At 45.6% G+C, this 72,089-nt stretch overlaps 1 pseudogene; it reads left to right on the top strand.

The window, feature by feature from the left end:
• The first annotated feature begins 16,271 nt into the window (after positions 1–16,271).
• On the top strand, positions 16,272–46,258 carry LOC123085925 (uncharacterized; annotated as a pseudogene).
• The last annotated feature ends 25,831 nt before the right edge of the window (positions 46,259–72,089 follow it).

Below are 72,089 nucleotides of genomic sequence, written 5' to 3' on the forward strand. Positions count from 1 at the left end.
GTGGAAAGAAGATTTGAGTGGAAAGCAACTTGGGGAAGGCTAGAGATCAAGATTTATGTGGTAGGAATGGGATATCTTGACCTCAACACAAGTGTAGGTGGTTCTCTCTCAGAAAATGTATGTTGAAAGTGTAGGCATGTTCTGACGGCTCTCTCCACGAATGAAGAGTGGGTGGAGGGGTATATATAGCCTCCACACAAAATCTAACCATTACACACAATTTACCTAACTCGGTGGGACCGAATCATGTAACTCTGTCGGACCGATTTAGTTCAAAATGTGAATGTTAGGATTTTCGGTGGGATCGACACATCAACTCGGTGGGACCGATGTCATTAGGGTTAGGGCATAACGTAATCTCGGTGAGACCGTTTACACAAACTCGGTGGGACCAATTTTCATAATAGACAAACAGAGAGTTGGTCAGGCAATCTCGGTGGGACCGATTCGCTCTTTCGGTAGGACCGAAACATTACGAAAGGGAAACAGATAGTTTTCATTGCAATCTCAGTGGGACCGATCGCTCATCTCGGTTCGACTGAAACATTACAAAGGGAAACACAGAGATTACAATCCCATCTCGGCGAGACCGAGATCCCTATCGGTGAGACTGAAAAGACTAGGGTTTCTGGCAGTGGCTATGTCAAGAGAACTCGGTGGCGCCAGATAGAGAATTTCGGTGGGGCTGAGTTTAACTTTTGGTTTGGGACATATGTGGGTATGAGAAAGTAGTTGAAGGCTTTGGAGCATATCACTAAGCATTTTGAGCAAGAAACTCATTAAGCAACTGTAACGCCCCGAGATCGTTGCGCCAGGTGTCTTCCAGTTATTCGTTGTTGTTATCTTGTCATTTGTTCGCGTGTCATGCATTTCATATCATGTCATCTTGTGCATCTCATTTGCATATGTGTTTGTCTCATGCATCCGAGCATTTTCCCCGTTGTCCATTTTGCACTCCGACACTCCTATGTCCTCCGGCGCCCCCTTTTGCCTCTTTTCTTGTGCGGGTGTTAAACTTTCTCGGATTGGACCGAGATTTGCCAAGCGGCCTTGGTACACCACCGGTAGACCGCCTGTCAAGTTTCGTGCCATTTGTAGTCTGTTTGATACTCCAACGGTTAATCGAGGAACCTTAAAGGCCTCGTGTGTGTTGCAGTCCAACACCCCTCTAAAGTGGCCCAATAACCCATCTAAACCCCCTCCATCTTCTTGATCGTTCGATCGCGATCACGTGGCCAAAAACCGCACCTCATTTGGACATTCCTACCTCCCTCTACCTATAAATATGTCTCTCCCTCAGAAATTTCGGGTCCAAACCCTAGATCCAACCTTCCCCTCCGCGCCGGACGCGTCCAACTCCGACGGACATGTCGACCACCGCGCGCCGCCCCGCCGCTTCCTGCCGCTGCTCCGGTCACCGCCGCCTGCTAGCGCCGTCCCGCCTCCCTCGTCGTCCGCCGCGGTTTTCACCCGGCACCGCGCGCCTCCGCCAACGCCCGCCGGACCTGCTCCGGCCACCTTCTCCGGTCGCTGGCGAACCGCACCTCCCCGCGCACCACGCCCTCGCCCGGATCCGGCAAGCTGTCGCCGGATCCGCCCGTCCCTGCCGCCGCCTCGACTTCCGCGCCTCGCCGGAGACGAAACTGGACCAGATCCACTGGGATCTCAACCAAACGCATCGCCCGCGCCTCGGATTTCTCCGTCCCGGAACCACCTCGTCCCGCGTTGACTTTCGCGGAGGTGAAAATTCCACTAAGTCCCAGATCTGTGCAATTTTATGCCTCTGTTCAGCATGCCATAACTTTGTGCTCACTGCTCCGTTTTACATGCATGAGATATCAAAATGTTCATCTGGATGTGTTCTTTATTTTGTTCCATTGCACCATGCTTGTTTGAGTCCATCTTGATGCCCAAATAGTTGATGCAAGAGTGCTATAAAATGTTAGGTGTTGATTCTTATCAGTTTATGAGCATTTGTCATTTTTGCCATGATTATTGTGTGCTGCATATGAGCATGAGCTCTACATGTGTTTTGGGATATGCCATGCCATACTTATAGGGGTGTATGACATGTATTTTTGTGATCAATGTGGTGACTAGAACAAGCATGCAAAGTAGCTCTCATGTTATTGTTGATTTCAGGGACTTAGAATTTCACTAAGTCTTTGCTCTGTTGTTATTTTTATGCCATGTATTCATGTTGCTAGAGTGAGATCCATGCCTCTTTTGAGTATGTTTAGTAAGGATGATTTGGACATATGGTTATGCTCTATCCATCCATGCCCCTATTTGCATTTATGGAGGGCCCTAGCATGACTCAATCTTGCTCTACTTTTGCTATAAAATGTTCCTGGTAGATTGTTTACGTGTTAATCAATTTTGCCAAGGTCGTTGTAGTTGATCCATGCATGCTATGAGATTGTTATTGCCATGGTTAGCTTCTTGATCATGTCTTCTTGCTATTTCTATGCTTATCTTGTCATGCAATGCATTGTGTTGAGTGAATCGAGCTCGCAAACGTGCCTTCATAATTCTGTTTATGCCATGTCCAGTTTTCTGCTAAGTCTGAATCTGTTAACGAAACTTGCTATGTTTACATGGGTGCCATCGTATTTTATGTGCCCTTTTGGCTTTTGGTCAGTAAGGGACTTTTGTTATATGCTTTGAGTAGATTCATGCCATGCCTTTGTTTGCTATGTTATGTTCCTGTAGCATGTTGTTATCTTGCTCTAAGCATTGCTTCCTGATGTTAGTTCCTGACATGTTAGTATTTTCACCAAGTCTGTGATGCTGATATCTTTTGCACTTTTTCCATGCTTGTTTGAACCTTCTCTTGTGTGATTTAGCCGTAGCTCAGTGTTCATCTTTTGTCAAGCATCTTGAGTAGATCACTGCCATGTGCTTTGTTGCTATGTTGGGGTGCAGTAGCTTAGTTTCTTGTTGCATTCTAGATGGCATTGTGCTGTTAATCGCAGAATTGTGCCATTCTTGTTTTGCTTGCCATTTGCAAACCGTGCATCCGATTCCAGTGATCTTTATATCGATTTCAACCAAAATCAACTCATCTTTCCAGCGGCACTCTTGGTTTGCCAATTTGAGGCCTGGTTCAATCTTTTCCTTCCGGAGCTCGCATATGCATTGCATATCACATCCCGCATATCATGCCATGTTTTGCATCATGTTGCTTGCGCATTGCACCGTGGTTGATTGCGGTTTCCTTTGCTTGTGTTCTTGCCTTGGGTAGAGACAGGAGACGAGTTCATGATCGAGGAACCCGTTGAGTACGCTTACGAGGATCAAGCTTTCGTCTTCTCTGAGAACATTGCAGGCAAGATGATCATACCCTCGAAATCACTTCTATCTTTGATTGCTAGTTGCCCGCTCTATTGCTATGCCGTGATACCTACCACTTGCTATATCATGCCTCCCATATTGCCATGTCAAGCCTCTAACCCACCTTGTCCTAGCAAACCGTTGTTTGGCTATGTTACTGCTTTGCTCAGCACCTCTTATAGTGTTGTTAGTTGCACGTGAAGATGAAGTTTGTTCCATGTTGGAACATGGATATGTTGGGATATCACAATATCTCTTATTTAATTAATGCATCTATATACTTGGTAAAGGGTGGAAGGCTCGGCCTTATGCCTGGTGTTTTGTTCCACTCTTGCCGCCCTAGTTTCCGTCATACCGTTGTTATGTTCCTTGATTTTGCGTTCCTTACGCGGTTGGGTGTTATGGGAACCCCTTGACAGTTTGCTTTGAATAAAACTCCTCCAGCAAGGCCCAACCTTGGTTTTACATTTGCCTAACAACCTATTACCCTTCCCTTGGGTCGGCCAACCCAAGGGTCATCTTTATTTTAACCCCCTTGGGCTAGTGCTTGTCTAAGTGTTGGTCCGAATCGGGCAGCCTGCGGGGCCACCTCGGGGCAACTCGAGGGTTGGTTTTACTCATAGCTTGACCTATCCGGTGTGCCCTGAGAACGAGATATGTGCAGCTCCTATCGGGATTTTTCGGCACATCCGGGTGGCTTTGCTGGTCTTGTTTTACCATTGTCGAAATGTCTTGTAACCGGGATTCCTAGCCTGATCGGGTCTTCCTGGGAGAAGGAATATCGTTCGTTGACCGTGAGAGCTTGTGATGGGCTAAGTTGGGACACCCCTGCAGGGTTTTGAACTTTCGAAAGTCGTGCCCGCGGTTATGGGCAGATGGGAATTTGTTAATATCTGGTTGTAGAGAACTTGACACTTAACTTAATTAAAATGAATCAACCGCGTGTGTAGCTGTGATGGTCTCTGCCCGGCGGAGTCCGGGAAGTAAACACGGTTCTTGTGTTATGCTTGAACGTAAGTAGTTTCAGGATCACTTCTTGATCACTTCTAGTTCACGACCGTGCTTTGCTTCTCTTCTCGCTCTCATTTGTGCAAGTTAGCCACCATATATGCTTAGTGATTGTTGCAGGTCCACCTCAGTACCTTTTCCTACCCATAAGCTTAAATAGTCTTGATCGCGAGGGTGTGAGATTGCTGAGTCCCCGTGACTCATAGATTACTTCCAAAACCAGATGCAGGTGCCGATGATTACCAGTGCATGTGACGCAACCCAGCTCAGATGGGAGCTCGATGAAGATCTTGTTCGTTGTGTTGTTTTGTTTCCAGTTGATCAGTAGTGGAGCCCAGTCGGGGCGATTGGGGATCTATTGCATTAGGGGTTGTCTTTCTTTATTTGGTTCTGTAGTCGGACCTTGATTGTATTATGGATGATGTAATGCCATATTTATGTATTGTGTGAAGTGGCGATTGTAGGTCAACTCTTTATCCCTTTCATATGCAGTACATGGGATGTGTTAAGATTACTCCTCTTGCGACATGCCTACTATGCGGTTATGCCTCTAAGTCGTGATCCAACACGTGGGAGATATAGCCGCATCGTGGGTGTTACAAGTTGGTATCAGAGCCTTCCCCGACTTAGGAGCCCCCTTCTTCATCGAATCGCTGATGCTGTTGAGTCTATAACAAAATGTTTTGAGTCTTAGGATTATATATATCGGAGAGTAGGATTCTTTTTACTCCTCGGTCCCTTCGTCGCTCTGGTGAAGCCTCCTGACGTAGAGTTTTGACTCTTCTCTCCTCAATTTTCACTAAAAAATTTATGATCACGCGGGTATCTTGGAATCGTTCCGATGGTTTTGTGACGAGAACATTGTTCTTGGTGCCTCCTGACATTTAGGGGTTGTGCCAGTGTCCCGGGGAGTTGAGCTCCGAGGTGTTGTCGTCACAATTTTATCGTTGCAGTTCTGGAATACCTAAGTTTCGCCGACATCGAAAATCTCTTTTATGCAGTTGTTGGTGAGATAACCTCGACGCCACCCAGTACTAGGGCGGGAGTTCGGGAGTATTGCCATAACTCGTATAAGGGATGCTTTTCGAAGGTTGAGGTTAATGATTTCCGAAGGTTTCTTGGTTATGTGTTGAAGGATGGATACAGCTGGATGTAGGAATTGCTAGTTTGGGTGAGATATTATGCTTCCCCTATATCCCCAACACCTGATTGCATAACCAGAAAGTTTCGGGAGTTTATAAGTGGGAATTCAGTAGCCCTTAGGATATCTTTCCGACAGATGCATGATATGAGATTGGGGTTCGACGTCTAGTGGCCCGCCTATCCACGGTTGGTTTTAAAGTGGTCTCGTTGTGTCTTAAAGAGTCCTTGGCTATGCTGACTCGGGGACGCTTCGTATGTCATGTGCACTGCCTTGTACATGATGGTGTTGTACGATCGAGCCCGTGTGGGCCCACCATGAAAACTTCGGACGAAATCTCTATCATATGTTTGTTCTGGCTTTTTCTGCAAGCCAATCCTTTGTTTTATTTTGAGTTGTGGTATTCGAGTTGCTTCAATGTCAAGTGTTGATTCCATACCTTCCCTAAGCGGTGTTCTCATATTTCTATGTGAATACTAATCCTTCTTGATCATCGAGGTTGTCATCTCAATTCTATCTACCAATCGGTGTCTCCTCTTCAAGTGGATCTGATCATTTCAACATCCGCAAGATCACCTCTCGGTTTTCCCAACATTGTTCATTTCATCTGTCCCCAAGTTGCATTTGTTTTCCAGCCCTCCCACCCTTTTTTCTACAAGGACTCATATATCTTAATCTAGTATCCATTTTTATTGCTATGAAGTCTCTCCATTCTTTTACGTCAATATTCTTATCCGGTGTTTCTTATGAAGATACTAATAGAGCTTCAAGTTCATCATTCGTCATTCTTTTCTTCTCCGGTGGATTCAATTCAAGCTTTTAGTGTTGATCATATTCCTTTCCTCGTTTCAAATGCTTTCTCATGCCGGTGCACCTCTTAATCATTCCCCGCTTGCTATTCAATTGCTCCAGAGTGCTGAAGATATCTCAGAAGGCTCATCTTGTCATTCAAGATCCGTTCAAGTTATTTCGAGGTCTTATCTTACTCAAGCCATTTAATTCAACCGGTGCGATCTCTTTTCAAAATAATTCCAAAGGTGTTTCTTTTGAGTGGGCCCTAACCCACAGGTCTTTTTCCAGGATCTTACCTGACTCTTCTTATTTTCCCGAGGCTATCCTCAAATTTCTTTTCAAAATTTGACGTAAGAATGAGTTATCATTAGTCAAATGCCTTTCTCCAAGATCTGTCAAATTCTTATCACCGTTGGCTCAACCTTTAAATTCGTCATCCCGGAGTATCTCAATAATTCATGGTGGTGTTTCTCGTCGTCATTCTTAGATTTTGAAGATCGAAGAAGAGTTTTCCCTTAAATCTTGTTCCCTTCTATCAAAGATTTGTGGTTCTAGATTGATGCCATCCTCTCATATTTTTTTCGATTGTGAGAATTCTTCCATCCATCTGGAGCATTTCATGAGTTGTTTTCATTTCTTTCCTCCGAAGGTCATCAGTTCAGAAGTATTACTCATTCTCAGCTTTCAGCTCTCATTCTCCAAATCTTACCGGTGCTTCATTCAAATATCCTCTAATCAGCTCGTGGTCTCTTCGTTCTCTTGTATCTAAATTCCCTCAAGTATCTTCATTCGTTCTCTAATTCTTACCGGTGATTCATCCCTTTACTTCGTTCATTTTCAATTCTTACAGTGGTTCGTTCAAGATCTCTCTTCCTTCTTTGTCATATCAATTCATTTGTTCTTTCCAATCATACCGGCGGTTCGTTGAAGACCTTCTCAAGTTTGCACTATATCTATCTTAATCCTTTCTACAAGAATAAGTTGTATGCAGTCTGTTGCTTGTCATCAATTTAATTGGTGAAGGATAAGCATAATGTAATTCTTATTCTTGTTTCATTGAGTAAATTCAATTCCTGCTTTCTAGAGTGGTTCATCATATCACATTCTCGGTTCGAGATGCTTTATCTTTTCTTTTCAAAGAGTTCCAAGCTCTCGCAATTATATCACCACGAAGATTCATCTAAATCATTGCAAGGATTCACCTTATATTCTTAACTTCTCTTTCGTTTGATCTTCTTTTTGTTACCGGAGTTCTTCATGGAGGCTCTACATGATGGTTCATCAAGGATTTAATTCCTTCTCGAAGTGTTCATTGAGATTCTTTTCAGAGGAGCTCAAGTTTTCTTCTTCTTGTAATCCGGAGTGCAATTGTTCTCCCTTATTTTTTGAGGTGGTAATATATCATTCTTCATTCACAAGAATGAGGTATTTAAACCCATCACTTTCTTCCATGGAGTTATCTTGGTATAAATTTCACCTAAAGCCTTCCCTAAGGATTGTTGCTATTTATGGTGCTCATAAATGACCCAAGTTCTTCTTTTATCCTCCCGGTGAAATAAGCTTCTCATCTCCTTGTTGATATCAATCCAATCTATTGTTTTTTGTTAGTGGCAGAATTTCATCTCATAATTTTGAGATGTCTTCCATAAGCCCACATCAAGTTTATCCTTTCGTTGTTGATAATCCAACGAATCTATTCTAGCATTTGTTGTAAGCGTGCTCTCTCAAGATCTTGTTTCCTTCCGTCCATTCCATTCCATTCTTTCATTTCTTCCGGAGGCATTGTGATGTTTCTCTTTTCTCTCATCATCTCAAATGGTGAGGATCGTGTTCTTTCCTTTGCTTATCCATTCAACCAGACTGTTGTGTCATTCCTTCAATCTCTTTTCATCTTATCAAGTTTTCCTTCTTTTTTGTACCGAAGTGTTGTCCAAATTATATTATTCTTATTCTTTCTCTATCTTGTTTTAACCGGAGTGTTGTGTCTATCATTCCTCTTCTAACCGGACTCTCATCCAAGTGCTTTCTTTTTGCCAAGCTCATATTCTTTACCTTTCATTTTCTAACCGGAGTGTTGTCGTAATTGATCTTTATCGTTCCTTGTACATCTCGTTTCAACCGGAGTGCTTGCATATACTTCTTGTCCATTGCAACACTTTTCTTACGTCCTTCAACCTACAAAGGTTCTCGTTATGTTCCTTGTTCCCCTTTTCTAATGGAGAGTTATAAACTTTGTTCATCTCTGTCGTATTCCTTCTTTCAAGTTGTTCAACCTCTCAAGGTTCTTGGATTCACTCGTTTGTCAAAGAAGCAACTTAGTTTTACCTCTTATCTTCCTCTTCCGTTTTCCCTCCGGTGCCATCCTAGATCTCGGGACGAGATCCTCTCGTAGTGGTGGAGTGTTGTAACGCCCCAAGACCGTTGTGCCAGGTGTCTTCCAGTTATTCGATGTTGTTGCCTTGTCATTTGTTTGCGTGTCATGCATTTCATATCATGTCATCATGTGCATCTCATTTGCATACGTGTTCGTCTCATGCATCCGAGCATTTTTCCCCGTTGTCCGTTTTGCAATCCGACACTCCTATGTCCTCTGGCGCCCCCTTTTGCCTCTTTTCGTGTGCGGGTGTTAAACTTTCTCGGATTGGACCGAGATTTTCCAAGCGGCCTTGGTACACCACCGGTAGATCGCCTGTTAAGTTTCATGCCATTTGAAGTCCGTTTGATACTCAGACGGTTAATCGAGGAACCGTATAGGCCTCGTGTGTGTTGCAGTCCAACACCCCTCTAAAGTGGCCCAATAACCCATCCAAACCCCCTCCATCTTCTCGGCCGTTCGGTCATGATCGCGTGGCCGAAAACCGCACCTCATTTGGACATTCCTACCTCCCTCTACCTATAAATATGTCTCTCCCTCAGAAATTTCGGGTCCAAACCCTAGATCCAACCTTCCCCTCCGCGCCGGACGCGTCCAACTCCGCCGGACATGTCCACCACTGCGCACCGCCCCGCCGCCGCTTCTCTCCACCGCTCCCTGCCGCTGCTCAGGTCGCCGCCGCCTGCGAGCGCCGCCCCGCCTCCATCGTCGTCCGCCGCGGTCTTCACCCGGCGCCGCGCGCCTCCACCGACGCCCGCCGGACCTGCTCCGGCCACCTCCTCTGGTCGTCGGTGAACCGTGCTTCCCCGCGCGCCACGTCCTCGCCCGGATACGGCAAGCTGCCGCCGGATCTGCCCGTCCCCGACGCCGCCTCGACTTCCGCGCCTCGTCGGAGACGAAACTGGACCAGATCCACCGGGATCTCAACTAAACGCGTCGCCCGCACCTCGGATTTCTCCGTCCCGGAACCACCTCGTCCCGCGTTGACTTTCGCGGAGGTGAAAATTCCACCAAGTCCCAGATTTGTGCAATTTTATGCCTCTGTTCATCATGTCATAACTTTGTGCTCGCTACTCCGTTTTGCATGCATTAGATATCAAAATGTTCATCTAGATGTGTTCTTTATTTTGTTCCATTGCACCATGCTTGTTTGAGTCCATCTTGATGCCCAAATAGTTGATGCAAGAGTGCTATAAAATGTTAGGTGTTGATTCTTATCAGTTTATGAGCATTTGTCATTTTTGCCATGATTATTGTGTGCTGCATATGAGCATGAGCTCTACATGTGTTTTGGGATATGCCATGCCATATTTACAGGGGTGTATGCCATGTATTTTTGTGATCAATGTGGTGACTACCACAAGCATGCAAAGTAGCTCTCGTGTTATTGCTGATTTCAAGGACTTAGAATTTAACTAAGTCTTTGCTCTGCTGTTATTTTTATGCCATGTATTCATGTTGCTAGAGTGAGATCCATGCCTCTTTTGAGTATGTTCAGTAAGGATGATTTATACATATGGTTATGCTCTATCCATCCATGCCACTGTTTGCATTTATGGAGGGCCCTAGCATGACTCAATGCTCTACTTTTGCTATAAAATATTCCTGGCAGATTGTTTATGTGTTAATCAATTTTGCCAAGGTCGTTGTAGTTGATCCGTGCATGCTATGAGATTGTTCTTGCCATGGTTAGCTTCTTGATCATGTCTTCTTGCTATTGCTATGCTTATCTTGTCATGCAATGCATTATGTTGAGTGAATCGAGCTCGCAAACGTGCCTTCATAATTTTGTTGATGCCATGTCCAGTTTTCTGCTAAGTCTGAATCTGTTAATGAAACTTGCTATGTTTACATGGGTGCCATCATATTTTCTGTGCCCTTTTGGCTTTTGATCACTAAGGGACTTTTGTTATATGCTTTGAGTAGATTCATGCCATGCCTTTGTTTGCTATGTTATGTTCCTGTAGCATGTTGTTATCTTACTCTAAACATTGCTTCCTGATGTTAGTTCCTGACATGTTAGTATTTTCACTAAGTCTGTGATGCTGATATCTTTTGCACTTTTGCCATGCTTGTTTGAACCTTCTCTTGTGTGATTTAGCCGTAGCTCAGTGTTCATATTTTGTCAAGCATCTTGAGTAGATCACTGCCATGTGCTTTGTTGCTATGTTGGGGTGCAGTAGCTTAGTTTCTTGTTGCATTCTAGATGGCATCGTGCTGTTAATCGCAGAATTGTGCCATTCTTGTTTTGCTTGCCATTTGCAAACCGTGCATCCGATTCCGGTGATCTTTATATCGATTTCGACCAAAATCAACTCATCTTTCCAGCGGCACTCTTGGTTTGCCAATTTGAGGCCTGGTTCAATCTTTTCCTTCCGGAGCTCGCATATGCATTGCATATCACATCCCGCATATCATGCCATGTTTTGCATCATGTTGCTTGCGCATTGCACCGTGGTTGATTGTGGTTTCCTTTGCTTGTGTTCTTGCCTTGGGTAGAGCCAGGAGACGAGTTCGTGATCGAGGAACCCATTGAGTACGCTTACGAGGATCAAGCTTTCGTCTTCTCTGAGAACATTGCAGGCAAGATGACCATACCCTCGAAATCACTTCTATCTTTGGTTGCTAGTTGCTCGCTTTATTGCTATGACGCGATACCTACCACTTGCTATATCATGCCTCCCATATTTCCATGTCAAGCCTCTAACCCACCTTGTCCTAGCAAACCGTTGTTTGGCTATGTTACTGCTTTGCTCAGGCCCTCTTGTAGCGTTGTTAGTTGCAGGTGAAGATGAAGTTTGTTCCATGTTGGAACATGGATATGTTGGGATATCACAATATCTCTTATTTAATTAATGCATCTATATACTTGGTAAAGGGTGGAAGGCTCGGCCTTATGCCTGGTGTTTTGTTCCACTCTTGCCGCCCTAGTTTCCGTCATACTGGTGTTATGTTCCTTGACTTTGCGTTCCTTACGCGGTTGGGTGTTATGGGAACCCCTTGACAGTTTGCTTTGAATAAAACTCCTCCAGCAAGGCCCAACCTTGGTTTTACATTTGCCTAACAACCTATTACCATTCCCTTGGGTCGGCCAACCCAAGGGTCATCTTTATTTTGACCCCCCCGGGCCAGTGCTTGTTTAAGTGTTGGTCCGAACTAGGCAGCCTGCGGGGCCACCTCGGGGCAACTCGAGGGTTGGTTTTACTCGTAGCTTGACCTATCCAGTGTGCCCTGAGAACAAGATATGTGCAGCTCCTATCTAGATTTGTCGGCACATCCGGGTGGCTTTGCTGGTCTTGTTTTACCATTGTCGAAATGTCTTGTAACCGGGATTCCGAGCCTGATCGGGTCTTCCTAGGAGAAGGAATATCGTTCGTTGACCGTGAGAGCTTGTGATGGGCTAAGTTGGGACACCCCTGCAGGGTTTTGAACTTTCGAAAGCCGTGCCCGCGGTTATGGGCAGATGGGAATTTGTTAATATCTGGTTGTAGAGAACTTGACACTTAACTTAATTAAAATGAATCAACCGCGCATGTAGCTGTGATGGTCTCTTTCCGGCGGAGTCCGGGAAGTGAACACAGTTCTTGTGTTATGCTTGAACGTAAGTAGTTTCAGGATCACTTCTTGATCACTTCTAGTTCACGACCGTGCTTTGCTTCTCTTCTCGCTCTCATTTGCGTAAGTTAGCCACCATATATGCTTAGTGCTTGCTGCAGCTCCACCTCACTACCTTTTCCTACCCATAAGCTTAAATAGTCTTGATCGCGAGGGCATGAGATTGCTGAGTCCCCGTGACTCATAGATTACTTCCAAAACCAGTTGCAGGTGTCGATGATTACCAGTGCAGGTGACGCAACCCAGCTTGGATGTGAGCTCGATGAAGATCTTGTTCGTTGTGTTGTTTCGTTTCCAGTTGATCGGTAATGGAGCCCAGTCGGGGTGATCGGGGATCTATTGCATTAGGGGTTGTCTTTCTTTATTTGGTTCCGTAGTCGAACCTTGATTGTATTCTGGATGATATAATGCTATATTTTATATATTGTGTGAAGTGGCGATTGTAAGCCAACTCTTTACCCCTTTCATATTCAGTACATGGGATGTGTTAAGATTACCCCTCTTGCGACATGCCTACTATGCGGTTATGCCTCTAAGTCGTGCTCCGACACGTTGGAGATATAGCCGCATCGTGGGTGTTACAGCAACACCTCACCCCCTCTTGATAGTATTGGCTTTTCCTATGGACTCAATGTGATATTGGTTCACTAAAATGAGAAATGTAGAGTCTTGTGCTTTGAGCTTGAGCCAATCCTTTTGTCCTTAGCATTGTGAGGGGTCCACTTTCTAATCCATGGCAATCATTGAGCTTTCCTGAAATATTTATCTTGAAATAGCATTAGCTCAATGAGCTATATGTTGTTAGGAATTACCAAAACCACCCACGGATAGTTGCACTTTCACATGTGGCTTCACCTCCCATGGCAAACTCTGGCTCGCCGGGAGGGGTCGTCGCTTCCAGAGATCGTCGCCCGATCATGTCATCGCTTCAAGAGATCGTCTCTCTATCCGGTCGTCGCTTCCAGAGATCGTTGCCCGACCCTATCATCGTTTGTAGGGATGGGGATGCCATCACCAAATGAGGCGAAATCTGGCTCGCAAATACGGGACGTCCATTAGGAAGGTTTTGGCAGTATACATGGAAAGACTACAACTTGATATGTGGAAGGTCTAGGCTGTATACGCAGAAAGACTACAACTTGATCATGAATTATGATATGATTTCTGCTATACATGGAATACATGTTATGTACAAAAGGAAAAGAATCCGATGTTATGTAAAGAAGGAAAATAATTCGATTCCCTTCTTTTGGTTGAATAAAAACCAATGGGCTACCGATTTTTTTGGTTCTAAAAGGAGTAGAAAAAAAATCAGGCATGTGGGGGAGGGGCGTTCGGTGGGCGGGGGGAGGGGGATCGAGGGGAGTCCTAACGATGCTACGTACAAACTCCCCAATTAGGAGTAGATATAACTCCTTGTCATAAATGGGATAATTAAGTTGCGCTCCGGAAAGTTCTCGCTAACGTATGTGATTGGGTGCTTCTCTTGCATTAACACGCCGCCTATGCTGTTACTGAAGGAAATATGCCATAGAGGCAATAATAAAGAAGTTATTTATATTTCCTTATATCATGATAAATGTTTACTATTCATGCTAGAATTGTATTAACTGAAAACTTAGTACATGTGTGAATACATAGACAAAACAGAGTGTCCCTAGTATGCCTCTACTTGACTAGCTTGTAATCAAAGATGGTTAAGTTTCCTAACCATAGACATGTGTTGTCATTTGATGAACAGGATCACATCATTAGAGAATGATGTGATGGACAAGACCCATCTGTTAGCTTAGCATAACGATCGTTAAGTTTTATTGCTATGCTTTCTTCATGACTTGTACATATTCCTATGACCATGAGATTATGCAACTCCCGAATACCGGAGGAACACCTTGTGTGCTATCAAATGTCACAATGTAACTGGGTGATTATAAAGATGCTCTACAGGTGTCTCCGAAGTTGTTTGTTGGGTTGGCATAGATCAAGATTAGGATTTGTCACTCCGAGTATCCGAGAGGTATCTCTAGGCCCTCTCAGTAATGCACATCACTATAAGCCTTGCAAGCAATATGACTAATGAGTTAGTTACGGGATGATGCATTACAGAATGAGTAAAGAGACTTGCCGGTAACGAGAACGAACTAGGTATGATGATACCGACAATCGAATCTCGGGCAAGTAACATACCCATGACAAAGGGAATAACGTATGTTGTTATTGCGGTTTGACCGATAAAGATCTTCGTAGAATTTGTAGGAACCAATATGAGCATCCAGGTTCCACTATTGGTTATTGACCGGAGATGTGTCTCGGTCATGTCTACATAGTTCTCGAACCCGTAGGGTCCGCATGCTTAACGTTCGATGACGATTTGTATTATGAGTTATGTGTTTTTGGTGACCGAAGTTTGTTCGGATTCCCGAATGAGATCACGAACATGACGAGGAGTCTCGAAATGGTTGAGAGGTAAAGATTGATATATTGGAAGGTAGTATTCGGACACCGGAAGGGTTACAGAGTGTATCGGGTACATACTGGAGTACCGGAGGGGTTACCGGAACCCCTCGGGGAAAGATATGGGCCATATGGGCCATAGGAGGGAGGCTAACCAGCCCACAAGCGGTTGGTGGACTCCCCACAAGGGATGAGGCCGAATTGGACTAGGGAAGGGGGCACCACCCCCTTTCCTTCTCCTACTCCCTCTCCTTTCCCCCTTTTCCCTCCATGAGAAGGAAAAGAAGGGGGGCCGAATCCTACTAGGATTGGGAGTCCTAGTAGGACTCCCCCCTTATGGTGCGCCACCTTGGGCAGGCCTCCTCCCTCTCCCTCCTTTATATACGTGGGCAGGGCACCCTTTGGAGACGCAACAATTGTTCCAAGCCGTGTGCGGCGTCTCTCTTCACAGTTTGCTCCTTCGGTCATAGCGTCGTAGTGCTTAGGCGAAGTCCTGCGCGGATCACATCACCATCACCGTCACCACGCCGTCGTGCTGACGAAACTCTCCCTCGACCCTCTGCTGGATCAAGAGTTTGAGGTACGTCATCGAGCTGAACGTGTGCAGAACACGGAGGTGCCGTACGTTCGGTACTAAGATCGGTTGGATCGCGAAGACGTTCGACTACATCAATCGCGTTAACCTAATGCTCCCGCTTTCGGTCTACGAGGGTACGTGGACACACTCTCCCCCTCTCGTTGATATGCATCTCCTAGATAGATCTTGCATGATCGTAGGATTTTTTTTGAAATTGCATGCTACGTTCCCCAACAGTTACCACTAGCGTCACAATGCACTTCAAAAGTTTTATTAAAGATAGGGCCATGAGGATGACCGTAGGATGCTTCGCATCACATGGTGGGCGGTTGCGACCATGTTCCGGCATCATCTCGTAAGGGCCTGTCATCGCTAATGATCCTCGCCGCTTGGTGGCTTTGGAAGCATTGCAATGGATGCATATTCGATGACGACCGACCTTCGGTCACCCACATCTTCATCATCATCAAAGACGAGGTGCGCCTATGGGCTAAGGCTGGCGCCACCGGACCCCGACACTTAGTTGTTGGGGGGCTGAGCAACCCCCCATTCTTTTTTCTGCTCTTTCGCTTGCCACCATGCCTACTTACGCACATGGCTTTGTAAGTGTTTGTAACCCCATGCTACAACTCTCCTTCTATCAATGAAAAAAAAGGTGATTGGTGTTGCTCTTATTCTATTTGTTTGATGGCATATGACATGTAAAATAGTGCTATCTTAGAAGTGCTCACGTAGGATACATGATGAGATGGAAGAGAGAGGAATCATAAGAAAATGTTTGTGTTCTCTTATTTAAGAGATGATTTTTTAACACAATATGTCTCAGCACGGTTTTAAAAATAACTACGTACTATTGAACATAAGGCTAAAAGATGATCATGACAAAACTTAAGATACATCTTAAGTTTTTTTATCATCTCTAAATTACATGCAAAAACTTAAGATATATTTTATCAACCATGTCCATGCCTCTAGCGGGATCCAAACCGTGAGATTCCGATCTGACCGTCCATGGCGGCCAAACAACGTCACCAGCGGCTGCGGCAGTGCCCCATTTTAGTTGCTTTCTCGCCGCACGCCTTCGCCGTCGCGGCGTTTCACAGACACAGCAAACGCTGCTCCAAGCAGCGGCTTCACCACCGACCGGCAGCAATGGCGAGGACGACCAACGGGTGGGCACGAGGGTTGCTGGCGTTCGCGGCGGTGGCAGTCGCGGTGTCAGCGGGGCGGCGGTACAGTTGGGACGTGGAGGCGGCGGTCGCGGTGTTCAGGCGCGGGAGGGGCGCGCTGGGGCCCTGGGCGGCACCCGCTTACGTCGCGGCCCACGCGCTCACGCTCGCGCTATGCCCACCCTACGCCATCTTCTTCGAGGGCGCCGCTGCGCTCTTCTTCGGGTTCCTCCCTGGCGTTGTTTGCGTCTTCTGCGCCAAAATCCTTGGCGCGTCGCTCTCCTTCTGGATCGGCAGGTCGAGACACGCCTCCTTCGTTTTACTACATCCCTGCCTTTTTGTTGTGTTAGATCAAGTGTTTTGGGCTGTGCATGGGAGTCGAGATCTATCACCGCTACCTGTGTGTGTGTGTGATCTCAAATTTTGAGGCTTTTTGTCACCGATCGTGGTGCCCAGGTCAATAATGTTGAGAAGAACGATGTTCCTTGCTTGCTTACGTCTTGGAGTTGGAACGTTACATGATTCCTTGCTTCATGTTGAATCGCTGCAACCTTGACTCATATGGTCATGCAAATATCATAAGGTTGGTTCACATAGGCACAGGATCAAGAGGGATTGTGACGCCAAAAATATCCATTCTGTTATGAATTTAATAAATTGTAAAAGGGGTTATCCACAGAGGAAAGTTTGGGTTGTGATGAAATAGAGAATCCCCAGTTGCACTGACGTAGCACCTTCCCATTGTCCCTTGCCGCTCTGACGCAGCTAATTCCACAACCCCCAAGCTCTACTTCTTGCGCCTAGAAACCACCATCGCCGTCGCCGCCACCGCCGCCACAACATCGACACATCATCCACCCGCCGGCGAAGAGACACCTACTTGCTGCTTCATTGCTCCGATGATGAACTTCTCGGTGCGCCCCTTCGAGTTTGCTCGGGTGAGCTCTCACTATGAGAGGGCCTGATCTTCGCGTCTGGAGGCACATCATAGTGGTCAACGACCATCCTGTCAACCATGATAGCTGGTGACAGTCAACCCTCCTGTTGACGTATAAATGTATTGCCTAGTCTCTTCCATCAGTCTTTTGGTTGCATTGGAGCATGCACTTCTACATGGTATCAGAGCCAAGAGCTCTTGAGTTCAAAACCCGGTTGGCGCAATTAAATTGGCCCACTTTCGGTCCACGTTTAGGCCTGAGGGAGCCACACGTGAGGGGGAGTGTTAACGTATAAATGTATTGCCTAGTCTCTTCCTTTAGATTGGTCTTTTGGTTGCATTGTCTAGAGCATGCACTTCTACACCCCCATCAGAAGGGTTTTTCGGTTTTAGGCTTGCTGAGGTGTGCCACATTATTAGGGATGGTTTTGAGTTTGCAGTTCTTGATGATTTTGTTTATCCGTTTGGAATCGGTTGTATTGCACTTGAGGATGTCAATATCCGTTATAATCTGATCAGAGAGAGCCCCCACCCATTCACTGAAGATTCATCGCTTTCTTTACTCCCGCATGATCAAGGACTGGAATGAGAACACCTGCTTTTGAGTATGAGGCTTGGATTGTGTTTCTGGCATTCCCGTTTGACTATTAGACAGATCACTACGTTCACAAAGCAGTGTCAAAATTTGGGAAACTTTGGCTTCGCCGTAGGCATAATAAGTCTATGCCCCCATAGTCTGCTGCTCACTTGTGTGGGGTTTGCTTCCTGGATTGGGGAGATCTTGGCATGTTCCTGTGTATGTCCTTAATGGCAAGAACATCACACCGGGCGTGGTTGACAATGAAGATGTCCCCCCACTGCTAAACGCATCACCTCATCCGTATGAATTACCATATTGCATGCCCATGCAGTAGGCTAGGATTGATGCAACGGAGGCACAAATAATTCAGGCAGAGGCAGCCTGGAATGCTGTTCCATGGGATCATGAGGGTGTGCAGGACAATGGCTGTTTTTTTGCCAGTAATCCCCCTTAGTATACTGGTTTTAGCTTTAGAAGGTTCTTTGGATATTATAGGTACAACATTCAGGACAATCTTTCTGATGTCTGGTCTGAATATGCTGAGGTGGAAGATGCAACTGACAATTTTATTAATGGTGTGTACAATGCGCAGTTAGTTTTTGTCAGGGCTGGAGGTGCATCCTCAACACTCATGATTCTGTTTGATGTACCTCTGTTGGGTTGGATTGGCTGTATGATAAAATTAATCTACACTCCTCTTATCACAGCCGCACCTGTTCTGGGGGAGCATGTTTCCTTCTCAACCCATTTGCCCTTATCAGAACACAGGTTGATAGTGTTTGCTTGGCTATTATTAACAACATTCGTCCTGAGAACCATAGCTTTGGTTTCTGCTTTGGCACTCGCTTGGTTGATGGATTTGTGCTGGATTTTGATGTTTGGCGGTCTGCTACTCATTACTTGGAGTTCTTGCCAGCTCATGGAGGCAACACTTTCAATTTGAACTGTCCCGGGCCTCTCAACGCGAGTGGTCGTTTTTAATGGACTTTAGATCAAGGGGCTTCTACAAAGGGGACTGGTCTTGTTGGGCCTCTTGATAGCCCAAGTAAGCGAAGGGAAGAAGTTTTGGTCCAACTGTCAAACCTAAACTCTCCCACGCATGTCTCTGAACATGTGGTTGAGCGTGCTGTTGGTGTTCAGACCTCTGAGCCTGTCGTGGTTGCTCCTCTTTGGACTGCACTGCAGAATGCGGAACACAATGAGCAGCTCCATGTTGACACGACATACCTTAGGCGCAGCTCTAGTTCGACCAGATATGATGGCTTCAAGGTCAACCGGCTGACTCATAAGGAAGTAACTGCTTCCAAGGTCAATGACAGGAACGTGTCGGCTGCTAGGCCACCTGCCAAGGCCAAGACTGCCCTACTTGGCTCGACTGGTGTTCAGTCTGCCGTTCGTGATTGGATTCCTCGTACCACCATTGTCACTATGCAGAATGTTGGCACCAGGATGTGTGATGTCCCTCCCGAGGAGCTCTCCCTGAAGAAGCTGCTAGCCAGTCTTCAGGATGGCTCATCTTTGTCCTCCCCCAAGTAGTTCCATGCCAAGATTCAAGAACTGGAACGTCCTTTGCTGGAACGTTCGGGGAATGAACTCTGACGATAAGCAACTAGCTACCTGAAATGCTATTGATATAAGCGGTTGTGCTATCGTTTGTTTGCAAGAAACTAAGCGCTAGTCTTTTGATCGATCGTTTATTAAGTAGTCATGTCCTAAGAGATTTGATCAGTTTATCTCCTCTGCTGAATAGTGTTGTTTTCGATGGGGTTAGTGTGTTTACTGAATCCTTTGCGCTGGGTGTGCATTTTACCTCTACACAATCAAACACTTCCTTGAAACTGGTGAATATCTATGGCCCTTGTGGTGGCTTGGATAGGGAGCTTTTTACCTCAGGCTTTTTGATCTTGATATCCCAGATAATGAGGACTGACTGCTCCTAGGTGATTTAATTTTCATCCTTAGCCCTGAAAATCGTAATAAACCTGGAGGTAATGCCAATGATATGCTTTTGTTTCATGATTTCATCCGCACCCAATCCCTTATGGAATTGCCTATCAACGGTAGATCGTTTACATGGACATGCAGAACTTGCCCCCTCTTGAGCAACTGGACTGGTATTTTACCTCTGTTAATTGGACCTCTAGTTATCCTAATACAATAGTGTTGCCATAGTGCAAACCAGTTTCAGATCACGTGCGTTTTGTAGTCTATTGAATCTGCAGTGCCAAAAAGCAAAGTTTTTAGGTTCGGAAACTTCTGGGTGGATCATCATGGCTTTCATGAAGTGGGGCATTCCTCCTGGTCCAAAACCTTGCTTTGCAAAAAATTAGCTGCCTTGCTCATAAAAACCTAGTGAGATTGAGATATACTCTCAAACATTGGAGTAGAGGTATTTCCCATTTATAGTTGCTTATTGAAAACACCAATTGCTTATTGAAAACACCAATTGGGCTCTGCTGGAAATTGATGACCTAGAAGAGAGAAGGGAACTCACCACACCTGAATGTAACTTCAGGGCTATTATGAAAAATCATCTGTAAGATTGCTGAACTATAAGCAGCCATAGGAAAAAACGTTGTATGGTGCGACACTTTCAGTTCAGAGATGGTAATACAATTTTCTCATGCAATAGCAACTGAACGACATCGTTCTGATTCCATTGCTTCTCTGCAGCTACCTGACAACACTGTAGTGACAGACCATGTTGGAAAGGAGGCTATTCTGTTTCAGGCTTTCAAGGAAAGACTTGGTCAGTCTGATCCGGTTAATATGCTGTTTGATTTGGTTTCGGTCATGACAAGAGTGGATGGGCTTTGAGGACCTCTCTATTCCATTCATGCATGAGGAAATTGACAATGTTGTGAAGGAGATGCCCTCGGATAGAGCATCGGGCCCAGATGGATTCAATGGGTGTTTTCTGAAATCTTGCTGGCACCTCATTGAGCAAGACTTCTATCAGCTTTGCATGGATTTTCATGCTGACATCTTGACCTTGAGTGCCTAATGCCGAGCTTATTACTCTTGATTCCCAAGACCCATTCATCAGAAACTGCTAGCGACTTTCGTCCTATTACATTGCTTAACTGTTGTATGAAGATTATCACGAGGCTTCTTGCTAACCGTCTTCAGAAAGTGATCTTACGCATTGTTCATAGGAACCCATATGGCCTCCTTAAAGGGCGCACGATCCAAGACTATCTGGCATGGGCGTTCAAATTTATTCATCAATGTCTGAGAGAGATTATTATTCTTAAGTTGGATTTTGCCAAAGCGATTGACATGATTGAGCATGAACCAATGATTGACATTATGAAGCACATGGGGTTTTATGAGAAGTGGTTAGGCAGGATCAAGTGTATATTCCTATGTTTTTAAGGCGACGCCTTACCGCCTTAGGGAGGGGGGGCGCTTTGGTGCCTAGGCGACGCCTAGGCGGGCGCTTTGGACGCCTAGGCGCCCAAAGCGGTCGATTTTCCAAAGCGGAGGGGGAGCGCTTCGACGCCTAGGCGTCGCCTTAGGGACGCTTTAAAAACATAGGTATATTCTCCTCTAGCAAGTCATCTGTTTTATTGAATGGCACCCCTAGCAGACAGTTTGTTTGCAATGGTGGAGTGCGACAGGGTGATCCTCTCTGGCCGTTGATCTTTGTGCTTGCGGCTGATCTCTTGCAGACGGTGATCAAGAGTTGATGAATGACTGGATCAAATTACTCATTCCATCGGCTGATGCTAATTCCTAGTGACTCAGTATGTCGATGATATGATTATGGTGATGTTGGTGTAGCTGTGCCTTGTTCAAGCTAGCCGTATGAAATAGATCTTGGTAAAATATGTAACATCCATTGGTCTCCACATCAACTTCCAGAAATCCACTCTGATCCCTTTGAATGTGGTGCCAGGCTAGAGTTATCTAGCCAGTATCTTTGGATGTGTGCTTGGCTCGATCTAGTTTACTTATCTGGGTTTACCCATGGGCACTACTCGACCCACTGTTTCTAATATTATGCCGTTGGTAGCTTCCATGGAGAGAAGGCTCGCCACCATGACGTGTCTGCTCTTCTATGGGGCCAAGCTCACTTTGATGAACTCGGTGCTTACCTCCTTGGCCATTTATGCGATGTGTACTCTCAGTACAACCAAGAATAGTTGAGCATTTGGACAAGTTGATGCCTCTAGAGAAAGAAAACTGGTGATGGAATGAAATGTAAGTCTCTTGCTGCCTGGGATGTGGTGTGTCAACCCAAAGATAACGATAGTCTAGGGAGTTATCAACATCAAAATACAGAATCAGGGGTTGTTGCTCAAATACCTACATAAATTCTACTCCCTCCGTTCCGAATTACTTGTCACAGGTATGGATGTATCTAGATGTATTTTAGTTCTAGATACATCCATTTTTATGACGAGTAATTTGGAACGGAGGGAGTATAACAGAGAGGACGTGCCTTGGCTGCAACTCATCTGGGCAACGTATTACGAGGATAAAATACCACATGCTAGCTCGTCTTGGTGGAGAGATGTGTCTTAATTACCTGATGACTATAGAGGAGTCACTAAAGTGGATGTTGGCAATGGTTATATTGTCCTTTTCTGGAAAGACTTGTGGCAAGATGATATGCTTCTGACTCACACCCCAGAGCCTACTCTTTTGCTAGGGCTGAGGATATATTTGTTCTGGACATGCTCTCAGCAAACACTGTAAGTGAGATTTTTCACCTACCTCTTTCCTTGCAGGCCCCTCTTTTCCTGCAGGCCAGGCAAGAGGTTCAGCATCTTCAGGACCTGAGTGCACAGGTCAACCCTAGCAGTGAGAATCATGATGTCTAGATATGCATTTGGGGAAAATCATTTTCTTCTACAAGGTTGTACTCCTGTTGCTTCAATGGTGCTCAGGCAGATTAAGGGTGTGTTTGGTAGGGTGCATGGAGGGTGCATGAGGGCAAAAGTTCCCAATCCGACCCACTTTTGCTTGTTTGGTAGGGTGCATGGGCTCATCTGAGCTATGCTCATCTGATGCATAAAAGTGGCCTCAGCCATGCTCATCTCATGCACCCCAGACAGGGTGCATCGAGGCAGCTATGCTGGCCCTGACACTCGTCCCCACCGACCAGACCACGTCCAGATATGTTTATTTTTTCAAAAAGAATCAGAATTTCAAAATTTGTTTAAATTTTCGAAAAACCTTAGAATTTCAGAAAAAATGAAAAGTTTGAATTTCAAAATTGTTTAAATTTTCAAAAAAAATCATAATCTCAAAATTTGTTTGAATTTTCAATAAATATTTGAAATTTCAATTTTTCTAAAAAAATCGTAAATGTTCGGAATTTCAAAAGGAAATCAAAATTTGTTTGAATTTTGAAAAAAATAGAATTTTATTTTTTTTATAAAATTTTCAAATTTTGTTTAAATTTTCAAAAAAAACTCGTAATTTCAAATATGTTCAAATTAAAAAAAGAATTTCAAAATTTATTTTAATTTTCCAAAAAAGTTTAGAATATCAAATTTTATTTAAATTTGTGTTGAGATTTTTTCGATTTTGTTCATCATTCAAAAAATATATTCAGAATTTGAAATTGTTCAGCATGTCTAAACACATGCAGGCTACCAAACAAAATCTCAGCTCAGCATGTCTCAACGCATACATCACTGCCAAACAACAGCAACTGCATGGACTCAGCATGTCTACACTCAGTATGTATGACATGAGAACAACTAGGCTAGGTCCATACATGCTACCAAACACACCCTAAGTGTTCCTATGGATTTGGAAGTCCAGCTGAAATATGAAGTGGAAAGTTTTTGTGTGGCTTTTGATGGTTGATAGGCTGAATACCAGGAATATGCTGAAACACATACATTACAGAATAATTGAGGATAATTTTAACTGCTTGATGTGCGCTCCACCCCGAAGGAAACTCTAATGCATCATTTCTTCCACTTTGATGCGGGGCTAACCTGATCTAGGTCGATCTTTCACGAATGGAGGGGATTCCCACGACGAACACGAGGGGAACGAGAGGAAACACTCAAATCAACAAGATACGATCACACATGTGCTAGATCCGTACACACACGAGGTCACAAAGATCCAAAGACAACAAAGGAAAGATACACGGTAACTAGTTCATCCCCTTAGAAGGAGGTCTTGAAGGTCTTCCCGTGAGGGGTCTTGAATCCACTTGGGGATCTTCTTCGTAGAGGCCGTGGTCTCCGATGGAGAAAGTGTCAAGTGGATGAGCACAACTCTATCTCACAAAATGAGATAAACCAATGCTAACCCTAAAATGGTGGAGGTGGAGAAGTATATATAGTGTAGAGTCACGAAGGGGTAAGTGAGGGGCGAAACGGGTACATGGGCCTCGAGTCAGAAGCTGTGCGCAGACAGGCGTCGGACGTCCGACGGGTGTCGGTCGTCCGGTCGCTTGCGAGGGTCCAGTCTTTCGGAGGAGGCCGGACTTTCGACGTTTTGGCTCTGGTCCGGTAGCGCCGGATTTCCGGTCGGGGTCGGTCGTCCGGGCGTTGATGAGTGTCGGACGTCCAGGCGCTGATGAGTGTCGGACGTCCGGTGTTTGGTGGTCGTTCGGGCGCTGTAGACTTGGCCTTCGGCTGTAGTTGTTCTGGCTGGTGAAGTCTCCAGGCGTCGGACGTCCGGAGATCGTAGGCCGTCTGGTGATCGTCGGACGTCCGAGAGCTGTAGCTTTCTGGCAGCTCCTTCTCTTGCTCCGATTTCTCGCCTTCTTGTACAATGCTCCTAGCTGCTTCATGGTCTTTCTCTAGGTTCCCGATCATGCATAGCACATACATTTGAGGTAGTAGCCATGTCTCACATGTGGAAAGTGAAGGTTCGGAGAGGAGCGAGTTAACCTTGTGTCTAATGGCGTATGCTTGAGGTCTCGTCTTATGTCTCCCTGGGTCATGGGGAGTAGTCGTAGTGTACATGGGGATGACCATAGGATGGTTCGCATCATCTCCCCCCCCCCCCTCCCGGGAAAGATCCGACTAAGTGGCATAAGTGGTGGTCTGGTGGTGCATCCACTAAGTCCGGGCACGCCTCAACTTGAAGATCCAAAGGGTTCATCTCCAATGTCGGTCCTCCATCCAATAGATGTATCATGTAGACAAGGAGACAACAATGAAAGAATGATCCATCCAATATGCGTATTTGAGGATGGCTCAAAGTGAAGGAGTTCACCTTTAGTAGCTTCTTGAAAATGTTGGTGTCGCACATCATGTACGCCTTCACATAACCAATATGTCTTGTGATGGTACTATCTTGCGAATTCTCCAAAACGAAAGAACATGACAAACACTCAGAAAAACAAATGAGGTTAGCGGAAATGCAAAACCTAGCATTCGATTGGTGAAATACCCAACAAGTGTTTTCATCATTCTTATCATAAGAAAGTACAAGATGTGGCATGGTATGAAAGCATATGATGTGACTACAACAAAAGACATTAGGCTCAATTAAACAAGCATGCTTCACAAATAAGGTGTCCAAGTCTCCAATATCAATAAGCATGTTATTGTTGCACTCACTACAAGTGGATATGAGAGAGACAACTAATGGAGACAAGAGACAATGATCAAGATAAATCAAGTGAGAGGCATGTATATATACGCTATCAACCCAATGCAATGAGCACTTATGTATAATGGGTGATGCGACAAAGCAAGTGATCATATTAAACAAGTCATGCAAGCTAGTAGTGCCAAGATGCAACATACTAGAAGGAATCATGGCGAACATGTCATGCGTGCAAATAGCGGGCATACATAATGCACATGACATGGCACAAGTATGAAAGCAAGATATGAGTAAAGTATCATCATTGTATTGACAAGAAGTCCTATGTAAATAGCAATGAAACATCATGACTCTTCCAACACAAGAAACAACAATAGCATGTGGCACATGGTAAACATGGCAATAGCAACAAGGATCTTCATCAAGCATGCAAATACACATAGAAGTAGTATAATGGTGAATCATGGGTAAAATGCAAGTAAGGGTCACAATTGCATGTCAAAAGCATATAAAAGAGGCATAACATGCAAAGTGAACATGGTATGATGTACATAAAGTAGCAAGTGATATATAGCCCATAGCCGTGTGAGCGCCAAGTAAAAGAGATGCGCGTAGTCCTTGCGCGAAGGGAACGGTGTGAAGTGTTAAGCTTTATGCACTAGCCAACACAACCAAAAGTCCGAACTAATGGAAAGGACTAGTGCAATCCACATATACTGTAACACCCCCTCTCACGTGTGACGGGGAAGACAAGTCAACACGTGCAACCGGAAGAGAGCGCCGGCGCGCGAAACTCACGTATGACTCAAGAGGCCTCTACGTGGACACAAAGGGGGGCTACCAGCAATTTTTAATAAATTGCGAAAGCCAGGACCTTAGCTCTGATACCATGTTAAGCTTCATGCACTAGCCAACACAACCAAAAGTCCGAACTGATGGAAAGGACTAGTGCAATCCACATATACTGTAACATGAAGGACAATTCACAGGATCTCAAATTATTGTTGCTCTCAAGAGTTCGTTTCGTCAACTTATGGGATTGTGAGGTTGACGAGTGTTCATAAGTACCTACACAAAACAAAGGCAAAGGAAAAATTGTGTGTGCGTGGTATACGTACACATCATCCATTATGATGCGCATGTGCATGTGTTGGTTAGCACAAAATATTCAATGCTCAAATAAATGACATGCATGAGGAGAGGTTTGTTATTATGTATAGCATAATGGAGACTCAAATTGTGTAATGCATCATGAGAAATATGTAGAGCATTTTTATTCATGGAATGCATATGCTGTACACTATCATGGGAATCATGCAAAGTATGGAATGCATCAAAATCTTCTAATATGTATGAGGAAACTATGGGGTCTCCTCATGAGCATTAATGGAAACATCACATGGAGAATATTGACAACATCCGAAACAAAACATATTTGGTTCTATGTGATCATGGCATGGTTATAGTAGATGAATTGCGGAAATCATGTAAAGGAAGCATGGCAATATCATCGCATGAAAAACAAAAGCTAATGACCATTATCTCGTCATTTATGCCATAAGTGCAAATATGTTTGATTTTATTGGGGCATGCATAGTTACTATGTTGAGATTGAAATGCAATATGGGAGATCTCACTCATAGCATTTGACAAGTTTAAAGGATTATCAAACATAATGTGACCAATAGAATTTTACATGATATCCTATGGAGCATAGCATCACAGCAAGTCAAGTCAACATGCTCATCACCATATTCATCATAAATGGGTGGTATATCGAAACAAGACATAGTATGCGATGAATCCATAAGGTGGTCATCATCATGCAAGCAATCATTTGCAAGATAGTCCACTAGTGGGACGAGAGAAGTACCATCACCTATGTTACCTTGAGAGCTCCACTCATGTGTTGTAGGTGAGGTTGCAAAAAATTGACACTTGGTCAATAGCTTCATCAACTTGATGGTACCATGTGGGGGGGTGCAATATCGTCCATCATAGCTCCAAAGATTTGCGACTCGCTCGCCGCCGCCTTGAAGATGATGAAGGGGAAGAAGACATGTAGTCGGACAACATTTGTCGGATTTCCTCCATGTGTTTGTCCATCCTTTTCTTGTGGTAGTTGAACGTGTCGGCGAAGTAGTCCCTTCTCCTTGCTTTGGAATGTCGTAAGTCGGTGGCGATGTTCTCGATGCCTTGCATTGCTCGTTGTAGTCTGAAGTGGCTAGTGTTGGTGTTGGAGTTGTTCGTGCCGTAGATGTCGAAGACCGGAGATGAAATGCTCCGCCTATCCATCACAAGACTCAAGCGAATGTGAGTGGAAGAAAGAGAAGAACTAGGCCAATGTACCTTACCCGATGTTGAAGATGAATCAATGATCACTCAATAATGTATCAAGGAAATAGCACAATTGGTACCGGATCTTGTCAATTCTCACACCTACACAAGTAAAGCTTTTGGTGGAGCTTGGTGAGGATAGTGACACAACAATTTGATACAAAATGTTAGCAAGAGTCAATAATGTTGAAAGAGATTCATAAATTCGCAAGTGAAACAAGTAGACCAATAGCAATATGTGGCACACGGAAACACACACACGGATAGATAAATGGGGTCGTGCAACTAAGGAATGAGCTCAAAATATGGAATACACGGAAAATGTTCTTGTTGCACAACTCTAGAGAGACGCTAGCACGATTGCTCAATAGGCGGATATGACACTTGTGCACAACCTATAAGAGACAAAAATGCAACGACTTCTTTTTTTTTTGTATGGCCACTATGCGAATTGCACAAACCAAGATAGCAATTGTGTATATGCGGGAACAATCTTGTGACACAATAAATGATACAATGAGATATGCACGCAATGGGAGATGCGTCTCGATGATCAAAGTGCACAAGTAGCGTGGCCCGACAATACTCAAATGGCTAGTCTCCATAGAAAAGTTACGCAAAGATGGCTTGGGGTTAACAATGCAATTGCAAGGAGAATGTACAATGATGTCGTCGAGGTTACCGTTCGTGGCGATGATGAGTGGCGGTGTTCTTGATGTAGAACCGTTTCTAATTAGCCGAAACACCTTAGGAAACGAAAAAACTGTGAACTCAAAATCTAAAGGCAAAAGTCAAATGGTGGTAGCGGAAAGCGGTGGTGGTGTTCGGAAGCTCAAAGGGATTGCGGAAATGCAATGATGGGTTATGCGAGTCGGAGTTGAAGTCACCGTCCCTAAGTAGCCGAAACACCTTAGGAGACACGAACCACAACGCAAACAAAATTGGGTGAAGTTGGGGAAGTGTATGATGGGCGAGGTTATGCGGAAGTTATGGTGGTGGTTGATGAAGAAGTCACCGTCCCCAAGTAGCCGAAACACCTTAGGAGACTCGAATCACTACACAAGCAACCACAAATGCAATGGGGATAAAAAAGGGTTAGGTTGCAGAAGTCGGTGGTGGTATAGCGGATGATGTGGTGGAGGCCCTAGGCAAAGATGCCAAAGTTCCAAAAATTTGATGGAGTCAAATGATGGAGGTAGTATTTTTGTGGGAAGGATGATGTCAAGAGCTTCAAAACAAGCTAAAGAACGTCAAAATCCGAGTCCGGATGAATTAGTTATGTCCGAAAAAATAATCAGCCGAAGTCAATATCTACAGGGACCGGACGTCCGGTAAGTGTCGGATGTCCGGTGGACGGACGTCCGGAAGCTTTGAAAATTCGGTACTTCCTTTTTGTTGGGTGGCACCGGTCGTCCGGAAAGTTTCGGATGTCCGGTGGTTCAGGAGGCTCTGGACGTCCGGTAGATGTCGGTCGTCCGGTGGGTCGGGGTCAACTCGAGATCCGAGATTCGGGACGCGATTTTGGGCGGAAATTGATGATTTTGAGGGCAAAATTGAGGAGATTTCGTGGATGAAAAGTGGGGCAAATCCATGGATCAAAATCAACAAAACTTCACCAAACCAACAAATAACAAAAAAATTTGAGGCTATTTTTGGTGGGGATTCTCGAAATTAGGCAAGAACAAAGCAAAATTAGGCTAGAAAATGTTAGGCCTAGCTAATCTGGCTGCCTTTTCTTTCTTTGTGTTTTCTATTAGAATAAGTGGCACATGCGGTCTGATGTGACCCATGCATGCACGTAGACTAGGAGAAGTGCTCATTGCACGTTCTCTCTTGGATCCTCCTGGTTAGTAGCGGTTGTGGACGTGGCCGTGGGATGGCGCGGCCGTCTCGGATCACATACCAGCTGACCAAGAGTTAGTTAGCCCTTTTATCGTTGTACTTTGATAAAACAGAAGCAATCAACAGAAAACGCTGCGCAGTTGGTGGCAGCACAAAACTGACTCTCTCTCTCGTTCGTGTTCATCGCTCTCTTTCTGATCTTCGTTGCTCGATCGCGTGTCTCGACAACGACAATTGGCATCAGAGCTACGTGGTGTTTGATCCACTCTTCGGTGGCTGGCGGTGTCCGATCTGCGGCGTACCATGCCTGACACCGATTCTGAGAAGGAGAAGAACAAGAGCGGGACGAAGTCGCCGCCGAAGACGCCACTATCCACAGCACCCGTGGCGCGCCGGCAGCGACGAGCTCCGCATCGTCGAGCGGGTTGTGCGGGAGAGCGAGACCTCTTCGTCATCCATGGTCCTCACCCGCACAAACTACATGGAGTGGTCTCTTGTCATGCAAGTCAAGCTGCAGGTCGCCCGTGTCTGGTCCGTGGTGACTGAGGACGCCGCCGACGAGCACGACGACCGGCGCGCGTGCAGATCATCCTCACCGGCATGCCACCGAAGATGATCCAAGTGCTGGCCGCCAAGGACACGGCCAAGAAGGCCTGGGAGACAATCAAGACTCTCCGGATGGGCAACGAGTGCGCGCGAGGCCAAGGACTAGGTGCGCCGCCGGGAGTTTGAAGAGCTCCGTTTCAAGGACGGTGAGTTCGTCGAAGACTTCGCGCTGCGGCTCTCCGGCCTCGTCTCCGATCTCGAGCTGTATGGCGACCCGGTGACGGAGCACAAGGCCGTCCAAAAGTTCCTCCACGTGCCGCGCAAGTACCGGCAGATGGCGATGGCGATCGAGGCCCTCATCGACCTCAAAACCATGTCGATTGAAGAGCTCACCGGGTGCTTGTCGGCGTGTGAAGATCACTGCGATCTGGACGACACAGCGCAGTCTGGCGCGCGCCTCATGTACTCCTTCGTTGAGTGGGACGCACGCGAGCGGCAGCTCGGCTCCGGCGGGTCATCATCCGGCGGCAACAGCAAGAACAAGTCGCCGGGGAAGAACAAGTCTCAAGACGGTGGCAAGCCTGTGCCGGGGAACGCGGGCGCGGGTGGCTCCGGCGGGAAGAAAAAGGGCAAGTGCCACTATTGCAACAAGCCTGGGCATTGGAAAAAGGAGTGCAGGACTCGGCTCAAGGACGAGGACCAGAAGGGCAAGCAGGAGCATGCCAACCTTGTACAAGCTGGCGCCGAGCATGATCAGGGGCTTTACATGGCCATGGTCACCCGCGTTGACTCGACACAGCTAGTGGCGCCTCAAGAGGTGTATCTCAATGAGGAGGAGGTCATGCCAGTCCCCTCGCCGGATGGGGTGTGGTTCTTCGACATCGGGGTCAGTAACCACATGACGGGTGACAGACACGTCTTCTCGTCGCTCGATGAAACCGTACACGGCTTGGTGAAGTTCGGCGATGGCTCCGTCGTGGCCATACGGGGCGCGGCAGTGTGGTATTTCGCTGCCAGGGCGGCGGCCAGCGCGCACTCACCGATGTCTTCTACATCCCAAGTTTGCGCACCAACTGTTAGGAATATGCAACTTGTATTCCCATGAGGCCATAGGCCGATATATATACATGTACAGATGTGAAACATATGCAGGAAACCCCTTATATAACGGGATAAATACAAAGGGGTACATGACTTATAATATAACTCTAACACCCCCCCTCAAACTCATGGTGGATGAACAACACTGAGTTTGGAGAGATAAAAGCCATGTTGTGCTCTAGTCTGGGCCTTCGTCAGGAAATCCGCCAACTGTAACTCGGAAGGCACATACTGAAGAGCAATAACCTGATCCTGCACACCAGCGCGTACATAGAAAGCATCAACACCAATATGCTTGGTGAGCTCATGCTTCACAGGATCACGCGCAATGCTAATAGCACCTGTACTGTCAGATAAGAGCGGAGTCGGTGTAGTGACAGAAACACCAAAATCCTGAAGTAACCACCGTAACCAAGTCACCTCTGCCGTCAAAAGAGCCATTGCTCGCAACTCAGCCTCGGCACTCGAACGGGAAACTGCAATCTGTTTCTTCGTCTTCCAGGCAATGAGAGAACCATCAAGAAAAACACAATAAGCAAAAAGTGAACGGCGATCTGAAGGATCACTAGCCCACGTAGCATCCGAATAAGCCTGAAGCTGTAAAGAACCGGAGCGAGGAAAGAATAGACGGTGAGAGATTGTGCCCCGAAGATATCGGAGAACACGAAGGAGATGACTATAGTGGACCGATGTGGGAGCGGAGACGAACTGACTCAGAATATGAACCGGATAAGAGATATCCGGACGAGTGACAGCTAGATAGACAAGACTGCCAACAAGATGACGATAACGCGTCGGGTCAGGGAGGGGATCACCATCAGTAGCACGGAGGTGAACATTGAGCTCCATAGGAGTCTCAACAATGCGTTCGTCAGTAAGAGCAGCACGAGCAAGAAGATCCTAGATATACTTTTCCTGGGATATAAAAAAGCCATCAGAGGTAGAAGAGACTTCAATCCCAAGAAAGTAGCAAAGAGGGCCAAGATCAGACATAAGAAACTGCTCACTAAGACGGGCCTTTACAAAGGCAATATACTCGGGGTCATCCCCAGTGATGACCATGTCATCAACATAGAGAAGAAGAGTCCGACCACGAGGAGAAAGGTGAATAAACAATGTTGGATCATGAGCACTTGCTGAAAAACCAGCAGCAGTGACCACAGAGGCAAAACGCTCAAACCAGGCACGGGGGGCTTGCTTAAGGCCATAGAGAGAGCGACGAAGACGACAGACCATGCCATCAGGAACAGAATACCCAGGTGGTGGCTGCATGTACACCTCCTCACGCAGCTCACCATTAAGAAAAGCATTCTTAACATCAAGCTGAGATATAGACCAGTGGCGTGCAGAGGCAACGGCAAGAAGTGTACGAACAGTGGTCATATGTGCCACAGGAGCAAAAGTCTCATCATAATCACGACCATGCTCCTGCTGAAAACCACGAGCCACAAGACGAGCTTTGTGACGCTCAAGAGAACCATCGGAGCGAGTCTTAACCTTGTAGACCCACTTACAAGTCATGGGACGGACTCCGGGAGGAAGGGAAACAAGATCCCAGGTACCAGTGCGTTCAAGAGCAGCAATCTCCTCTGCCATCGCAAACTGCCATTCAGGATGAACAACAGCCTGACGATAAGAAGTCGGCTCAAGAACAGCAGCACCAGCGGTGGAAAATCCAAAGCGATCAACAGGCGGACGAGGACGAGAACGCAAGCCATAAGTAGGCTGAGAGGAAGATGACGACACATCCACGGAGGCATCCACAGGACGTGAACGACGAGTGTAATACTGAGGAAAAGATGGAACAATAGAAGGAGGAATCGCCAAGGTAGAATCGAGGGGTGGCGACGAAGAAGTCACCGGAGATGAAGGTGTAGAATCCGGTGACATGCTAGACGAGGAGACCGTGGAAGATGGTGGCATCAAATCGACTAGAGGTGGAGAAGCAGAGGGAGCGGAACGAATAGGCACAGGCTCGACGGGGGTGATAGGTGAGTCAGGAAAAGTGAGGAAAGAGATATCCTCCACTGAAAAGGTCGAGGAAGATGGGCGTGGGTAGAAGGGACGAGACTCATCAAAAGTCACGTCTCGAGAGATACGCATCCGACGACCGCTAGGATCCCAACAACGATAGCCCTTATGCTCATCACTGTAGCCTAAAAAGACACACTCAACAGACTGAGCGGTCAGTTTGGTGCGTTCGCGAGGGGCAAGAAGAACATAGCAAACACGACCAAACAAGCGAAGCATCGAATAATCGGGAGAACGATCAAAAAGACGCTCGAAAGGAACACCACCCTGTAGAGCAGCGGAAGGCTGGAGATTGATAAGATAGGTGGAGGTGGAGACGGCCTCAGCCCAAAAATGAGGCGGGAGAGAGGCAGTAATCAGCAATGCACGAGCCGTCTCAAGAAGATGACGATGCTTTCGCTCAGCCACACCATTCTGAGCATGAGCACCAGGACAAGAGAATTGAGAGAGAGTGCCTTCCTCAGCAAGAACACCACGCAACATCTTAGAGATATACTCGCCAGCAGAGTCAGCACGAAGAACACGAATGGGTGAAGAGAACTGAGTATGAACCATGGCAGCAAAACGCTTATAAATAGACAACACCTCGCTACGAGAGAAGTCATGAAATAAAGCCATGTGTAACGAGAGAAGTCATCTATGAAAATAATATAGTATTTATGACCACCTTTGGAAGCGAAAGGAGCCGGACCCCATACATCAGAATGGACTAAATCAAAAGGACGCTTAGACACTGACTCACTATGTGAATATGGTAACTGAATCTGCTTGCCAAGACGACAACCCTAACACTCTAAAGAGACATCTCTTGAGACAGACCCCAGAAGGCCTCGACGAACTAAAGACGACAACCGAGAACCACACAGATGACCAAGTCGATGATGCCACTGCTTGAAGGAACCAGTAACAGAGGCGACTGAAGCGGAGGAACTGGCGATAGTGGTGGCAGCAGAAGGAACATGAAGCCAGTCCAACTCCCAAAGACCCTGAGAATCACGGCGGCGAGGGCCAGCCCCAACCAGAGTGTGCGTGCGACGGTCCTGGACAGAACAAGAGTCAACGTCAAGGATGACGCGACAACCAGAATCAGTAAGTTGACCAGCAGAAAACAGATTCATGGTGAGTCGAGGAACATGAGCAACATCAGGAACAGAGTAAGGAGTGGTAAGAGTGCCTCTACTAACGACAGAAAGTGGAGTACCATCAGTAGTGAGGACATGAACAGGAGAATCCAGCGAGCGAAGAGAGGACAAAATGGAAGAATGAGAAGACATATGAAAAGAAGCTCCAGAGTCCAGAACCCATGGGGATGTACCTGACTGTGTAGAGGGTGATTGCTCAGTGCGGGAAGCATCAGTCACAGAACCAGCAGTACCCGTCGAGGAAGAACCTGAAGCCGCGAGCAGACGCTTAAGTCTTAGAATATCCTGCTCAGTCAAAGTAATGGCTGAAGCTGTCGAGGTAGATGACGAAGTCCCTGAAGATGATGATCGCGCCTTGCGCAGGTGTTTCTTCTTCGTGTAGCACTGAGACTCAAGATGACCATCATTGTTGCGGTAGTCGCAATGTGGACGGGGGCGACCTGAGCCTCCAGAAGGAGTGGGCAAGAGCGGCGGAGCACTCGAGCGAGAAGGGGTCGGTGCAACAGGTGGCGTAGGAGCACGAGTAGCGAGCACAGAGGGAACCTCCAGCAAACCAGCACCACGTAAGCGAGTCTCCTCAACACGAATCTCAGAAAGCGCCTCCATGAGAGAAATACGGCCACGAGCAAACAACTGAGCACGCTGGGGCTCAAACTCCTTACGGAGCCGAGACAGGAACTCATAGACGTGATGAAACTCCAAATTGGCCTGGACAGCCTGGCAACAGGGGCAGGTACGACAACCAGCACTATGGAGAGAATCAAGCTGGCGCCAGATAGCAGAACTCTGTGCATAGAAGTCATCAACAGTAGAGTCACCCTGCTGAAGAGCATGCTCCTGACGGACCACAGAAAGGTATAAGGCATCACCAGAGGGCTGATAGCGCTGACGAAGACGGGTCCACATCTCAAAGACAGTAGGAAGACCCAGAAACTCAGAAGCAAACTGAGGCAGAACACTAGCAGTGAGAATAGCAGCAGCACGAGCATCATCATCAAGCCACTGGGTGTAAGCAGACAGAGCACTAGGATAAATCTGAAGAGCCTCCTCATAAGCCAAAACCTTCTCATCATAAGCACGATCAGCAGCCACTGGGTGTAAGCAGATAGAGCACCATGATAAATCTGAAGAGCCTCCTCATAAGCCAAAACCTTCTCATCATAAGCACGATCAGCAGCCTCATCAGCAAGCTTAGCCGCATCCTTGGCGGCCTGATTAGCATCCGGAGCAAGAACCAATGGAGTCGGCGGAGTAGGGGCCACCGGAGGAACCGGACGTGGCGGACAGCAGACCTCGCCAGAAAGAACACCCCAGAGACGAATGCCACGCATGTGAATGCGCATAAAGCCAGTGAACTCGGTGTAGTTAGTACCATTGAAAATCACCGGACAGCGAGGCACAGCAACATAGCCTGATGCAGCAGACATATCTTCTTTTTTTTCTTTTCTTTTTTTTTTTTGTTTTTTTAGCAGAGATCCAAAATCAGCAGAATCCGACGAGAGCAGCAAGGACGAGACCACCAGCTTCCAATCGGCAACAGGACGGGATCGGGGGAGCAGCAGGCGGTCGATCCAGACCAAGGGGTGGCTGGCAGCTGGAGGCAGCGGCGGGATCTAGCAGGGCCTGTGCGAGTCGGAACAAGGGCGAGCTCGAGCGGGAGCGTCCTTCTCGATCGGGGGAGGGGCTGCGAGCGATCGATCGGGGGAGGGGCTGCGAGCGATCCTTATAGGATCGAGAACGGGAGAGGAGGCCCGATCCGATCCAGGACGGGATCCGAGCGGGACAAGGAGATCGAGGCTGTGGCCTCTATCGGGAGGAGAGACGAATCAATCGCACGAGTTGCAGCGTGCAAAAAAAGTTAACCTAGCTCTAATACCATGTTAGGAATATGCAACTTGTATTCCCATGAGGCCATAGGCCGATATATATACATGTACAGATGTGAAACATATGCAGGAAACCCCTTATATAACGGGATAAATACAAATGGGTACATGACTTATAATATAACTCTAACACCAACATCGTGTTCATGGGGCAGCTAGACGAGGCGGGCTGCATCATAAGCATCGCTGACGGCGTCATGGCAGGCTATACACTGGCGCGCTCACCATCGACGCGCCAGCGTGCTTGATGGCACAAGGGGATGACGCGCCCTGGAGGTGGCACGTGCGCATGGGGCATCTGCACTTCCGCGCGCTTCGAACCATGTCCTCCAAGCAGCTCGTGCGCGGCATGCCCGTGATCGATCGGGTTGAGGAGTATTGCGATGGTTGCGCTCTTGGGAAGCAACACCGAGCGCCGTTTCCGTAGACCACGGCGTACCGAGCCGAACGCGGCCTGGAGCTCGTGCACACAGACTTGTGCGGGCCGATCACACCGACGACTCCAGGAGGTAACAAGTATTACTTGCTTGTGGTTGATGATCATAGTCGCTACATGTGGCTAGAACTACTGAAGTCCAAGGACGAGGCGTACCCACGCTTCAAAAGGATCCATGCCTTGGTCGAAGCTAACGGAAAATGCAAGTTGCGTGCATTCAGATCGGACCACGGCGGCGAGTTCAACTCCACAGAGTTTAGTGAGTACTGCGATCAGAACGGCATCAAGCACTTCACCACTGCACCATACTCACCGCAGCAAAACGGAGTCGTCGAACGCCGCAATCAGACTGTAGTGGAGATGGCCCGATGCCTGATGAAGAGCATGGGCATGCCGGCGTTCTTCTGGGCAGAGGCAGCGAGGACGACCGTCTATCTGCTGAACCACGCGCCGACCTGGAGCCTAGAGGATGTCACGCCCTACGAGGCGTGGCACGGCCGTAAACCCAACGTGCAGCAGTTGCGCACTTTTGGGTGCACGGTTCACGTCAAGCGCGTCGGCCCCAACATCACCAAATTGAGCGACCGGTTGACGGCGATGGTGTTCGTTGGCTATGAGAAGGGCTCGAAGGCGTACCGAGCGTATGATCCAGCAACGAAGAAAGTCCAGGTAACTCGTGACATTGTTTTTGAGGAGAGCAGGCCATGGGCTTGGAGCACCCCGGGCACGAGCGCAGTCACCGTGGCGCTGGCGACATTTACCGTGGTATACACCATGGACAACAGTGTCCAGGAGATTGACAGTGGGTCGACAACCCCGCCGGTCACTCCTCGAAGCGCGGCGACACCCTCTACACCAGCCTTGGGGACGCCGCGGTCACCTGCAGTCGCCACGCCATCGACGGACACGCCCAAGTCGTCGCAGTCCGAGCCGGTGACACCCACGGACTCGCCGAGGGCCGGCTGGGACATGCCTCAGTCCCACGACTACAGGTGCGATGTGCCAACCGGGCAGCCTGTTCGTTACCGGCGTTTCACGAGTGTGCTGGAGGAGACCGAGGACCAGGCGGTGCGCAAACAGTTCGAGCGCTGACTGCTAGTGCGCTGTCTCTTCAGCGCCAAGGAGCCACGAGGCGTGGACGAAGCGCTTGCAAGCAAGGCATGGAAGGGTGCCATGGATGTTGAGATGCAGTCGATCATCGACAACAAAACTTGGGAGCTAGCTCAGCTCCAGGCCGGACACAAGGCGATCGGGCTGAAGTGGGTATACCGCGTCAAGCGTGATCCGGCGGGCAACATCATCAAGCATAAAGCCCGCCTCGTCGCCAAGGGATATGTCCATCGCCAGGGGTTGGATTTTGAGGAGGTTTTTGCTCCCGTAGCTCGCATGGAAACAATACGGCACACTCCGGCTGGGAGGTCCATCATATGGACGTGAAATCTGCCTTTCTGAATGGTGATCTCCGTGAAGAGGTATACGTCGCTCAGCCACCGGGGTACAAGGTCGCCGGCAAGGAGGATAGTGTACTGCGACTCCACAAGGCGCTGTACGGATTGCATCAGGCTCCGCGCGATTGGTACGTGAAGCTGGACGAGTCGCTGGCTGCTCTCGGCTTCACACGCAGTCCGCTGGAACACGCCGTCTACCGACATGGTGACGCGCACTCGTATCTGCTGGTGGGTGTTTATGTGGATGATTTGATCATAACTGGCACAAATGCAGCAGCCATAAACTCTTTCAAGATCCAGATGCAACAGCTATTCAAAATGAGTGATCTTGGACTGTTAAGCTACTACTCCCTCTGTTCACTTTTATAAGACCTTGAAGACATTTCAGACAATGTACAAAACAGCCCATTTTGAGTTGTCTGAAATGACTTACAAAAGTGAATGGAGGGAGTACTTAGGAATTGAAGTGGAGCAGAACAGCAGCGGCATCATGCTCAGTCAGAAGAGCTATGCTGGGAAGATCTTAGAGATGGCAAACATGGCAAGTTGCAATGGGTGTCACACTCCGATGGAGTGCCATCTCAAACTGAAGAAAGAAGACAACGGAGAGCCATTTGACGCCACTCTGTATCGCAAAGTGATCGGAAGCCTGCGTTATCTTGTGAACACATGGCTTGACATAGCACACTCGGTGGGTATGGTCAGCCGTTTCATGGAGAAACCTAGCACACACCATTGTGCGGCAGTCAAACAAATTCTGAGGTACATCAAAGGCACCATGCACCATGGATGCAACTACAAGAGAGGTCGGGACAGTGCCAAGTTGCTTGGGTTCAGTGATAGTGATCACGCCGGCGACACCGGCGATCACAAGAGCACCTCTGGACATGTCTTCTTTCTTGGCAAGAACCTGATCACTTGGAGTTCCCAGAAGCAGAAAATTGTTGTCCTTTCTTCTTGTGAGGCGGAGTATGTGGCCATAGCTGTTGCGACATGCCAGGGGTTGTGGCTAAGCCGGCCGCTGGAAGATATGACAGGGGTCTCACCAGCAAAATTCAGACTGTTGGTGGACAATAAATCAGCGATTGCTTTGAGCAAGAACCCAGGCCATCATGATAGAAGCAAACATATACTCCCTCCGTTCCAAATTACTCATCACAGAAATGGATGTATCTAGAACTAAAATACATCTAGATACATCCTTACTTGCGACAAGTAATTTGGAACGGAGGGAGTAGATGTGAAGTTCCATTTTGTCAGAGATTGCATGGAGAAGGGACAAGTGGAGATCGATCATGTGGGGACTCAAGACCAACTAGCTGATGCATCGACCAAGGCACTCGGGCGTGTTCGTTTCATTGAGATGAGGCAGAGGCTTGGGGTGATCAGCATTGGGACATGAGGTTAAGGGGGTGCAATGTTAGGCCTAGCTAATCTCATGGCTGCCTTTTCTTTCTTTGTGTTTTCTGTTAGAATAAGTGGCACATCCGATCTGATGTGACCCATGCATGCACGTAGAGTAGGAGAAGTGCTCATTGCACGTTCTCTCTTGGATCCTCCTGGTTAGCAGCGGTTGTGGACGTGGCCGTGGGATGGCGCGGCCGTCTCGGATCACATACCAGCTGACCAGGAGTTAGTTAGCTCTTTTATCGTTGTACTTTGATAAAACAGAAGCAATCAACAGAAAACGCTGCGCAGTTGGTGGCAGCACAAAACTGACTCTCTCTCGTTCGTGTTCATCGCTCTCTCTGATCTTCCTCGCTCGATCGCGTGTCTCGACAACGCAGAAAACGGGGGTAGGGGATCCAAATTTGTGATCAACCATGGCTCATGATACCATATGATGCGGGGCTAACCCGATCTAGGCCGATCTTCACGAATGGAGGGGATTCCCACGACGAACACGAAGAACATGAGGAGGAAAACACGAGGGGAACGAGAGGAAACACTCAAATCAACAAGATACGATCACACATGTGCTGGATCCATACACACACGAGGTCACAAAGATCCAAAGACAACAAAGGAAAGATACACAGTAACTAGTTCATCCCCTTAGAAGGAGGTCTTGAAGGTCTTCCCGTGAGGGGTCTTGAATCCACTTGGGGATCTTCTCCGTAAGGCCGTGGTCTTCGATGGAGAAAGTGTCAAGTGGATGAGCACAACTCTATCTCACAAAATGAGCTAAACCAATGCTCACCCTAAAATGGTGGAGGTGAAGGAGTATATATAGTCTAGAGCCACGAAGGGTTAAGTGAGGGGCGAAACGGGTACATGGGCCTCGGGCCTGAAGCTGTGCGCAGATAGGCGTCCGACGGGTATCGGTCGTCCGGTCGCTCGCGAGTGTCCGGTCGTCCGGAGGAGGCCGGACTTTCGACGTTTTGGCTCTGGTCCGGTAGCGTCGGATTTCCGGTCGGGGTCGGTCGTTCGGGCGCTGTAGACTTGGCCTTCGTCTGTAGTTGTTCTGGCTGGTGAAGTCTCCAGGCGTTGGACGTCCGGAGATCGTCGGCCGTCCGGTGATCGTCGGACGTCCGAGAGCTGTAGCTTTCTGGCAGCTCCTTCTCTTGCTCCGGTTCCTCGCCTTCTCGTCCAATGTTCCTAGCTGCTTCATGGTCTTCCTCTTGGTTCGTGATCATGCATAGCACATACATTTGAGGTAGTAGCCATGTCTCATATGTGGAAAGTGAAGGTTCGGAGAGGAGCGAGTTAACCTTGTGTCCAATGGCGCATGCTTGAGGTCTCGTCTTATGTCTCCTTGGGTCATGGGGAGTAGTCGTAGTGTACATGGGGATGACCATAGGATGCTCCGCGTCACACTTTGAGTTTGCCTTTGCTTGTTGCTGACACGCTAGCCATGTTTTGGCCAAACACATACGATCTGAATTGATGCATTAAGGGCGAAGAGCATGGCACAAACCTATGTTTATGGAGGTGTTTTCGATGACAGCTTGGAATATTTGGAAAGAAAGGAATGATAAGTTGTTCAGAGGGGTGCAACCTTCACACAATTTGTGGCTGGCTAGATTTAAGGGGGATTTTGCGTTGCTGAAGCATAGGGCTAACAAGAGGGTACATCCCTTTATTTCTTCCTTTCTTGAGTCTATTCATTGACATATTTGTAACCCTTAAAGCTCTGCCACTTTAGATCTAAGGTTCGGTTTCTTAGATGATTGGCAAGGTTTTCTAGAGTTAGGTGCGAGCAAAATTACACATTTACTTAGAAATCTCAGCCTTTCTGTGTGCTTCTGGACTAGTTTGGATTTATTTATTTATCACAAATTAGGAGTTGTTGTACAAGAGGGAAAGAAAGTAACAAGGGATCCGAAATACACACACATGTCCCCTCGTCGTCCCTGCAGGCGACTCGGGTGGCCACCCCGCCTAGTCTCCCTCTGCCTGCCCTGTCCTTCGCTGCAGCGAGCTGGAGTCGCCAGGGCAAAGTCCCTCATGGTGACTAGGGCGGTGGGAGCCCACCCGCGTGTGTGTGCTCCTCCCTCCCCGCTTGTCTCATGCCAACGCCCATGCCTGGCCTGTGCTGTCAGAGCTGGTCCTGGCCTCCTTTGGTTTGCATCGTTGCCTCTTCTTGCGGCGTGGCCATGGCTGCCTTGGCTAGCGTGAGCTCCATGACGGCTACCACCGGCGTGCGCGCGATCCCCGTGCGCCCTTCAGCGTTCTGGTCATTGATCCGGCGGCTTCCGACCTCCGGCATGTGTCATGGCCAAGGCTTTCTCTGATCCGGCAGCTAGGCTCGGCCGGCGCTACACACGGGTGCTCAGGGCGGCTGCTCTAGTGCGTGGCATTGGGCGTTGGCTGCCGGCCGTCGAGCGCTTTGGTGGAGGTGGGCCAGGGGCCATGGGTGTTGTGCGTAGGCGGGTGGTGGCCCTCTGGTTCTTGGCGAGCGGCAAGTGGACAGATCTGCGTCTCGTGCTCCTGTCCGGTAATGTCGGCCCTTGGGAAGAGCTCTCTCCGGTGAGGTGGCAGTCAACGGCGAGGTGCTCCGCCGTCAGTGTTGGTCCATGCGGTGACCACTTCCGCCTGCGATGGCGGCCTAGCTTTGGATTGCGATCGCCACCGAAAGGTCATTGCGAGGGTTAGTCTATAGATTTGGTAGATTCCTTCGATGGTGAGATGCAATCTATGGACGATGGCTTGACCCAGAGGGTATGGTTGTGCAACAGTGACGGTCGGTTTTCTAGCCCAGCGCTTGTAGTTGCTATGTTCGCGTGGAAGTGGTGGCGATAACACATGATTGACTTTGATGGTGGTACTTCTTGAGTACTTGGTCTCGAGCTCCGGGGTGAATACCTAGGTCTGATTTGAGTTGGTTATACCTAGCAATGACGATATTTTTGCGTTGTTACCTTGTTGAAGGCATTGCTAGGATATGCTCAGACTGGTTCTTTAGGGCCAAAACCTAAACTCTGGCCTTGGTAGTTTGATCCGGTGACGGCGGCGCTCGAGTGTCGCTCCCTTCGTGGAGGCGTTACTGTTGAAGATCCTCGTATTCTTTGTGGTGTCAAGAAATGGTTGGTGCGGATATGGTCATTGCTATAGTTTGTCGATCGCAGTTTTGATCTCTTCGGAGTTTTTCTTTTTTCTTGCTTAGGCATAGCTTTGGTCTTATATGACTGCTATTTGCCGGCAGATTTTGTGTGTGTGCATTGGTGTTGGCTGTGTGCATCCTAGTTATGCAGAAGCCGGGTGTCTGCTCACTAAGTTTGTACTTGATGCTTCATTTTGAGTTAAATAAATAAAATCCACCCTTTGTTAAAAATCTGAAATTCTGCTCAACAATTTTACGCCACAATGGGTGCCCTAACAGAGTGGTGGTAAAAGGACGTAAGCTGGGCTTACCCAATATAGGACATTTGGATGAGTGTGCGAACACTTTTGTATTATTGGTTTATCACCTAAATGTTTCGTAGTATTTAAACAGGTTTACTTTGAAGCTGCAGATTCTTAGAAGGCTAGAACTCACTTTACCAATCACCAGGTTGTATCTATGGTTTATTTCATCATTTGAGTGTCTCAGTAAGGTGCTGAGCAGGGTTTTTTTGTAGTTACTAATTGCACCCGGACCATTACACTTTCTAGATTCTAGTCATACTCAGTGGCGGAGCCAGCCCATTCTGCAAGTCTGGGAAAGAGTCAAGTGTGGCCACTTGATCAGAATTTGCCCAAAGGAACTCTTAGCTGAATTAACATTTTCTGCTATGAAGCAATGGTGATTCGTCGCCGGAGCCTGGGCAGGCCCCCGGGCTCGCCGGGTGCTAACTCTGCCATTGGCCATACTCTATATACAGTTCACCTTAGACTTCTTAATGCAAAAACTAAAACTGATATTGCTAGTAACAGATGATATAAAGACGGCAATGACCCAATTTTCCAGGAAGGTTGGGAAAGAAGCATAGCTATTTAGAGTAAAGGACAATATACGCGATTTTAGGTGCCGCGTATATAGTGTTGGAGGTTAAATCTTTTTTCAAACTTACCAATATATTTGTAGATTAATGATGCAGTGTATGCAGTGAATACCAGCTGAAATTTGATTTTGCTACCTATAAAGCTATACTCCACGGTCGACATCATATGCACCTGTACATGGAGAACAAACCTGGCTAGCTGAAGGCTAGACATTCGCTTCCTTGCCAGTCAGGTGGGAAACTTGTGCTGCTTAGGCAGGAGCCTTTTAGAACACTCCAAATGTGTTGTGCATTGGTGGTTGCTATAGTGTTTAGCCGCCACCGCTACTTTGATTCCTGGGCAACAAATTCAGTCATACCCACATTATGCAAAATATTTAAATACACGTGTTAACTCATGTTGTTCATAAAGTATACAGTATGACACCTCAACAGCAAAGTTGATCGAACTTGAAGATTCTTATGCGGCCTTAAGATAGCTCAAAAAGGCTGATCAGCGAACACATTACAGTGAATCCAGGCGAACATTTCTCTGGGGAAGGAAAATGACCTCTTTAGGCCCCGCTTGGCAACTCTGTAAAACAGGGCACACGAATAAGTTTACAACGGTATTTTACTAGCCATCAGTGAGGAACCACCAGAAATCCTCTCCCTTGTACAAGGCTGTTTGGGAGCACATCCATCTCCAAGAGCACCAAAAGCACTAATCGTTCTGGCCATCGACAGGTGCCCCGTCACGGCAAGCTTGATGCCGGCGCCACCGTTACTGACGAGAACGATGAAGCCAGTGGCTGCGTGGACAGAAATGAGTAAGGCGAGTGTCATTGTTTTGTTGTAGATGAGCCGGCGGTGGCACCCTTGCGAGGACCGCTGGTCCTCCCAGCCACCGACGAGCTCTGTTACATGGTGTCGCGCTGAGGATCTGCAGCAAGGTGCTGTTCCCAAGGCTGCCGCGATCGTAATAGTAGGTGGCTGGGCTCAAGGCCCTCTCGCCGGCATCGTTCCATAGGGTTGCGGTGGCTCTACACTGCCGCCATGTCTGACCTTGTGGTGCTCACTGCTGCAGCCACACCCTACGCATAGCTCTCGCAATTGCTGGCCGACGGCGGATCTTCTGGCCATGGTCGTTTCCATACGTAGGCGGGGCGGTGCCCTTGGCAGGGAAGCACCGGGGTTTGAGGGTGGAGGGCTCGAAAGGCAGGAGCAGCAGGGAAGCAGCCGGACTGAAAGGTGGCCGCGGCCTGGCCTTGCCCTGATGCCTCTGGAGATTGAGCAAACACGGAAAAGAAAGCAGAGGTCAAAAGGAGAGTTATATATTTTACGGTTGTACACCTCTCTTCAGTATGTATAAGACGTTTTGGCAGTTCTATTGACAGTTCAAATTGAAACTGCCAAAACGTCTTACATTTGTGGACAGAGGTATTATTTGGCAAACCGTGTGGTTTTTATGGGGCTAATATGACAAGGAATGGCAATCGGTTTTGGAAATGATGAATTTTTGTGGGTGCCTGTAATTTACACCCGAATTGACCAAAAAAACGTCCATGCAAGCTGGCCCTTAGCCTTTACTGTACCCTCGGTGAAGTCACTTCACACGTTAGATGGATCCAGTGTTGGTCACTCTCTATTTTGATGTGCAACTGGCAGATTGATGTCCTGAAACGCGTTTTATGCCTTATCAGCTTCTGCAGCCATGGCTACATGTTGTAATCATTTGCTCTATCTGCCATTGATGTTGAATTTTTTTCAGAGATTTTTGCCTTCTGCAGTTTGTGCACACAAGTAGATTCATTGCTTGTAATTTGGTTCCAGTCCTTTTTTCTCATGGTTCTTTCCCGAATTTTCCCAGGGCAATTTTCAAATATTTTACTTCAGCAATGGAATGGTTACAAAGAAATAAGTACTTCCATGTTGTGGTTAAAGGTGTTGAGAAGGATGGCTGGAAATTTGTGTTACTCGCTAGATTCTCTCCTCTGCCTTCGTACATCATCAACTACGCTCTATCTGCCACAGATGTTGGATTTTTTGGAGATTTTCTCCTTCCTACAATTGTTGGCTGTTTACCAATGATCCTACAGAATGTTTCCATTGTAAGCCTTGCTGATGCAGCGGTGGCCTCCACTACAGGATCTAAGAAATCTCATGTCTATTCTTATTTGTTCCCAATACTTGGAATTGTGTCCAGCATTCTCATTTCTTTGAGGATTAAGCAATACTCTTCTGCCCTTGCAATTCCGGAAGAGCTTACAAACCCACCCACTAATGGAACATCAATGAGGATTCCAAGCTGACTCTGGCACAATCTGAAGATACCTCTTCTGAGAAAACTACGAAAAGAAGATGATTGTTCAAAGCAGTAGTCAAATTTGAGCCTTTGTTTTTTTCCTGAGAATTATTGTAAGGTAAGACTTGATGGAAGCTACTGTAGATGTTAAACCGGAGTTAGAGGTTGTGGTGGTTCGCGGTTGTCTTGTTGAAGTGTATCCACTTGTACTGAATCTGACACCATATTGTAAAATTTAGACATGCTCTCTAGATCAACCTTGTTTGCTGTTGTAAGTAGAACATTCTGTGGCATTCTCTATGAGAGTTACTTGCATCCACAATCCAAAGCAAATTCTTAAGTGAACTCCAAGAAATCATTTGGCTTTGGTTGCACTCCCCATCACATTATTTAAACCCATGATATTTTCCTCCATCTCTCTGTCCAAGAGGATCTTCCTTGGCCTCTCTATACACCAGCGAGCCAATCATATAGTCCATCTATTCAAGGTGTGTGAAGGAAGCTGTCCATGAACGGTTTCCTCCGCAAGCACCCAAGATATGGTCACCAGCTCATCGGTGAACATCATCACTATGTTTTTGGGGAAAACTTTTGATCTATTCATAAACTGTAAGGTAGTATAAAGAACATTAGAAGTAAAAAAATAAAATACATCTAGGTCCGTAGACCACCCATCAACGACTACAAGAGGACTAGAGTGAGCGAAGGCGCACCACCATCACCGCCTCTTCCTCATCGGAGCTGGACAAACCTTATTGTAGTAGATAGTTGGAAAGTCGTCATGCTAAGGCCTCGTAGGATCAGTGCACCAGAACAACAACCACCGTCGATAAGCAGACGCGTAGATCGGAAGGGTCTAACCTGTAGACATACGAACAAAGACGAATAAAGACCAGATCTATGTGGATCCATTGAAGACAAACACCGACCGAATCCCATGAGATCCACCATAGACAAATCTCCACATGCCTCCGATGATGCTAGAAGCACCACATGAATGGGGGCTAGATGGGGAGAACTTTATTTCATCTTGAAAGAGTCGCCGCTTTATTTCTCTAAGCAAGACACAAACCCTAACAAAAAACACCTAAAAACAGAGCCCCACCGTCGGCAAGGGCCAAGATCCACCACACCTCCATGGCCTTAGACCATAGGAGACGAGGTAGACCTTGGCGGCTCCTACGGCGCCGGAAACCCTAAGCGAGTGGGTGCCTTTGGGTACAAGCGAAGGGGTACGAGCTTGAGGCACCGTGCGTGTCACCATCATCACTATTTTATTGTCCCATAGGATTAAATCTCAATGATGCTCAACGGTCAGAGCCCTGGTGTGGTTGGCAACAATCGGAACGATCTCCATACTATCTTCCTACTTGTACTTTGGGAGCTGTGGAAGCATAGGAATGCGATTGTCTTCGAGGGGGCATCGCCTTCTATTATTGGACTTATTGGTAGGATTAGGGCGGAGGGAAGGTTATGGTCGCAAGCCGGCAAGTTCAAAGGGAATGTAGACCCTTTCTTCCTTCGGCTAGAGTGGTGGGCGACGAATGAGTAGTCCATTGTAATGAAACTCTTGTAATCTCGGTGGAGGCATGCTTTTGCCTTTCTTCTTTAATATATAATATGCACACTCGTGCATATTCGAGAAAAAAGGATTGCATGCCTTTGTCAATAAGGAAGAAGTAGCATTACCGTTTAAGCCACTCGACAATACAAGTACCAGCAAGGGCAACTCCACACGTAAAAAGATTAAGTTTCATCTCGATTTGACACACTCAGCCTAGCTAATAACCATAGATGAAATCCAGCCTTGATGCGGCTGACAACAGAAGCCATAGGGGAAGAGACACTCTAAAAAACAAGGCTATTGCACTTAGTTTAGATAAACTTAAGGGAGATGGTTGGAGGTTAGTTTTGAATGCTAAGAGAGAGGTGGGCAAACCTAGGTAGGTTATCCAAAAGGGGCGGATTAGGTAGCCCAAAACATCAATGAATGAGGAAAGGACCATAATGCCGCAATCGACAAGTGAGATGGAGCGCTTCCCAAGATTACTGTGTAGGTCTTGGGTGGCACACAATGCACAGAGTAGAGTGAGGGCAGTGGAGGCCTTAGAGGTGACAGGCCGAAGGAGGAGGACCACATCATCAACGAAAATCAAAAGGCGATAACGAACATCCACTAATCAAACGAAGAAGAGAAGCCACATTCTCCCCTCTTATTTGAAGATGGCGTTGAGGATGTCCATCACAGTGATGAACATAAGGGGAGATGTGGGATACCCATGCCATAACGACATCCATACCAGAAACATTCGTCGGCGTTCCCATTAACCAGCAGCTTCGTGCTAGCAGTGGAGAACTTGAGTGAGATTCTAGTGAGCCATCTGGGACAGACGATGCTGCAGAACCTCAAGGAGGAAGAGCCACGTGACAGAATCGAAAGCTTTGGCAATGTCAAGCTTGAGCATGATGGATGAGACATTGTAGCGGTGGAGCAGTCTGATGGACTATTGGACAAACATTAAGTTTTCCTAATTGGAGCGCCCACCTATGAATGCGCTCTAGTTGAGTCCACAAGAATAGGGAAGGAAGGGGCACACGACTAATCGAAGGAAATGATGAGAGAGAGGGAGGGGGAGGGGGAGAGAGAGGGATCCCATCTTGTAAGAGCATCTCCAACAGAAGATGTAGATGCAAAAACAACTACCTTTTGCATCTCTGAGGCCCAAAAACACTGCTCCAACATACATCTCCCGGAGATGTAAACTATAACACCTCGTGGTGCAAATTTACATCTCCACCTACAGGAGATGTAAAAACGCGTCCGTCCGCCAACCGCCCAACTGCCATTTCCTTCCCCTTTCGTGCGACTCTGTCACCGGCCAAATCCGCACCAAATCGACACCGCCCCCCTCGCCCAACTGCCGTCGGGCCCACCGCGACTTCGCCCGCCCGTCCCCCATCGTCTGCCACGTCGACGCGCTGCCCGCAGCCGCTGATTCATTTTCGGCCTTCGCTGAATCGAAGCTTCTCCGGCAGCTACGGTTGGACTAAACGCCTTCTTTGGCGGCCGCCGGGTGATGTGGACCAGATCATGACCAAGGCATCCAAGAGTGAGGTTAATTCTAGCACAAATGCTGAACCATTAGAGCATCCAAAGGAAGACAAGGGCAAAACCATTATCTTAGTTGGGAAGCTTCCGGTCCCTATTTTGGAAGAAATGACATATCAGATTTCCAGCTGCAACTTCCCACCTAAACCTAATTAATTCTGGAAGTCTCTAGCACTTTATAGAGGCCGGAAAAGATGGTCTTTGAAGTCAACTTTCATTCAAAAAAAACGGTGCATCATTTGAGGTCTTGAGTCAAAAGTTGTGCAAGTTTCCATGCAAGCTGTCCAGGAATTTATTACAGCGCGAGGCTCAACAAGTTTGCTCTTTCTACAGCTTGGGGCTCACGAATTTACCCTTCATTTTGAGTTGTTTTCACACCTAACTAGTGGGTGCTTCTAGTATAAATACTCCACAGCTGTTCCATGTGAAGGGGGGCATGAGATTTCTGAGTTTATGTTTGTAGACAGCCGGTGAGGTTGTGTTGTGCTGTGAGCACTAGTATTGTTGAGTGTTAGCTCGTGTGTGTGGATTGGAGGGCTTGTCCTCAATTCATATAGGATCCTTGTGGTTCCCTCTTGTGATTCTTCATAGGTTCACAAGCTTCATGTTTTGGGTTGCATCCTTGTAAATCAAGTTAGTTATCCGCTGCAGTTTATCTGAGAGTGTTTCCTCTTGTTCTTGCCACTTGAGAGAAACAAAGTTTGTTAAAACAAGTTTCGAGTGAGTTTGTTGCTGCTCCTTGTGAGTTCTTTGGCACCGTGAAAGATCATTTCCAAGGCGTCCCATATCACCGGGCCTGCCGTGACTTCGCCCTTGTCCCCCCGCCTGCCCCGTCGGCCTGCCGCCAGCAGTCGCTGATTCACTTTCGGCCATCACCGAATTGAAGCTTCTCCCGCGGCTGCGGCTGGCCTAAATGCCTTTCCGGCGGCCGCCGGGGCCGTCGCGACTTCGCTCCCATCCCCATTGCCTGCCTCACCAACCCGCCACCAGCCCGATCCTTTTTCCGCCACCGTCGTCATCGGCTGATTACAGGCAGCTCCGGCCGCCCCGTGCTGCCGCAACCGGTTTGGCTTCCTCTTGACCTCCCCTACCCATTCCTCTCCACCGCTGGCCGATTCCGGCCATCCCCACCGCCCCCGGCGAGCAACAATAGGAGTGCACGAGATTTGACAGTTTCGACAGTAGGTTTACTGCACTAGTTTTACATCTTCAAATACTTCATCTATTGGAGTTGGAATTTTACATCATCTGTTGGAGTTGGCTCTTTTTTAGAGAGGTAAAAAAGCACTTTTTGGTGATGTAAATATACAACACCTAGTTTTACATCTCCAAATTTTGATCATCTATTGGAGATGCTCTAAAGATTAAGGGTTTCAAACTTGGTTTCATAATTTGACTATGAGACAGAGAATAATCATTCATCTTGTCGTGCCAACTGCAATATTATTCTGTCATGCCAAGAACTGAACCATGAAGTTTGTGTTTCGTATCCATCTCTCACGTGCGAGCAGTCCAGCTTGGGCGTAAGAGACTTGCACTTGGGCGCTGGAGATGTAGAGGATTGGTAAGATGTGATAATGCCTAGCACTTATGTGCGTTTCTTTGCAAGATTTTTGAGATGTTGTTTATGATCCTACAAAATGTTTGTTATCTAATTTATGGGTCAAAAAACTCGATTTGTAGACCTACTTGGGAAGGCATGTATCGGATAACAACTCAACGACCTCCACATGACATGTGTTGGCATCAACGACAAGTGAATCGATATGGGGAGCATGGGGAGACACATCACCTAAAGCATTAGTCCAAATATCAATCATAATTGCCGAGCCAACCATTGCTGATGATAACAGGAGGTAGGACAACAGAGTCAAACAAGCCCACCAAGAGGAGTTTGGCCATTTAAGGGTGACTTGCCTACCACATATCGAAGACAAGGGTAGACAAGACACCTTTTACTATTTACCGTGAACCGCACCTTCCCGCGCATAACAGATTCACTACATGAAACACCGTTATTTACTCCTTGTACTTTACTTTTATCGCATCCTACTTAATCTGGAAAAATGTTATCTATTTGAGTCACCATCTCAAGTCACTTGAGCCAAGTGACACGTCAAGTGCGACCGTAACATCCGCAACAACCCGAGTGAGAGGGGGGGGGAGTGAGTGAGAGACACACACGCAAATAGATAGATAGAGAGAGGTCCCATCTTGTAAAGGTTTGTTTATGTCTGCTTATTTGCAAGATTGTTTGAGAGGTTGTTTATCCATGGCATACATAATGCTTACTATGTACATCTATAGACCTACTTGAGCAAACATGTATCAAACAATGACTCAATGACCTTCATGTGACATGTGTCTGCATCAATGAGGAGTGCAAACGATATGAGGAGCATGGGAGGCACATCACCTAAAGCGTTAATTTCTTGGACTAATCTGTATGAGTTTTCGTTGTACATGATTCTAGTTAATCGCAGTGAATCTACGAGCTCTAGGAAAACATATCTACCACCATACCTTGAATGGTTCCCAAAGGAAACACTTTAAGAAATTATTGTGAAACTTGATAAGTCTTTTGATACGGTTGAACTTAACACACTTTTTGCATGGATGCCCTCGAATGAATCTAAAATGGAGATAACTTTGAGGGAACCTAGAGCTCCATCCACGCCAATTCTTATTCCTAAATCACTACCAAAGATTTTGCTCTTGATGTTGAATTTGTCTATGTAGTGCAGAGTCATGCTTTTTCAGAAGCGCAAGACAACCTGTACAAGCATCTCATGAAATTTCATATCCTTTGTGGTACTTTCAAGAAGAAAGATGTGCCATAAGATGTTTTAACTCAAACTCTTTAGATCACCCTTGAAGGATAAAGCAAAGGAATGATAAACTACCTCATCACTACTTATCCACTTGGCCTGAATGCGTAAACTATTTTTTGCAGAAATTTTCTCCCAGTTCACCAATTGCAGTGCTACGCCAAATGATAGAAAATTACCATCAAGAACAAGGAGAGAGCTTATTGCAAGCTTGGAGGAGATTATCTAAGATTGTGCATAAGTTCCCAAGGCATGGCTTTTCCAATCATCTTATTATGCATAATTTTAGTATGAGCTTAATGAAGAATCTAAGGACATACTTGATTGTACTATATGAGTATTAGTGGCAAAACACTAAGATGAAGCTAAACACCTTATAGAAACCATCATGTCTAATAAGGAGCTTTGCTATAATGAAGAAACTCGTAGACATTAGATACCATCTTGGACTGAAAGATATGAAAGGATGTAAAAAGGTAATGGAAACACATGTCAAGGATTTTAAGACCATTCATGTTGAGCAAGTGGTCCTAATGTGTCCCACATTTATGAAGAATTCGAGTTGCGTGAAAGGTTACATAACTTCTAGTATTATCAGGAGGAAGCCAAAAAGGACCTCCAAAAATGTTTTTTACTAGCATTGCAAACAAATAAGCATGATACATGAAGTGTTAAATGAAATGGACCGCGCCTTAAAAATTCTTGATAAGCATTTTCGCATAATTGAAAAGTAATGTGAACAAATAGCTAGAATTTAATCTATTTTCCTCGACAAAATAAGCAATGATGGTGAAAGTGCAACTAATCCTTGGGTGGTTTTGGTATTTCATAACAACATATAGCTCATTGAACTAATATCCATTCAAGAAATATTTCAGAAAGTTCAATGATTGGCACGACATGGACTAGAGATGTGGACCCCTCAAAATGCTAAGGACAAAGATTGGCTAAAGCTTAAGACTCTTCATTTCTATTTTAGTGATGCAAGATCACATTGAGTCCATAGGAAAAGCCAATACTATTAAAAGGGGATGAGGTGTTGCTTAATGGTCTACTTGCTCAAAGTGCTTAGTGATATGCTCCAAAGCCCACAACCACTTTCTCATTTCTAAATATGTCCAAAACCCAAAGTCAAACTCGGCCCCACCGATTTGATCTATCCGGCGCCACCGAGTTCTTTTGACATAGCCATTGCCAGAAACCCTAATCAATTCGGTCTCACCAATCGGGATCTCGGTCTCACCGAGATGGCAATGCAAACTCTCTGTTTCCCTTCGTAATCGGTCCCACTGAGTTCACAATGTAAACTCTCTGTTTCCCTTCATAACATTACGGTCTTACCGAAATGAGCGATCGGTCCCACGGAGTTTGCCTGGCCAACTCTCTGCTTGCTCGTTGCTGAAATCGGTCTCATCGAGTTCATGCAATCGGTCACACCGAAATGAGGGTTTGACCTAACCCTAGCACATCGGTCCCACCGAGTTGATCATGTCGGTCCCATCGAGATTCCTAACGTTCACATTTTGAACTGAACCAGTCTCATCGAGTTCTTCTATTCGGTCTGACCGAGTTGGGTCAAATGTGTGTAACGGTTGGATTTCGTGTGGAGGCTATATATACCCCTCCACCCCCTTGTCTATTTAAGAGAGAGCCATCAGAACGTGCATACACTTCCACTACTTATTTTCTGAGAGAGAACCACCTACTCATGTGTTGAGACTAAGACATTCCAATCCAAGCACACGAATCTTAATCTCTAGCCTTCCCCAAGTTGCTTTCCACTCAAATCATCTTTCCACCATAGCCAAATCTAAGAGAGATTTGAGTGTTGGGGAGACTACCATTTGAAACACAAGAGCAAGGAGTTCATCATCAACACACCATCTATTATCTTTTGGAGAGTGGTGTCTCCTAGATTGGTTAGGTGTCACTTGGGAGCCTCCGACAAGATTGTGGAGTTGAACCAAGGAGTTTGGAAGGGCAAGGAGATCGCCTACTTCGTGAAGATCTACCCAACCGAGGCAAGTCCTTCGTGGGGGATGGCCATGGTGGGATAGACAAGGTTGCTTCTTCGTGGACCCTTCGTGGGTGGAGCCCTCTGTGGACTTACGCAACCATTACCCTTCGTGGGCTGAAGTCTCCATCAACGTGGACGTATGATAGCACCACCTATCTGAACCATGCCAAAAATCTCCGTGTCTACATTGCGTTTGCCTTCTCCAAACCCTTCCCTTTACCTTCATATGCAATGTTTTACTTTCCACTGCTACACTCTTAGAATTGCATGTATAGGTTGATTGCTTGACTTGTGCTAAGTTGCTAGAATCTGCCAACACTTAAAATTGGGAAAAGGCTAGATTTTTATTTGGTCAAGTAGTCTAATCCCCCTGTAGACCTACTTTCAACCCTACAGGTGGTATCAGAGCATTGGTCTCCATTTGCCTTGATTTCCATAATTTGGTGATCATAGCCTTGGTTTCACAACATAGGAGAGTATGGCATCTAGCGAGGGAAATTACCACCGTAGAGGTCCTTACTTTGATGCTACTAATTTTGCTAGTTGGAAGCATATATAAGATGAAAATGCATATTCTTGGCCATAACCTTGCTGTTTGGGCTATTATGCACATTGGTTTGAAAGGTGAATACTTCAAGGATGGAAGAGAACCGGATCATGAAGCGTCCGCGGAAGAATTGAAGATGTTGCAATACAATGCTCAAGCTTGCGATATCCTCTTCAACGGATTGTGCCTCGAAGAATTCAACAAAATCAGTTGCCTTGAGAATACAAATGAAATGTGGGATACTTTGGTTGATATGCACGAAGGTATCGAGCACGTCAAGGAATCCAAATTGGATGTTCTTCAAAGTCAACTTGACAAGTTCAAAATGAAGGATGGTGAAGGAGTCACTGAAATGTACTCTAGGCTAGCTCTCTCACAAATGAGATTGCCGGCTTAGGAAGCGAAGAGATGACCGACAGATTCATCATCAAGAAGATCCTAAGAGCCTTGGATGGAAAAATATGATACCGTGTGCACCTTGATCCAAATGATGCCCAATTACAAAGATCTCAAGCCAACGGAAGTCATTGGTAGAATTGTTGCTCATGAGGTGTCACTCAAGGATAAGGAAGAGCTTCACAACAGGTCTAGTGGTGCTTACAAAGTCTCATGTGATGCTCCTACAACATTAAGTGAGAAACAAGTCTTCAATGAAGAATTGAGCTTAATGGTGAAGAACTTCAACAAGTTCTACAAGTGTAGAAGCAAAGAGAGAAGTTCCAAGTCAAGGTCCTTGAATGATAAAAGATCTTCTAGTCGTGATCACAATTGCTACAATTGTGGAAGACCCGGACACTACTCTAGTGAGTGCATGACTCCCTACAAAAGAAGAGAAGACTCACCAACAAAGAGAAGTAAAAGAGAGGAATCACCACCAAGAGAGAGAAGGAGTAGAGATGATCATTATGAATGAAGACCCTCTCATAGACACAATACGAAGACATCAAGCTCATGTTGGTGAATGGGTATCCGGTTCCGACTCCGACAACTACTCCGAGAGAAGTTATCACTCAGACTCCGAATATACTCAAGATGAAGGTGTTGCTGGTCTTGCACTTGTGTCATCCAACTCCTACGACATATTCGACTCTCCAAATGAAGGGATTGGAAGATGCTTCAGGCCTAAAGGTCCCAAGGTATCACACCCCGAGTATGTTGATTTCAATAGTGATGAAGATTATTTGCTAGGTGATGATGATTTACTTGTTGACAACTCTAGTGATGAAAACTATGATGAAATTGCTATTAATCATGCTAATCAAGATGAAGCGAATGACAATGATAAGAAGGAGATTGAGCGTCTAACTAAAGAACTAAACACTCTTAAATTAGCTCATGAAACTACCTTAGAGGATCATAGAGAGCTTTTAAAGACTCATGAGAAGCTACACTTTGAAAAGCTCAATTTAGAGCAAGAGCATGGGTTCTTAAAAGCAATCAATGATGATCTTCGTAAGAAAAGTTCTTCTTACATTGCCAAGCATTTACTCTTGTCTACTTATAGGCCACAAGTAAAATATAGCAACAAGAGCAAGAAAGATTCTTCTTCTAGTAGTAACAATAATCATGCTAAATCCAATATTGTTGCTTCTAGTACTTCTCTTGATTCCACTAATGATTCTCTTAGCCAAGTTACACTTGAGCAAGAAAATATCTTATTGAAGGGGATATAGAGAAAGGTGTTTACAAGAGCCTTGCCGGAAGTAAGCAATTTGAGGAAATTGTACGCAAGAAAGGAAGGCACCGGAAGAATCAAGGTGTTGGTTTTGAACACAAGTTCAATGCCAATGGAGTTGAGTGGGAAGAAGATCAATACCCCAAGAGGAAGTTTGTTCCTTAACAAGAGAAGTATGATCCCACTTATTTCAAGGGAACACAAGCTCAAGATGATCTTCCACCACAAGACCACAAGCTAAAAGGCAAGGACAAGCTTCAAGAAGATATAGATTCAATTGAAGAAGCTCCAAAGGCCTTGGTCAAGTGGGTTCCCAAGACTACATCAAGTTGTACTTCATCAAGTACAACTACAAGTCCAAGGATTCCCATCAACTTGATGTGGGTCCCAAAGAAGAAGAACTAGAGAGTTCTTGAGGGTGACTCCGCCAACATACTTCACTCATATTCATTTTGGCAAGGACAAGTGCAATCAACTTTCATATCTTGCACTAGTTCAAGGAGTCACAAACCCTCTTGTTGGTAAGACAAGGGACAAGGTAACCTAATGCTTTAATGGACACCATCATATGTGTATTTCACTCTATGTCCATGGATATCCTTGTATGTTCCTTGTGGGACTAACCCATGTAGGTATTCAAAGTGCAACTCACTCCAATGGATTGCCCCAAATGATCTACATCAACATTGAGCATCTACATCTTCAACACCTACATGAAGTCATCATCGACAAAACCCAAGGTTAGTTCATCCCTCTTAGAGGGGATATCACATCTAGGGGGAGCTTTGCTCTAAGAATTGGGCAAAAACAACTCTAATGGTGTGAACAAAACAATGCTTTATGTTACCCACTTGCGCTTAAACGATGAGTATGATCTACGATCAAATGTTCTCATTTGACTCCTCGGTCAATATACTCATATATAGATGACCTAGTCATCGCCAGTTGCTTGATAGATGCTAGAGTGTTTGTGCATGCTTTGTCACACATTTCATTTGCTGTCTTATTGTGTGAGCATGTTGGTTGCATAATTTTCTCCATTCGAGGACATCCATTTGTTGCTTTGATTGTTTGGTCTTTCTTTTTGCCAAATGGATGGACAAGAATGTCTAAGAACTCCCTCTAGCTATCTATGTTTTTCTCGTCTCAAACTCTATTCATGCTACATCATAAAGTTTGATCAAGTCCAATTCGGACCCTCCGGGTGAGGAGCACTCAGAGCCAACGATCTGTCAAGGGCTTAACTTCCAAAACCTCTTAATGGCTTTCGGTCTGACCGATTCATTCCTTTCGGTGCCACCGAAGTCATTGAGTTGATCTAGGTTTTCACCTCGGTGCAACCGATTAGAACAGTTCGGTCTCACCGAGTTGCAATAACCGCTTGTGATTCTGCATCTCGGTGCCACTGAGTCGTTCCACTCGGTCACACCGACAGTGACTAGGTATATACGCCGCGGGTTGAAATTTGGAAAATTCTTCAAACACCCAACCACGCCTACCCAGCTCTGCCGCCCTCCTGGTCTCTGGATCATCTCCGTCATTGCCAGCGTCCTCCTGCCGCTCGTCTCCGCCGCCGTCAACGGGAATCTCCATCGCCGTTGTCGCTGTAACGAGTTCGTCGCCAAGTTAGGGTACGGACTTGATCTCTTTGTGCTTTCTTTAACTCCGACTCTTGCACAAAGATCAATGCTAGATTCTTGCCATGATTGAGACAAATCTATCCACCGAAAAACTCCATTAGAATATATTTGATGCAAAAACTTACGGCTAGGTTTCCACCGAACTCATCTCGGACCGACCGATCTGAAGATTTTTGTCTCACCGATTTGGCTCAGGCCATCGCACATGTACTACTCGGTCTGACCGAAGTGTACGAATCGGTGCGACCAAGTTCACTTTCTCTGTGAAACCCTAGCATCTTGGAGTCACCGAACTGCGTTTCGGTCTGACCGAAATTGTATGTTTAGACTGTAAGGTTTCTTCGATGTCACCGAGTTTGTCATATCAGTAGCTCCGAAATGCTTTCTGCAGAAAACTAAAATTAAGTTTTTGTCTCAACTTGTTGCAAAACAGTTGTGCTTTGTGATGCTCATCCACTCTACCTATACCTATCTATTCACGGGGTCAGTGTCAGAGATGCCAGAAGGCAGTTATAGTCAGAACAAGTCAGAGGAGCAGGGGAATCCTAATGAGGGCACTAGTCCCTCCAACAGCAGCTATGAAGATGGAAGCAGAAGCACCCCAAGTAATTTTCCTAAGGATGCAACAAGGACAAGAAAGAAGAGTACCTCAAATTCTGAAGATGAGGACTTTGTTGTCGAGGAGGAGGTCACCTCAAAGAAGAAAGTGCTCAAGAGAGAGCAAGCTGCTGCTGCTGCCATCAAGCCTGGTATGCATAAGAAGGCTCCTGCTAAGAGGAAGCCCATGTCAAAAGCCAGAGCCTCCACTCTAGAAGCCATGGAACCAAGAGGGGAAGAGGCCGCTGGAGGAAAGAAAAGGAAGGAAAGAGTCAAGAAGGCTATGGCCAAAGTCATTGGCATATCATCTATGATGAGAGACTCTGATGAGGAAGAGGAGGAGGAAGAGCCAGCTGCACCAGCTCCAAAATCTCAGAAGCTCATGGGGGATGCAATCAAGTCTAGGGCTGCTCCATCTAAGCCCAAGACAGCCCCCAAGCCTCCAACTCAAGCTCAAGCTCCGAAACTTCTGCACCTAAGAGATCCACTAGGAATATTTCTGCTGCTGAGAAGAACAAGGCCCCAGTGCCTGAAGTTCAAGAGGTGAGGAGTATCAAGTGCTTAGAAAGCTAAAGCCCAAGATTCCTGATCATAATGATGATGATCCAGCTGCTGAAAATATGAAGCTGAGAAAGGATGCGGGTCTGAGATTGTGGATACAGACTGATCCATATGCTATAAGGAGAAGAACTGCTCTTGATTATCGCTTTCACACCAAAGAACAACAAGATTTATGAGACAGTCTTGTTGGACAAGAAGCCTATTGTCAGTGACATGAGATGGGTTGACTGGGAGTACATTGATGACAATGAGGATTACTTCCCAGGAGTACATGAACGTTTCAGAATGAACGGTGTTGACACTTTTGTTGGTCAAAACTTGACAAAATGGAATGATGAAATGATTATGTAATTCTATTCAACTGCTCATTTCTATCCAGATGGCAAGATAGTCTGGATGACAGAAGGCACAAGGTATCAATCAACAATTGCTGAATGGGCCAAGTTGATCAATGCCCCTGAGGAAGCTGAAGATAACACAGATGTGTATGCCAAGCCCAGAAAGGATCACAACTCTATGGCTCACATGTATAAGCAAATTCCTGATGCTGCATTGGAAACTCACAAGTTTGGATCCATCTATTATCTGCTGTCAGGTCTAACCACGATGAACACTATATTGAGGCAGACTCTGTTGCCCAAGTCAGGAGATCATAGAATGATCTGTGGTCACTCAATCAACTTGCTTCATATGTTTGATGTGCGAGAGAAGTTCAAGGTGATGAGTTTGATTGTTGAAACTGTGAAGAGAACTGCAGCTGATCAGAAAAGATCATGTGGATATGCCCCTCACATTCAGATGCTAATAAACTCCAAGATGGGGACAAGTACATATCTTCTTCATAAAGAGCATCTTCCCCTGAGGCCAGAGCTTGAGGACAATGAGGTTGTCATGGATGCATCACATCCTACTTCAGTAGAAGCCCAGGAGAAGAGAGAGAAAGCAAAGGCATCAAAGACTTCAACAATACCAGATGCTTCAGTTGTCAATCTCAATACCAAGCAAGATCAACTCAGTTATCTTCTTGAGGCAACCGAAAGAATTGAGAAAGGACTAGCCACCATGACTCGAAATCAAGAGAGTCTTGAGAGGATCTTTGAGACTAAACTTCATGATCTAGATGTGAAGGTCACTGAGATTCAGACCACTATTGAGAAGCTACAGGAAGAGATTGAAGACAGGAGTGACAAACCTACAACAAACACCTTTCAGCGTGTGCCAAGGGCAGAAAGGTCTGCAGTTTTGCCAGTTGTCAGTGACACTAGGACTACCATTTCAGCACCTGCAGCAACTGCCCCAGTCATTCCTCTAGTTGCAACTCCTCCAGCTCCTCAGACATCTTCAGAAGCATTTGCAGATGATGTCCTCTCCACGCCATCTATGCACACCGGAGATCATGCCTAGAGTGTTGCATAGCCCTATGATTTTTTAGCTTTGGTAACTTTTTGCCAAAGGGGGAGAAAGTGTATAGATCATTGGGCTTTGAGAGAGAGAGAGAGTTTTGCCTTTTGTTGCCTCTCTTGCTACTTGTTACTTGATCGTTTGCTCGTTTGGTTCCTATGCTACTATGTTTGTTATGCTCGTGAGATACTCTTGCGATCATGTGTTTGATCATATTATGCTTTAATGTGTGCTTGAATGATGATATCATGTTTTCCTTGGTGATGAGTGCATGTTCTTTATGTCTTATCATTATGAGCACTCCACCAAGATGTATGTGACATGGAAGAGTGACCCATGATCCTAATCGATTGTGCATTTGCATCAAAAGCAAATTTTAAATAATGCACAAATTTAGGGGGAGCTCTTTCTTATCACATACTTCTCAAAGTGACGATGTATTTCAATCATATTATCATTTGTCGAAGCTTTGATCTATATGTTGTCATCAATTACCAAAAACAGGGAGATTGAAAGTGCAACTAATCCCCGGGTGGTTTTGGTAATTCATAACAACATATAGCTCATTGAACTAATATCCATTCAAGTTAAATATTTCAGAAAGTTCAATGATTGGCATGGCATGGACTAGAGATGTGAACCCCTCAAAATGCTAAGGACAAAGATTGGCTAAAGCTCGAGACTCTTCATTTCTATTTTAGTGATCCAAGATCACATTGAGTCCATAGGAAAAGCCAATACTATTAAAGGGGATGAGGTGTTGCTTAATGGTCTACTTGCTCAAAGTGCTTAGTGATATGCTCCAAAGCCCTCAACCACTTTCTCATTTCCAAATATGTCCAAAACCCAAAGTCAAACTTGGCCCCACTGATTTGATCTATCCGGCGCCACCGAGTTCTTTTGACATAGCCACTGCCAGAAACCCTAATAAATTCGGTCTCATCGATTGGGATCTCGGTCTCACCAACATGGCAATGCAAACTCTCTGTTTTCATTCGTAACATTTCGGTCTTACCGAAATGAGCGATCGGTCCCACCGAGTTCGCAATGTAAACTCTCCGTTTCCCTTCGTAACGTTTTGGTCTTACCAAAATGAGCGATCGGTCCCATCGAGTTTGCCTGACGAACTCTCTGTTTGCTCATTGATGAAATCGGTCTTACCAAGTTCATGCAATCGGTCACACAGAGATGAGGTTTTGCCCTAACCCTAGCACATCGGTCCCATCATGTTGATAATGTCGGTCCCACTGCTTCCTAATGTTCACATTTTGAACTGAATCGGTCTCACCGAGTTCTTTTATTCGGTCTGACCGAGTTGGGTCAAATGTGTGTAACGGTTGGATTTCGTGTGGAGGCTATATATACCCCTCCACCCCCTTCTCTATTTAAGAGAGAGCCATCAGAACGTGCCTACACTTCCGCTACTCATTTTCTGAGAGAGAACCACCTACTCATGTGTTGAGACCAAGACAGTCCAATCCAACTACAAGGATCTTGATCTCTAGCCTTCCCTAAGTTGCTTTCCACTCAAATCATCTTTCCACCATAGTCAAATCTATGAGAGAGAGTTGAGTGTTGGGGAGACTATCATTTTAAGCACAAGAGCAAGGAGTTCATCATCAACATACCATCTATTACCTTTTGGAGAGTGGTTTCTCCTAGATTGGTTAGGTGTCACTTGGGAGCCTCCGACAAGATTTTGGAGTTGAACCAAGGAGTTTGTAAGGGCAAGGAGATCGCCTACTTCGTGAAGATCTACCCAAGTGAGGCAAGTCCTTCGTGGGCGATGTCCATGGTGGGATAGACAATGGTGCTTCTTCGTGGACCCTTCGTGGGTGGAGCCCTCCGTGGACTCGCGCAACCGTTACCCTTCGTGGGTTGAAGTCTCCATCAACGTCGACGTACGATAGCACCACCTATCGGAACCACACCAAAAATCTCCGTGTCTACATTGCGTTTACCTTCTCCAAACCCTTCCCTTTACCTTCATATGCAATGTTTTACTTTCCGCTGCTACACTCTTAGAATTGCATGTGTAGGTTGATTGCTTGACCTATGCTAAGTTGCTAAAATGACTTAAACTTGGGAAAAGGCTAGATTTTTATTTGGTCAAGTAGTCCAAGCCCCCCTCTAGACCTACTTTCGATCCTACAAATGGTTTTTTAACTTCACATATTATTTATACAAGTAGTGGTAATCCTACACAAGAACCAAGAGGACCAGACTAGAGGGACGAGGATCAAGCTTTACAAAGGAGAGAAAGTCAACTCCAGAGCCAACACTGTGAACAGCTCTATAACTTGCAAGAAGACACCTGAGAAGACCTTCACATCGGGAAATAAGACAATGTCGAGAAAAGAACCAAGATCTAGAGAACTCATATGAAGTGGATTTTGATTCAAAACTAAGGATCCAAGGGACAACAAGGAGAGGGATAAATAACAGGAGGAAAGAAGAGCAAATAATAGAGATACTTTAGTAATCAAATTTCTGCCAATTTCTTCAACGCTTTGCGCGAGCTTATTCATATACCATTCTCAGGTATTATACAAATCCTTAGTTATGCAAAGGTGACGTTATATATTTTGAACAAGAAAAAAAGATCACTAACGAGGCAATGATTGCAATCCTATGTACTTATTCTTTTGGAGGGAAGATGCTGACTAATCATGGAGACTAGGGTGTGCCTACAATATCTTTCTTCATCAGACAAGTGGACATTTAGAATACTCTATGCAATTTAGGTGTGGGGGTAAGTGTCATCCCATTTTAACTATATAAAAGTTTGATTTGGATGACTATACACCCACGTTGATAACCTTGCAAATGGCTGACAATTCTACGAGCAACAAGTAGGTACCATAAAGGTGCCTTTAAAAATAGATAATCGTGTGATTCCTACCAACCTATTATACTTGATATGTTGGAAGACAATAATTTGTCTACTCTCTGGAGACCATTTCATAATACTATAGGTGCTTCAGTTGATTTCTCAGAAGGAAAGTTTACCTTCGAAACTTATGATGATGATGAGATCGCCAATTTTTTTAACTAAATGATGATGATGCAAAGAAAGTTATATTCCACACCTCAATAGAATGCATCCAGTAAGTGTTTGAAATATATTTCCTAAAGTTCCATGTGAGAATAAACTGGTAAAAAGGTTGAGATTAGCAACCCAAACATGAGCAAAAGTGGGAGGCAACCAGTTTCCTAAAATTTCATATAAAGGTTTGGCTTGTTTTTCTAACAATAAAAGGATTTATAGACTTTGGAAGGAAGCTTGAGAATGTATTTGAGGAATTGTATAAAATCCAGGTGCTAAAACCTAATATTACCCGACCAACTACTTGCTCTCTCTGAGGAGAAAGAGGTCGAGCTCCTCCGGTTTCTCAGGGCTAATTGGAGCATTTTGCGTGGAAGCCCGTGGACATGCGCGGAGTCCCCATACAAGATAGTGAAACATAGCCTCAATGTCCGAAAGGACTCGAGGTCGATCAAACTATCCCTCGAGCCAATCGGGGAAGAGATTGCCTGGCTCCTAGCTGCCGGATTCATCAGGGAGGTCACGCATCCTGAATGGCTTGCCAGTCCCATCATGATACGCAAGAAGAAAATGTCCTGGCACATGTGCGTCGACTACACCGACCTCAATAAGGCATGCCCTAAGGTCCCGTTCCCTCTACCATGCATCGATCAAGGCATTGACTCAACCACGGGCTACGAGAGGCTGTGTTTTCTAGATGCCTATTCAGGCTACCACTAGATACAAATGAAGGATTCCGACCAGGAAAAAACTCCTTTCATCACGCCTTTCAGACCGTTCTACTACATCATCATACCCTTCGATCTAAAAAATGCGGGTGCAACGTACCAACAAACTATGCAAAAGTGCCTCCATGACCAGGTCAGCATAAATGCTGAAGCTTACATTGATGACATTGTGGTCAAGTCACACCAAGGACTCTAGCCTTCTTTCTGACCTCCAGTAGACATTCACCTCCAGTAGACATTCAATAACCTGTGTAGTTTCAGCATGAAACTGAATCCCAGAAAGTGCATTTTGGGGGTTCCCGAGGGTCAACTATTGGGGTTCATAGTATCAATGAGAGGGAGCGAGGTGAATGTGACAGCTCGAGACTGACGCTCCAGATGTCTTCCATGTTTTCGTGATAGTCGCGTTAATTATTTTTTTGTTGCATTCATCATAGCATCATTTGCATTGCATCGGCACTCCGTTTTCGTCATTTTTTCAATACTTGCATCCTTTCGTAGTTGCCGCTTCTTCCTTGTCTATGTGGACCTTCTGTCAGACCAACCGGACCGCTCTCTTCTCTATTTTCCTCGAGCACAACAAAGCCCCTTGTCTCTGTGGGATTTTGCCAGGCCCCTCTCGTCTAAATGTCAAGCCTCTCTGCACAGTGCACATACCCCTCGCTCGCGTTCGAAAACTCTCCCGGACCCGAACTGGGTAGTCATGACCGGTGGGACCAGATCAACCCTGAACATCCCTAAATATCTTTGGTTTCTTCATTGCACTCTGCTAACCTATTTACCTCGACCATTCAATCAAAATCCACGGTCCAAATAGTCTCATCATCGACTACCAACCATTTATATCGGGACAAACCCTAAGATCTAGGAGTCCTGTCCCATCCACCCATTCCATCCTCGCCGCCACTTCTCCACCTGGTCTCGCCTTCCTCGGGATCTCCTCAATCCAACTCGCTAGCCACTGCTCTCCCTTGACCCATCCACCAACTAGGGCATCCTCTGCTTGATCTCGAGGGGACCACGAGCAACTCGTCCCCGCCGGTGATCGAACCAGCAGGCCCCAGCGTGCCTCCCTTCTCCTTGTCCCCTCTCTGTGTTGTCTGCCTCCTCTTATCTTCTTCTTCTCAGTTCCTTTCCTTTATCTTCCATGGCAGGAGTAGCACCGCTAGGAACATAGATCCCGAGCTCCAACCGCATGCCCTGGAGCTCGTTGACTCGATCCATGGCGCACTGATGCTCTGAGCTCCTCTACTTGCGCCTCACCGCTATTCTTCACCAGCTCACTGGAGCACTAGTGAAAATCAAGAAGAGGCATCTAGAGGGAGGAGGGGGTGATTAGACCCTTAACAAGTAAAAGTGACAGTTTTAACATTCTTCAAGTTAAGGTTGAGTTTAGCATATGTTAATAGGCACACAATACATTTTACACAAGCATAGCAAGAGTATGGGTAGCGGAAAGAGTAAAGCATGCAAGTGCAAAAATGTAAAGGGATGGGAACTGGAAAGTGCAAATGCAATGGAGACGCGGAGATTTTGGCGTGGTTTCGATAGGTGGTGCTATCGTACGACCACGTTGATGGAGACTTCAACCCACAAAGGGTAACGACTGCGTGAGTCCATGGAGGGCTCCACCCATGAAGGGTCCACGAAGAAGCAACCTTGTCTATCCCACCATGGCCATCGTCCACGAAGGACTTGCCTCACTCAGGTAGATCTTCAAAAAGTAGGCAATCTCCTTGTCCTTACAAACTTCTTGGTTCAACTCCACATCATGCCGGGGGCTCCCAAGCAACACCTAACCAATCTTGGAGACACCACTCTTCAAAAGGGAATAGACAATGTGTTGATTATGAACTTCTTGCCCTTGTGCTTCAAATGATAGTCTCCCCAACACTCAACTCCTTCTCATAGATTTGGCTATGGTGGAAGAGGGATTTGAGTGGAAAGCAACTTGGGGAAGGCTAGAAATCAAGGTTCAAATGGTAGGAATGGAAACTATTGATCTCAACACATGAGTAGGTGGTTCTCTTTCAAAAAATGGGCAGTGGAAGTGTAGGCATGTTCTAATGGCTCTCTTACTTAGTAAGAGAGAGGGGGGGGGGGTGGAGGGGTATATATAGCCTCCACACAAAATCCAACCCTTACACACTTTTGACCCAACTCAATGGCACCGATCAGAAATCTCGGTGGCACCGACCTGTGTAACGAATATGATCGTTGGATGTCGGTTGGACTGACTGGAAACAACTCGGAGCGACCGATGTGCAATGGTAGGGCAAAACCTCGCTTCAGTGGTATCGATTGCACCATCTGGGTGAGACCGAAATAAGTGCAATAGGTAATAGAAGGTTGGCAAGCCATCTCGGTGGCACCGATTGCAAAACTTGGTAGGACCGAAATAATTGTAATGGGTTATAGATAGTTGGCAAGGCCATCTCGGTGGGACCGAGATCCATATTGATGGATCCAATTTGTTAGGGTTTGGTTGTGACTGTGCCTGGATGAACTCGGTGGTTCCGGATAAAGAAGTTTCGGTGGGGCCGAGTTGGAATGTAGGGTTTTGGACATATTTGGATGGAGAAAGTGGTTGAGGGTTTTGTAGCAATATCACTAAGCACTTGAGAAAATTGATCATAATCAAAACCTCATCCTCTTGTAATAGTATTGACTTTCCTATGGACTCAATGCGATCTTGGATCACTTAACTAAAAATGTAGTCTTGAGCTTTTGCCAATCCATGTCCTTAGTATTTTGAAGGGGGTCCACATCCTCTTGTCCTTGCCATGCCGCTATTGAACTTGTCTAAAATATACTAGATAAAACTATTAGTCCAACAAAAGATATGTTGACATTAATTACCAAAACCACCAAGGGAGCACTTGTGCTTTCAATCTTTCCTTTTTGGTAATTGATGACAACATACATCAAAGCTTCAAGTAATGATATGATGAGTAGTATATTTAAAGCTTTGGAGAAACATGTAACTTGCATGAGCTCCCCCTACATGTGTGCAGTCATGTGAATGGAATTAGAAGACATGCGAATGCACAACATGGCAGAGTGAGTAACGAGTTACATGTATCTTGGCTATATGCATCAGAATGAAAAGGAATAAGAGATGTACCTTCATGTTTATGATTCCCTCTTGCAAACAATATGTGCAAAAGAATGAGATCATAATGCACATGAGTGAGATGCATATACTTACCTTGTGGTCCTAAACAAGCTTGAGAAAACAGGGTTAGATAACTCAAGAGAACTTCAAATAAGAAAGAGACATCAAGATCCACAAGACTACCAAGACTGGGATGACATGTAATTGGTGAGTATCACAGAGTGAGTACTCCTTTTGCATATAGACATGTCCCCAAAGAATTAACGATTTGCAATAGATTTGCAAGGTTTTTTCTCCCCTAAACATAGACTTCCTATCCCCTGAATCTAGCATTGGATAATTGTCATGACCAGGATTTGATAGAATACAAGTCTCTGTGCTTACTATGCTATCCCTGGATCATAGCTAGCACACACAGTAACAAGAATGAATATCAGTAAGACATACATCATTTTACTACAACGATAGATCCAGAATTAAGTAAATACATACCATAGGCACAGATCAATGCTGGCACATAATACAGCGGAATCATATGTAGTTGCTAAGTTAGGCTCCATCAACGCCACTGGGCTCGTTGAGTGTAGACCATAACCCTATCGTCTCTTAATCTGCCAAGATCTGCACATGACAGGTGGAGATGAGTACGTGGAATGTACTCACAAGTTGCAAAGGAAAGTTTAACAGAATATATATTTTGGGTAAGTATTTGTGGAGGTTTCCTTTGCATAAAGCCAATTTTCTCCTATACTAAATTTTTATAAACTTATTTTGAAATAAAAATATTTTTTAGTATAAAAGATAGGAGTGAGACTTTGGATATACGCACCAAAGCTCATTCTCCGATTTTGGTAAAACATATATATGGTTGAAGTGAAACACATTCACTATGCTCAATCCTCAACCTAACCCTTAAAATAGATTTTTAGAAAAGAGAGGGGAGATTCTTCTTTAGTCCAAGTCTTCAGTTGCTCAAAATTGCCCGTAACCGGGGGCACAACTAATCGATTAGGTTTAACCCTCTGCAGAGGTCGTACATGTTCCCCACATGACACAATCAACCCGTTTTATCGTTACACACTTGGGTGCACGTCTAGGAGGAGATTGTGACGAAGCCTTTCCATAACAGCCCCCTATACTGACCAAGCCGCCGCATGTTCGGCACGAAGGCCTCTCTCCGATGGCGGTCCCGGGGTAGGGTTTCCCATTAGTACTAAGCTAAGCCAGAGCCCATAGTAGCATGCGGCTGTACTGGAAGCTACATCAAACCGTAGCTGGAAGATCTCAGTCCCCTGGATGACTGTCCCCACCAAAAACTTGTGTGCAAGACCCCAGTTAGGCGCATTCACTTCAAGAACCTGGTTGGGCGCAATCACTTGTAGACGCTCCCGTCAATACCATTCCGCCCAGGGACTAGAAGTAAAATAGTATATAGTTTTGTTTTTTCAAAAGTTTTCACAAAATGTTGCCCCAAAAGAAGGCAAGTTTATTCGTTTAAAACTTGCTTGATTCCCAATCCCTTTCTTTGTAAGCATGGCTAAGCATAGCTACAAGTTCCTAGGGCTTAAGCTAGTAATAGTACTTTGCACAACTTTTTAGTAAAACATGCATAATAATAAAAGAATTCATGCATATTACAAAAACATAGGACAAGGAATGATCAAGTTGCAACTTGCCTGATTCTTGAAGTTGATTCTCTATTTGTTATCGTCACTCCTGCACTTTACGATATATCTAATGATTAAACAAAATACTTCAACACACAACAAATCCAAATGAAGATCCAAATGAAAGATTCGGATTAACAACGTAAATAATTCGTAGGATAATTATCATGATGTGGCTATGGTTTGAGATACGATCTAGTTTGGTCTTGAAGGAGACTTGACATGGTCATATCCTAGGGTTGGATAAAATTGGTACAGAGTGAAGATCATGGTTTGATAGAATGAGGGTTGTGAGGCAAGATTCTACGACAATTTCATAATGGGTTTGTTCGGAATATTTGACTTGGTTAAACGGAAGTGGGCATGACATACATTTCAAGATAAAGAATTAAATTATTAATCTTGTAACTCCAAATTTTTGTGGTGATATCAAATGACCAGAGAGGTTCCTTTGGGATCAATCTAAGAGATTTAACCTATAGTCAAAATAATATTTTAACAAAGTTATTAAACAATGATCAAAGAAGGTCAAACTAAGGTGTTGATGTTAAAACATCAACTAAACATTGCTGAAAATTCTGCAGTGAGGTCTAACATAAAGGTGAGGTCCTAAGGTCCAACTTCTATATATAAAACATTTTTATAAGATTTACAAAATAAAATATATGGAAAAATTACTCAAATTCGTATTTAAATCAAAATTAATTTTAACTTGCCAAAAACTGAGATCTTAAACTTTTACTAGCAATGTGCCCGTGCGTTGCAACGGATCCAAAGTAGAATAATACATATTCACAAATTTGAAGAAAATAGTCTAGTTTTGATATACATATATCACTAAAAATATATTCACTCAAAATATATTTCTTGGGCTGTTTTGATGTGTTAAGGGAGAAATGTGGTTGGTTTCAAGATACTAAGGGGTTTTATGTAAATTGGAGAAGAGAAGTGGGATATTGTTGCAAAAAGGCACAAATTACATCATAGTCGTTAGATGCAGATCTAGTGGCCAGAAATGACGGATGGCAGACACACCATCATCACCGAGTCTTTTATAGGAGATAATAAACTAGATGTTCTAAGCAACTCACGAATACCTTATTTGTCAAATTTGGATAAGTAGATCAAAAGATATGAATTTCTAAAGATTTGGCATTTTTTTTGGAAATCAATTGTGGGATTTAACATTAGCTGCCACGTGTAGCATTTCTGTTGGCTGATACCCATACATTTTTTAAGAGAAAGATGTGAAGAATAGAGGATAGCTCACCGGAGTTGACCAACGGTGACGAGGAAGACGGCGACTCCGGTGAAGTATGAGTGGCGGACGGTGGAGAGGGGGTCTCTATGAAGATGATGTAGTAGGACACGGAGACGAATTCATTCTATACGTGCACCACAGGCTCGCTGGAATCCTTCCGGCGGCGGTGGAACTTGACCTCATCGGCGAAGTGATCCCGCTGCGGAATCGAGAGGTTTGATGGGTCAAAGATATTCGCACAATCAAAACTCATCCACAGGAATAAGTGGAGGGGCGAATGGCTAACCAGAGGCAATGCTGTCTTCGTTGGAAATGACAGCCAATGACGAACTCCGGCGAGCAATTGCACACATAGGAGAACAACGCAGAGAGGGGTTTCGGGATTGGGAATGGAGAGATATGGTGTGCCTTTCGCAGTCCTATTTATAGGGGAAGAGGGAGCCGACACGGGGAGATCAAGGGAGCTCAACGTGGCCATTAGTGGCTGATTGTGCATGTACGTTTCATGACTCCATTCATCAAATTAAAGCAATAATGTCGAGTTTTGATTCCCTGAATGGATTCGTCATAATATCCTTCGTATTTTTCGTAAAGACACCGGAGTGAAACGGGCAAGGAATTGAGTGTGAAGAGGAAAGGAAGAGGTGGAGGTGACATGCTTGTTCTTCTCTATTCCTGAAGGTTGAACAAAGAGAGGTAGAAGAAGAGGAGTGCCCGGGCCTTGCCATTAATGATTGGGAGATGGGCCTTAGTGGGAAAAGTGGCCCAGGGAGAAAGAAAAGAAAGATAAACTACAATATAAGAGAGGTGGGTTGTGCTGCATCTACACCATAAAAAAATGGCCTTAGCCCAAGCAGAAAACATTTTTTAAAAGAAATTACAAATTGTTGGAATTAAATTTTTTACAAAAATAAATAATAAAAATGTGTATGCTAATCAGAATTTTATTTAGAGTCCACGAATAATAGTTTCAATATTTAATAAAACTAATGTTGTGCACAACTACTATTTATGCTATGCAGACATAATTGAATTACTAAAAAAATTCCATGTAGAGTTTTTGCAAACTCCCAAAATGATAATTAAACATTTCCAAATATATCATTGGAGAAGTCATATTATCTCCTCTCATTTTTTGAATAATTTGGAAATATTTAAATGGCACTAAAACTCCAAATAAGATCCAAATTCAAATAGAACTAATAAAATCAAGGAACTTCAAATCAAATATGCATCCACCACATTCGAGGAAGTCATTTTATTCACACTCCATAATTTTGAATATGGTCTTGAAATATTTCATAGGAGTCCAAAAGAAAAGAAATTAAACTCGATTTTTTGTTGTAAAACAATACGCAAAAAGGTTTTAACTTCCCCTAGAAATCATAGTAACTCACTCAATAATAATTAACGTTCCAAATTTTGCAAAATTTTGGGATGTTACAAACTACCACCCTTAAAAGAAATCTCGTCCTTGAGATTTGCACAGGCTAGCAAAATTGGGTTAGGGTTGGATTATCTTGGGTTACTTCCCTAGGGTTTTGGCATAACATGTGCAGGTTAATAATATATCGTTTTGCTTCCCATCTTGAGAGGATGTATTCTGTTCATATAATTTCTTGTCTTCCACTTCTTCGACATGCCTTTGTCTGAGACTTATGGCGCCATTCTGGAGTCTTCGCTGATTTATCATATGACCCAATTATTCTTCTGGGGTGTTCGGGTGCTTGATACGTCTCCATCATATCTACTTTTCCTAACGATTTTCCTCTTGTTTTGGACTCTAATTTGCATGATTTGAATGAAACTAACCCCGGACTGAGGCTGTTTTCAGCAGAACTACCATGGTGTTGTTTTTTGTGCAGAAATAAAAGTTCTCCGAATGGAACGAGACTTTGCGAGGATTTTTTATAC

Source organism: Triticum aestivum, chromosome 4A (assembly GCF_018294505.1).
Source record: "Triticum aestivum cultivar Chinese Spring chromosome 4A, IWGSC CS RefSeq v2.1, whole genome shotgun sequence".
In the NCBI taxonomy this organism is placed as follows: Eukaryota; Viridiplantae; Streptophyta; class Magnoliopsida; order Poales; family Poaceae; genus Triticum; species Triticum aestivum.